The 54,486-nt window shown below is 41.3% G+C and overlaps 1 protein-coding gene across 5 annotated transcripts; it reads right to left on the bottom strand.

The window, feature by feature from the left end:
* Positions 1 to 14,603: 14,603 nt before the first annotated feature.
* LOC112935720 (cytochrome P450 3A12-like) lies at positions 14,604 to 49,434 on the bottom strand. Of its 5 annotated transcripts, XM_072753087.1 has the most exons (14): positions 49,256 to 49,434; positions 44,055 to 44,148; positions 42,240 to 42,308; positions 42,088 to 42,140; positions 39,566 to 39,665; positions 32,098 to 32,211; positions 31,750 to 31,838; positions 30,422 to 30,570; positions 27,974 to 28,101; positions 26,021 to 26,087; positions 21,492 to 21,652; positions 19,460 to 19,686; positions 16,472 to 16,634; positions 14,604 to 15,006 (listed from the first exon to the last, which is right to left on the bottom strand). In XM_072753087.1, the coding sequence occupies exons 4-14, from the start codon at positions 42,093 to 42,095 to the stop codon at positions 14,911 to 14,913; spliced, it is 1,302 nt and encodes a 433-aa protein (XP_072609188.1). In that variant the 5' UTR covers positions 42,096 to 42,140; positions 42,240 to 42,308; positions 44,055 to 44,148; positions 49,256 to 49,434; the 3' UTR covers positions 14,604 to 14,910. The 5 variants fall into 5 exon arrangements, with proteins under 5 accessions (XP_072609188.1, XP_072609184.1, XP_072609185.1 ...); XM_072753083.1 differs by lacking the exon at positions 42,240 to 42,308 and having other exon boundaries at positions 49,256 to 49,432; XM_072753084.1 differs by lacking the exons at positions 42,088 to 42,140; positions 42,240 to 42,308 and having other exon boundaries at positions 49,256 to 49,419.
* Positions 49,435 to 54,486: the final 5,052 nt, after the last annotated feature.

A 54,486-nucleotide genomic window follows, 5' to 3' on the forward strand; every position in this document is an offset into this window, starting at 1 on the left:
TCTAAAGAAACACCAGGATGAGAACCCACTTGTCTTCCTTCCCCTAGTGGGCAAAATACGTCTCAAAACAGTTCCCAAGTAGAAAGATATCTTGTAAGTCAAGAAAAGTTAAATCCCAAAATGAAACAAACAGTAGGAGTAAGGAGAGCACATTTTCTCTTGCCAACACAATGTTTTAAAAAATTTAGTTGGGACTTCCAAGCAGGCCTGCTTATACCACAGAGGGTGTGGACATCCCTGTCTTGTTCCTGATCTTAGGGGAAAGGCTCCCAGTGCTTCCCCATTGAGAATGATATTTGCTGTGGGCTTTTCGTAAATGGCTTTTAAGATGTCGAGGAAAGTTCCCTCTATCCCAACACTCTGAAGTGTTTTGATCAGGAATGGATGCTGTATTTTGTCAAATGCTTTCTCTGCATCCAATGAGAGGATCATATGGTTCTTGGTTTTTCTCTTGCTGATATGATGAATCACACTGATTGTTTTATGAGTGTTGAACCAGCCTTGTGTCCCGGGGATAAATCCTACTTGGTCATGGTGAATAATTTTCTTAATGTGTTGTTGGATCCTATTGGCTAGTATCTTGTTGAGAATTTTTTCATCCATGTTCATCAGGGATGTTGGTCTGTAATTCTCCTTTTTGGTGGGGTCTTTGTGTGTTTTGGAATTAACGTGATACTGGCCTCATAGAACGAATTTGGAAGTACTCCATCTCTTTCTATCTTTCCAAACAGCTTTAGTAGAATAGGTATGATTTCTTCTTTAAACGTTTGATAGAATTCCCCTGGGAAGCCATCTGGCCCTGGACTCTTGTGTCTTGGGAGGTTTTTGATGACTGCTTCAATTTCCTCCCTGGTTATTGGCCTGTTCAGGTTTTCTATTTCTTTCTGTTCCAGTTTTGGTAGTTTGTGGCTTTCCAGGAATGCGTCCATTTCTTCTAGATTGCCTAATTTATTGGCGTATAGCTGTTCATAATATGTTTTTAAAATCGTTTGTATTTCCTTGGTGTTGGTAGTGATCTCTCCTTTCTCATTCATGATTTTATTAATTTGAGTCTTCTCTCTCTTCTTTTTAATAAGGCTGGTAAATGGTTTATCTATCTTATTAATTCTTTCAAAGAACCAACTCCTGGTTTTGTAGGTCTGTTTCACAGTTCTTCTGGTCTCGATTTCGTTGAGTTCTGCTCGAATGTTAATAACTCTTTTCTTCTACTGGGTGTAGGATCTATCTGCTGTTTTTTCTCTAGCTCCTTTAGGTGTAAGGTTAGCTTTTGTATTTGAGTTCTTTGCAGTTTTTGAATGGATGCTTGTATTGCGATGTATTTCCCCCTTAGGACTGCTTTTGCTGCATCCCAAAGATTTTGAACGGTTGTATCTTCGTTCTCATTAGTTTCCATGAATCTTTTTAATTCTTCCTTAATTTCCTGGTTGACCTTTTCATCTTTTAGCAGGATGATCCTTAACCTCCACGTGTTTGAAGTCCTTCCAAACTTCTTGTTGTGATTTAGTTCTAATTTCAAGGCATTATGGTCTGAGAATATGCAGGGGACGATCCCAATCTTTTGGTATGGGTTCAGACCCGATTTGTGACCCAGTATGTGGTCTATTCTGGAGAAAGTTCCATGTGCACTTGAGAAGAATGTGTATTCAGTTGCATTTGGATGTAAAGTTCTGTGGATATCTGTGAAATCCATCTGGTCCAGTGTATCATTTAAAGCTCTAGTTTCTTTGGAGATGTTGTGCTTAGAAGACCTATTGAGGGTAGAAAGAGCTAGATTGAAGTCACCAAGTATAAGTGTAGTATTATCTAAGTATGTCTTCACTTTGGTTATTAATTGATTTAAACATTTGGGAGCTCCCACATTCAGGGCATATATATTGAGGATTGTTAAGTCCTCTCGTTGGATAGATCCTTTAAGTATGAGATAGTGTCCCTCTTCATCTCTCACTACAGTCTTCGGGGTAAATTTTAGTTTATCTGATATAAGGATGGCTACCCCTGGTTTCTTTTGAGGACCATTTGAATGGTGAATGTTTCTCCAACCTTTTATTTTCAGGTTGTAGGTGTCCTTCTGTCTAAAATGAGTCTCTTGTAGACAGCAAATAGATGGGTCCTGCTTTTTTATCCAGTCTGAAACCCTGCGCCTTTTGATGGGATCATTAAGTCCATTCACGTTCAGAGTTATTATTGAGAGATACGAGTTTAGTGTCATCATGATATCTATTCAGTCCTTGTTTTTGTGGATTGTTCCACTGAACTTCTTCTTAAAGGGGAATTTTAAGAGTCCCCCTTAAAATTTCTTGCAGAGCTGGTTTGGAGGTGACATATTCTTTCAGTTCCTGACTGTCTTGGAAGCTCTTTATCTCTCCTTCCATTTTGAATGAGAGCCTTGCTGGATAAAGTATTCCTGGTTGCATGTTCTTCTCATTTAGGACCCTGAATATATCCTGCCAGCCCTTTCTGGCCTGCCAGGTCTCTGTGGAGAGGTCTGCTGTTACCCTACTATTCCTCCCCATTAAAGTCAGGGATTTCTTGTCTCTTGCTGCTTTAAGGATCTTCTCTTTATCTTTGGAATTTGAAAGCTTCACTAGTAGATGTAGAGGTGTTGAACGGTTTTTATTGATTTTAGGGGGGTATCTATTTCCTGGATCTGAATGCCTGTTTCCCTTCCCAGATTAGGAAAGTTTTCAGCTATGATTTGTTCAAATACATATTCTGGCCCTCTGGCCCTTTCAGTGCCCTCGGGAACCCCAATTAAACGTAGGTTTTTCTTCCTCAGGCTGTCGTTTATTTCCCTTAATCTGTCTTCATGGTCTTTTAATTGTCTGTCTCTTTTTTCCTCAGTTTCCCTCTTTGCCATCAACTTGTCTTCTTTGTCACTCACTCGTTCTTCCACCTCATTAACCCTCGTCGTTAGGACTTCTAGTTTGGATTGCATCTCATCAATTGATTTTTAAGTTCTGCCTGATTGGATCTAAATTCTGCAGTCATGAAGTCTCTTGAGTCCTTTATGCTTTTTTCTAGAGCCACCAGTAGCTGTATAATAGTACTTCTGAATTGGCTTTCTGACATTGAATTGTAATCCAGATTTTGTAACTCTGTGGGAGAGTGGACTGTTTCTGAATCTTTCTTTTGAGGTGAGGTTTTCCTTCTAGTCATTTTGCTCAGTGCAGAGTGGCCAAAAACAAGTTGTATTGGGAAAAGGAGAAAAAGAGAGAGAGAAAGAAGGAAAGAAAAAAGAAAAAGAAAAAAGAAAAAAGGAGAAGAAAAAGAAAAAAAAGAGAAAGAGAAAGAAAGGAAAGAAGAAAGAAAGAAAGAAAGAAAGAAAGAAAGAAAAAGAAAGAAAGAAAGAAAGAAAGAAAGAAAGAAAGAAAGAAAGAAAAAGAAAAAGGGGGGGTGGGGAAGCAAACAGAAATAAAAAAAAAAAACACGGGGGAGTATCCTCTGATTCTGTATACCATAAGTCACTTGACTTCCCCTGGAACTGGTCCGTCTCGCTGGTCTTCTGGGGAGGGGCCTGTTGTGCTGATTTTCAGGTGTTAGCACTTGGGGGAGCTGCTCTGCCCCTGCCTGGTGCAGGGCTCAGTGGGGGTTGTTTACCCCGTGAGGCCCCAGGAGGAACAACCCCAGTGGCGGGGCCATCTCTGGAGCCCTGGCTTCAGCCCCCGCAGGAACTCCGGGGCTCTCCGTCTGCAGGGCCTGGAGGCTCCGGGGCGGGGCCACTGATCTGCTCAGCTCTGGGCAGAAGCGTCCTTGCTGTCCTGGGCCCTCCCGGCCTCTGCCTGTCCTGGGGGGAGGCCGGATCCTGGGCTGTGTCCAGGCGCCCTGTGCTCCGGGGCCTGCGCTGTTGGATTCGCGCTCCCGCCCCGCAGCCCCCTCCGCGGAGCCGCCGCCCGAGCCCCTCTGAGCTGCTCCGGGTCCCGCCGTGCGCGCTGCAGCCCTTAGGGAGCTCGGCACACTCTCCCCGGGCTCAGGTGCCTGTTAGTGTCCCAGGGAGCCCGAGGGCATCCCCGCCCTCCTGGGTCCTGCTCTAACTCCCTGTGAGCCCCTTTCCGCGGGGAAGGTTGGTGCAGCTCCTGCTCCTCCGGGACGGGGCTCTCCTGTCCTGGGGACACTCGCCCCGGCCGGGCTGAGGCTCCTCGCGGGGCCCCTCCCCCTTGGAGGCCTTTTGTTTCTTTATTTCTTTTTCCCCGTCTTCCTACCTTGATAGAAGCGCGAACTCTTCTCACTGTAGCGTTCCAGCTGTTCTCTCTTTAAATCTCAGGCCGAATTCGTAGAAGGTTATCTAGGTAATTTGGTGGGGACAGGTGATTTGGAGACCCCACTCTTCCGCCATCTTCTGCATTCCGCATACATTTATTTTAAATGTTTTTTTTTAATTTTTTTATTTATGATAGTCACACACACACACACAGAGAGAAAGAGACAGGCAGAGACACAGGCAGAGGGAGAAGCAGGCTCCATGCACCGGGAGCCCGACGTGGGATTCGATCCAGGGTCTCCAGGATCGTGCCCTGGGCCAAAGGCAGGCGCCAAACCGCTGCGCCACCCAGGGATCCCGCCGCATACATTTATTTTAAATAGATAAAATCAGAAATGCAGTTCCTCAGCTACACCGGCCACATTTAATGTGCACAATAGCCTCATGTGGCTGGAAGCAACCATATTGGACAACACAGAGAATATTTGCATCATTGCAGAAAGTCTTTTGGACAGCTCTGCCTAGCATAATGAATGACAGCATGTCCATGAAGGCTCATCGTCTTGAACTTTCAGAACACCAAGGACAAAAAGAAGATCACAAATGCTTGCAGAGAGAGTGAGGAGAGCAAGACACAGGTCCATGCAAGGAATCAGAGGGCACTGATCTTCTCAGCAGTGATACTAGATGGAAGTCTCTATGTCTTCAAGTTTACAGAGAAAATTCCACCCCTCCTAGAAATCTGTGCTCAAATCATCCATCAAGTAAGAAGGTAGAGCAAAGATATATTCAGACATGCACATTCTCAGGAAAAATTTATTCCTCTGCATCATTCTTCTGAAAACAACAGGAAGAAGGTCTTTGCCAAAATGAGGGAGAACATCAGAAAGAAATCAGGAAGAGTGAGGCACCACTAGGTTGTTTTTTTTTTAAACCATTGTAGTTAGTACTGTACAACACTCTAAAGCATGTACATCTATACATTTGATTTTTAAAAATAAATTTTTGGAAGCCTCAGACCAGGTATCAACCCCTCTCAACCCTCTTTGGTGACAAGTGTTCCTTCTCTGTGCTCTCAAAGCAGCATGCCTGACCTTCCACTATATTGAAACTGTCTATTCATGGGTCTGAATTTTCCCCACCAATGGGGCCCATTTGGACCTGATCTGGAGCACTAAGTAGGAAATGTTTGTGGATCTAGATAAAAGTCAGACTAAGAACCTTCCTGCTGACCTCTAGGGTGGTTGAGGTTCAAATGAATCTTAGATAGCGGGTGTTGAGAAATGCCCAAGTGACAAGATCATAGACCTACTAGTGGAGTCCGTGTACTGTTTCCAATCTTTGTTTCACAAACAGCCACCAAATAATTTACTAAAGGCCTAATGTGTGCTCAGCTCTGTGTAGGCTCTGAGAGGACAGCTGTGAGGCCAACATTAGTCACAAAGCCATTCCTTTCCTTTGGGGGCCTATGGGCTCCAGCCTAGCAGCGGGACTAATGAGCTTGTCTGAAAGCAGCTCAGGATAGTGAGTGAGTGCTGGAGAGGGCTCCATCTCTTCTGCTCTCTCACCTTGAGCCAATCACTAACCACTCTGTGCCTCAGGTTCTTCAGAGGCCAATATGGTAAGTGAGAAACCTATAAAATTAAAGCCTTTGACCTGAACAGTGAGATCTTTCCAGCTTTCTGATTCCACCATTTCATCTTTGTTAATCAACTCTGTTGTAGTTGCAACTGCAGCATGAGAGACACACTGCTTTTGAAAACAGATGCCCAAAGAAAATGTAACTTTTTAGCTTTTCTTTTCTTTTGTTCAGTTAAAAATTTTTTGTTTATAAAGATTATTTTATTTATTATTTATTGAAGTTCAATTTGCCAACGTATAGTATAACACCCAGTGCTCATCCATCAAGTGCCCTCCTCAGTGCTTGTCACCCAGTTACCCCAGCCCCCCCGCCCACCTCCCCTTCCACAACTCTTTGTTCATTTCCCAGAGTTAGGAGTCTCTCACAGAGACTAATGGGGATGATGTCTCTCTCTCTCTCTAAGTTTTCCCACTCAGTTCCCTCCTTTCCCTTCTAATCCCTTTCACTATTTCTTATATTCCCTGTATAAGTGAAACTATATAATTGTCCTTCTTCTACTGACTTACCTCACTCAGCATAATACCCTCCACTACCACCCATGTCGAAGCAAATAGTGGGTATCTGTCCTTTCTCATGCATATATAGACCAGGTCTTCTTTATCCATTCATCTGTCGAAGGACATCATGGCTCTTTCCACAGTTTGGCTATTGTGGACATTGCTGCTATCTGTATCTTTGGGGTAAATACCGTAGTGCAATTGTTGGATTGTAGGGCAGCTCTATTTTTAACTCTTTGAGGAATCTCCACACTGTTTTCCAGAGTGGCTGTACCAGTTTGCATTCCCACCAACAGTGCATGAGGGTTCCTCCTTCCCCACAACCTCTCCAACATTTGTTGTTTTCTGTCTTGTTAATTTTCCCCATTCTCACTGGTGTGAGGTGGTACCTCATTGTGGTTCTTATTTGTATTTCTCTAATGGCAAGCGATGCAGAGCATTTTTTCATGTGCTTCTTGGCCATGTGTATGTCCTCCTCAGTGAAATTTCTGTTCATGTCTTCTGCCCATTTCATGATTGGTTTGTTTCTTGGGTGTTGAGTTTAATAAGTTCTTTATAGATCTTGCATACTAGCCCTTTATCTGATATACACCTTTTAGCTTTTCGTCTTTCACATCATCATCCCCATTAGAGCTTTCTTGGGGTGACACCTGGGAGGGAGATTTTCTTGTTACCACTTACAACTTCTTGGTCTGACTTATGTAGAGCTTTTCTGAGTTCAGTTTTTCTGATCCTATCCCCATTTATCTTTCCCTGTGCCAGCCAGAATGAGCTTAGGATGTTTGTGGGTGAGATTTCTGGGCTGGGAAAGTGGGCCTCAGATCCTGTCTCTGTCCTGGACCTTACAAGTGACACCTGTGGCCTGCCCTGGTTCAACACAGGGTCCTTGATGGTCTGTGGCTGTGTCCATGATTCTATCAATGCTGGGAGTTGACTCTGTTGATATGGGCCCTTCTCAATGGTACCTTCCACCCAGTCTCACTCTCCACCCAGCTTTGAAGAGAGTGCATGTTCACTGCTGTGGGTCCTTTAGCCCTATGTGGCATGTGCAGGCCCATTGTTATCCTCCCTGCATCACAGATGGGGAAACTGAGGTCCTTAGGGTTAAATAACTAGGTCTCCTGGCTCTTTTTGGCGCAGGTGGCTAAAACGAATCCAGGGAGAGTTTGCCCTTGATCCAGCACAGCCTAGTGGCTGCAGTAATCTTCAGCCTCCCAACAGAACAACTGCTGGGACTTTACTCCTTTGCTTATGTGCACACATATCCCACACATACGCACACACACATTCCAGTATACAACTCCTGAGTATACATGCCCCTGTGTATACACATTCTATACACAGAAGCATATACCTAAAAACACATACCCCTGTGTAGCCACCAGAACACACACACACACACACACACACACACACACACACACACACCTGTACAGTCACTTGAACACACACACACACCACACTCACACATCACCACCACCTCCCTCCCTGCCCAGGAAGTCTAGCCAACAGTCAAGCCCCGGACAATCTGCTGAATTCTCTGCTGTGGCATCCAAGATGACCCAAATCCTCTATCTCTGTATTAATTATTGCCCTGCAACAAATTACTCTAGAACACAGTAGCATAAAACAATGATTTTATCATCTCAGAATCTTTGGGTAAGGAATTCAGAAGTGACTTGGCTGAGTGGTTCTAACCAGAGTCTCTCATGAGGCTGCAGCCAAGCTATTGCCTGGGGCTGCATCATCTGTATACTGGACAGAACTGGAAACGTATCAGAAGTGGTACACTTGTGGGCCTGGCAGGTTAGTATTAACTGTGGCAGGAGGTCTCAGATGTGTAGCATGTGGCCAATTGACTACCTTCACAACACGGCAGCTGGCTTTCCCCAGTCTAGTGACCAAGAGGGGCAAGGTGGATGAATCTTTATCTCTTATGAATTGGCCACAGAGTCACATGCTGACATGACCTCAATATCCTCCTGGTTTCCCAGGTCAGCTCTGTCCATGGGATGGAAAATACATACCAGGAGACAGTAGGGTGCTCTTCAAAGCTAGCTATCCCTACAATCACAATGTTGCTCTACTGAGAGGCATGCTGAGGGCACAAAGCTTTGGTGTCAAGGAGACCCAACACTTTCAGGTTCTCAATATTCAGTCCTTTCACTTCTTCCTTTGGCCCTGATCCATGGGACTCTAAGGGTCACCCCTGCTTAGACACCAACATTCCTTTCTCTTACCTCACCCACACCCCCACTGCTGCCTCCAGGATTCACAGGAAATGAAAGGTGATAGTTTCCAGTTTCCCACAATTGGCACCTCTCTTCTGGGTCCTATAAATCTGACTCTCCCGAAGTGAAAGAGGGATATTCAAATGATTTAATGTGGCATAACAACCACCCCAAAGGATTGGACAATCTTTTATTTTACCCATGAATCTGGGGTGGACTGGACTCAGCTGGTCAGCCCTTGTTTGGAGTCTCATGTGTTTGCAGACAGATTAGGGCTGAGGTCATCCTGAAGACTCTCTTCACAAGTCTCAGTTGGAGACACTCGAACAGCTGGGCCAGGAAACCCGTGGCTCCTCAGAAATTTCTGTGTTTCAAGATACATACAACAAAGAGGTATAGAGATAGAAAAGACAGATAAGTAGTAGGTAAATATGGATAGATGATAAAGAGATAGAGGCAGGTAAATAGATGATAGATAGAATCCTATATAATGACATGAGACTTCCACTACCACACTTATAAAAACGGTTTGCATCTTCAAACAAGATTCTATGGTGAGGAAAATTCTTGGCCTACAGAAGTGAATATGGAAGTTTACACATGGATGTGAACTTCCAGCCCAATGAACAGTCACCTACTCTGCAGAAGCAGGTTTGTAACGGGAGAGAAGGGAAAACCCTGAATTAGCTAATTTTGACTTGACATTTCCCTGGCCCTGCTTATCTTTGACCCCCAAAGATTGAAGCAGCTCTCATGCTAGCTTTTCATGCATCCTGAGCGCTGCACAGCCTGAACATGGCCAGATACACTGGGCAGAACTCTGTCACCAGAAAAGCAATTCTAAGAGAGGGCCGAGAGAGCCCACATGAATACAGTAGGAGTGTTTCCCTCCAATCACTGCAGTGCATTTCTGCCTCCAACACTGCCCATACCTAGTTGTGATGACTGTGAACTATACAACTGAAAACTCCCAGTTTTAAACCAGTCAAAAGGGAGTTATTTAAGAATAAATGAGATGGAACTGGAGGGTATTATGCTGAGTGAAGTAAGTCAATCGGAGAAGGACAAACAGTGTATGTTCTCATTCATTTGGGGAATATAGATAATAGTGAAAGGGAATATAAGGGAAGGGAGAAGAAATGTGTGGGAAATATCAGAAAGGGAGACAGAACATAAAGACTCCTAATTCTGGGAAACGAACTAGGGGTGGTGGAAGGGGAGGAGGGCGGGGGGTGGGAGTGAATGGGTGACGGCACTGAGGGGGACACTTGACGGGATGAGCACTGGGTGTTATTCTGTATGTTGGTAAATTGAACACCAATAAAAAATTAATTTATTAAAAAAAAAGAATAAATGAGAATTGCAATCCAGGACAAACAAGCTGCAGCAAAACCATAGCCAAATCTGAAGATCAAAAGGCAGGTATACTTTTTTTTTTTTTTTTTCAGGAGAAAAAGGAAAGCTGGGAAGGCTGTTATAAACTGGAGTTCATTGGAGTAACCCCAGAGTTAGAAGTGTGGCAGCTTCTCATTTGCAGAGCTCTTGTGAGGAGAAAGGGTGGGGGGTTGTGGTGACAAGGAGAGCCCTTCTTCCTGCAGCTAGGATAGTAAAGTACCACAAGGACAAATCCCTGCAAGGTCAAATCCAGCTCTTCCTGGTGGGTCTGTGTGGAATGGTTGAGGGTGGCCCCTGCTGAAAACTCCTCATTCCATATCAGTGATACACATTATTCTCTATTGACAAAGACATTTCAAGAATAGAACTGGAGAGTATTATGCTGAATGAAGTAAGTCAGGACAACCATATGGTTTCACTCATACGAGGAATATAAAAAATAGTGAAAGGGATTATAGAGGAAAGGAGAGAAAATGAGTGGGAAAAAATCAGAGAGGATGACAGAACATCCTGAGAGACTCCTACCTCTGGGAAACGAACAAGGGGTGATGGAAGGGGAAGCGGGCGGGGGGGTTGGGGTGACTGGGTGACAGGCACTGAGGGGGGCACTTGACAGAATGAGCACTGGGTGTTATACTATATGTTGGTAAATCGAACTCCAATAAGAAATATATGTATAAAAAAAAGAATGGTGATTTATATTGTTCTTTGAAATTTCCTGAAGAACATCAGCCAAGACATCAGTACTTTCTAAGTTAAACCTCTGGGAGAGATGTATGCAATTACTTTCTCAAATGGCAGATTGAAGCTGGACTTGACTAGGTTGGAGCCCAAATGTCCAGACCAACATGGCCCGCGAGGACTGAGGATAATACAGTTATGAAAGTAATAGGGGACATTGATTACGTGCTCACTGCATGCTCCATGGCTTGTGTGTCTTAAACACCTCCCACACACACCATCTACTTTCATCGTCATATCAGATAGTCACTGCCATTATTCCCCTATCTTACACAATCTGAGGCACTGAGTACTGAGGCAGGAAGGTGTTAATTAGTTTATGGTCCCACGTGTAAGTGTCTATAGAGGAGCAAGGTACTAGACTCCTGTCACTGGGCAGCACACTCATCCCCAAGCTTCTGGAAGTATTCACTCTTAGCTCATAGCTGCTTTACTCTCTGGAGAATCACCCTTGGCCAAACTGAATCCACTTCACCTAGGAGTTGGTGTCTCCTGGGGGTGGGAATGCAGTCACTGATGGGGTACAAAATGACAGCCCCTGCCTCAAAGTGATATTGATTCAGTAATACATTTCTGCCTCCAAAGCTCCCCATGAGATCAGGCTCCCCTGACCACAGCTTTGCTCAGCTTGTTGTCCCGCTCTACTCAGCTCGCCTCAATCCTTTCTCCTGAGAGCACTGTCTCAGGATACCATTTGCTTCAGAATCCCCAACTCTGGCTCTGCTTTTAGGGACCCAACCTGGAAAATGACAAAGCCCAAGCTAGTATGTGCACAGTGGCATTCAACTAAGGGGCATAAAGGTGCTGAAAAGCAGCCCAAGTCCTGCAGGCCAAGCTATGCAAAGGGGGCACCTTTTCCTCATTTACCCAAAGCCACTGAAATGTCTAGAACTGAGCTAGGATTCAAACCCTAGGAACTCCAGCCTCAGAGCTCCCCATCTCTCAGCACTGTGTGGTACTGCCTCATTGTATTTAACAATACAAGCCAGACTATGGGGATGAGCAACGTAGGCCCAAGTTGCTTTTGTGACCTACTTCTCCCCCAAAAAATCACAATCTTCCAGAAGAGTCTGTTCCAGGAACTCTGTTCCTGACCCATCTCAGAGTAAAATACCGACCTATTTCATAATCCCCTGCAATTCCTCCAAAGAAATTCTCCATCAATGTCAGGAAAGGGAGGCTAACACATTACTGCCATGTAACCATCAGAGCTCTCAATTTCCCCAACTGTCCTACAATGTCCTTATTACAGAAGAACCCTGCTTACAGACTGAGGTACATGTCCCCCTCTGTTGTCTCTTTACTTCAGTCTGGAACACTTCCTTAGTCTATCTCTGGCTTTTGTTTAAAAAAAAAAAAATCAAGCAAGACAAGTTGAAGATCTAATCGGCCTTATTAAGTGATTCATGAATTGGCACATCCTACCTGGCAAGTAGACAGATACTCCCAGGAGGTGTACAAAATGCAAGGTTTTACAGGAAGGAGGGTGGGGCAAGAAGTGCATAGAAGGAAAAGAAAGGATTAAGGCCAGGATCCCTTCTTTCTGGGGGGTGGACCTACAGGGTTTCTATCCTGTAGATGACTGACTACTGCCCATCAGGAAGTTTCAGGAGGACTCTTAAAAGTTCACCTTCCTGGGACAGGTGAAAATGTCATTAGTTATGATTGCTATGAGGTGGGGTTGGTGGAAAAGTGAATCTGTTCAGGCTTGTTTTTTTCTTTTTTGTTGCTTTCAGGACCTTTACTTTGTAGAAGATTACACACCAGTTACAGATTAGGAGTAGATATTCCTCAGCTTGGGTTTGTCTGATCTTTTTGGGAACCACTTTTCTTGTGCCCAAGATTACGTGTCCGAGAAACCACCAAGGAGCCGACACCAATGCAAACACAAGAGGGTTTATTTACAAGCTCGAGCTTGGGTCCAAGTATACCTGACACAGCGGAGCAGGGACTTGGACCCCGAGGTGGGTTCCAGCTTAGTTTTATGGGCTGGTCTAGGGGACCTCCAGAAGGGATGGAGGAATTTCTCAAGTTCTGTTTACATTCTGATATGGGGCTTTCAAGGGCATTAAAGCTCTGTTCTCATTCTGATATGAGACTTTCTGCCACTGGCTTGAGCTCTGTTCTGATTCTAATATGGGGCTTAACTGAAGTAAGGTAAAGTTCAGCTCTTATTCACAGGGGCCTGAGACGGCTGTACTTGTGCTAATGCGGAACTTAGGGTGAAATGGCCTTAATTTTCTCAGCCTCCACACTTTCAGGTTTCTCTTGTTGGCAAGAATATCCCAGAGGTGATGCTATGTTCTCATCACATCCTATTGGGTGATGTGCCACCACATCCTCCTGTTCCTTTTTGTTTTGTTTTTTCACCATTAATATAACTTTATTTTTTCTTTTTTAGAATATATTTTTTGGTATATTTTTTATTGGAGTTTGATTTTTCCAACATATAGTATAATACCCAGTGCTCATCCCGCCAAGTGCTCTCCTCAGAACCCGTCACCCAGTCACCCCAAACCCCCGCCTTGCTCACCTCCTCAGCTGAGGCTGGAATAGAAAGACAAAGCATGTTTCCCACCTACCAGAACACAGGGTAGAGAGATGAAAATGTTAACTCAAAACTAACAATATAATATTAAGTGCCTCAATTGAGTATTATAAAAAAACATGTTGTGGAGGCTGAGTAAATTAAGGCCATTTCGCCTCAAGTTTAGCATTAGCACAAGTACAGCCATTTTAGGCCCCTGTGAATAAGAGCTGAACTTTACAGGAAAAACTGCAGAATGCCCTCGGCAGGAAATCCCATATCAGAAAGACAACAGAGCTCAAAATGCCCTTGGCAGAGAACCCCATATCAGATCTTAAACTACCCCACCCGATCCCCCATATTGGAATGGAAAAAATTCCTCCACCCCTTCTGAAAATCCCCTAGACCAGCCCATAAAAAACCCAGCTGTAACCCACTTCGGGGTCCAAGCCCCTGCTCTGCTGTGTGGAGTATACTTGGACCCAAGCTTGGGCTCGAGCCCAAGTATACCTGGACCCAATAAACCCTCGTGTACTTGCATCGGTGTCAGCTCCTTGGTGGTTTCTCAGAACATAATCTTGGGCACAACAATGTGCTCCAAAACCTGTAGAATTAAACTACGAATAAACTTTCTGAGCAATGGGGACATCTGGGTGGCTCAGTGGTTGAGCATCTGCCTTCGACTCAGGGCATGATCCCGGATTCCTGGGATCGAGTCCCACATCAGGCTCCTTGCATGGAGCCTGCTTCTCCTCCCTCTGCATGTGTCTCTGCCTCTCTTCCTGTGTCTCTCATGAATGAATGAATAAATAAATAAATAAATTCTTTAAAAAGAAAACTTTCTGAGCAATGGGCAAAGTCACAGTAGATTAACTCATCTATCTAACATATCACATCACTTGTTCTGAACAAGCCCCATCCACTCAGTGACTGTGATGTTCAAAATATTCAGTCACTGGCTCTCACTCATCAGTTCTGTGTATTCCCCCTTAATGTGCATGAAGCCATTAGTTAATACATTTGTAAAGAGACGTTGATTGACTCACTCAGAGTGATATTTAATGTAAAATGTTCAAAATAAGACATTTTATATAAACATCATTACCACAATCACCACAATAATTCTTGTTTCTGGGCATCCTGGGTGGCTCAGCGGTTTAGCGCCACCTTCAGCCCAGGGTGTGATCCTGGAGACCTGGGATCGAGTCCCACATCGGGCTCCCTGCATGGAGCCTGTTTCTCCCTCTGCCTGTATCTCTGCCTCTCTCTCTCTCTCTTTCTGTGTCTCTCATGAATAAATAAATAAAATCTTTAAGATAATAATAATAATAATAATAATAATCCTTGTTTCTATTAAAGTTCGTTGACAAAATTGTTGAGAAATTTTTATTCTTGATCAGTTCTCAGGGGAGTAGATGGTACAAACGGGGTAGTCTGTGTGAACCGGATAGGCTGAGTCTACATGTCTGACACTTAATTAGTCACTTCTTTACACAATATATAATGCTTGACATAGACATCGGAGAAAGCTAAATGAATGTATGGAATTCCCAGTCATCCATCACAGGCTGTACGTGAAGCCCATCTTCATTTTTGGGTTTTACTCATAAAGAAAATTGAGGTCTCTGGTATTCTGGGATCCAGCTTCTTAAAGAACAAAGGGGAAGTCCTTAGGAAAGTCAGGCTCCACTTACACTCCCATCTCTTGGCTCAACCTTGAGAACAACGGGTTTTTCAGGTTGAATAATCCCTCGAGTATTTATTCTCAGGGAGATCTGCAACAGTTAAACAAGTATATGAGAAACAATCAATGAAAATCCTGCTAACAACGGAAGCAAAGCAGGCAAGACATATGAAGGACAAAAATGCATTTCAAATATATAAATACTACTTTTAGATTCATATATCTCTCATATGTTGAAATTATTCTGTAAGGTGTCAAGACAGGAGCATGTAAGCATTCATCCATCACTCATTCAACAAATATATCTTTTGAGCACCTACTCTGTACCAGGTTGGAGACCCTTGATGGTTTGTGTTCTTTTTTGATCTAAATTTTAAATAAAAAGGATAAGTGTTTAAAATTTAAGAGATTTTCAGCCATTACGGCAAACAATTTTGAAAAGTGACAGTTTATTTTGTATATGTTGAAACTTGCAAGGTCATCCTGAGTGTTTATTACACATTTTATTGTCTGGACATCTACAATGCTAACCATCCTGTATCCTCTCCCATGGAAACATCCATTCATGATGACAGACTGGGATGGAAAAGGAACATAGCCTGACTGGAGCCAGTCTACAGAAGATGGAGCCAAGTAGCCAGGATGGCTTGGACTGCAGGCCTCCTTCATATCTGCCAGACATGCTTCACACCAGTGATTGTCAACTTTGCTTGCACGTGAGAATCAAAGGGGGCACATTTAAAGCCACACTCAGGGGGGCACTTGACGGGATGAGCCCTGGGTGATATGCTATATGTTGGCAAATTGAACTCCAATTAAAAAAAAAGCCACACTCTGGGTGAATTATGTTAGAATATCTGAGATGATCTGGGCATCAGTATTTTTAATGAACCCACTGATTTCAATGTACAGCAAGGATTTGAGAACCTTAGTCACCAGAGCATCTGTAAATTGTGATGGAGAAGAGCGTCTTTCAAAAGGCATGTCATGGTTATCACTGCATATCATGATTATGCATAACATGTTCCCTTTCTTTCAGCGGATTTGAAAGAAATTTAAGAAATGTGTGGGAAATATCAGAAAGGGAGACAGAACATAAAGACCCCTAACTCTGGGAAATGAACTAGGGGTGGTGGAAGGGGAAGAGGAAGGGGGGTGGGGGTGAATGGGTGACGGGCACTGAGGGGGACACTTGACGGGATGAGCACTGGGTGTTATTCTGTATCTTGGTAAATTGAACACCAATAAAAAATTAATTTATTAAAAAAATAAAACATTGCTTAAGATCAAAGGTCTGCACATAAACATGTCATGCAAAATGCACTGACAGATGACCCTTTTAGTTGGGTGATCATAAACCATAGATATGGCACCCAAGAGTTGAAGGACCCTTAAAAGTCACAATAACTCTAAATAGATTCTCTGGTGATAGAAGGAATTATTAGGGATAAATGAGCCCATTCCCAAATATACACATACATACATCTATCCCACATCTCTTAGTTTAAAAAAAGCAAGAATAAAACACTGTTTATGCAGAAAGTTATCTCTCTGACCTGTGTTTCTTTACAAGGTTTGAAGGAGAAGTTCTGCAGGACCCTGACAAGGGCAAGTTTCATGTTCATGATCGCAAACCTCATTCCAATGCAGTTTCGGGGTCCAGTTCCAAAAGGCAGGTATGTATAAGGATTTATGCTGTCCTTGTTCTTCCTACTGAACCTGGCTCCACAATGGAAGTGGAAAACAAGTTAGTTAGTCATAAAAACCACAAGGGGTACCTGTTTGGGGTTCTCAACCAGGAGTATATTGGAAATTTGATAGGCTAGTTCCTTTAATCCTGCTATGCTTATTCTGCTGTGACAATTGTAAACTACAGGTCATTGGATACTCCTTGCTCTATGAAGCATTCAGTCTTGCTGAGGACATGGATGAATGCCATTGAAAAGACTTATCTTAGACACTAGAATTATATTGAGGGTGGTGAGATGTCCACACTTTGAAAGGCAAGCAGGAAATGAGTCTTACTGAAGGAAAGGTAGGTTTGCGCCTCCATTCTCACTTACGTTGGTCACATGCTCATAGAAAAAGGAAGTAGAGAAATGCCTCCTATGTTTTACCATTGTTATTTTTCCCTTCACATCCCTACACTCCTTGCTAGGACCACTCCCAACCACTTACACAGAACAGATTTTCAGATGAGTTAATTTGGCACATGATGCTACTGCACTATAATCATACTCAGGTCTATGTATACTCACCATAACCACTGAGGCTTGTCTATCTGTTCTAAGAGACTATAAATTCCTTGAGGGTTAGACTTACACTTTATTCAAAATTCTTTCTTTAATACTTATATTAAGGAAATATGTGGATTTGGGGAAATGATATGGCATTTAGTGAGGTATTATTTAAACGCCTTATATCAAAAAAAATAAACTCCTTATATCATGAAGAACATACTCGAATGTTTATAGATGATATGCCTTCAAGTTATATGGAAATCAGGGCAGCCTGGGTGGCTCAGCAGTTTGGTGCTGCCTTCAGCCCAGGCTGTGACCCTGGAAACCCGGGATCAAGTCCCATGTCGGGCTCCCTGCATGGAGCCTACTTCTCCCTCTGCCTGTGTCTCTGCCTCTCTCTCTCTGTGTGTGTGTGTGTGTGTGTGTGTGTGTGTCTCATGAATAAATAAATAAATAATCTTTTTTTAAAAAAAAGTAATATGGAAAACAGTCTAGGTATTATAATGGTGTGTGGATGGGGCAGTTGATACGGGTTAGTGGTTGTTTGGCAGGTGGTGGGCACATATAGGTTCATTAAAAATATTTCACACACTTGTGTCTATAGAATATATTTGTACCTGTGTCAAAAATTGTCCATAAATGCTTCCCTATCCTCCTGAAACAATGAAATCCTATTCTACACACCAGTCAGTCAATTGACTTTTGTCCCATTCCTCCCTTCTTTAGGCTAGCCTTACATGCAATTATTGCTGTTTGAGTATCATATCACGTTGCTAATGTCAAAGCAGTAGGTGACTTATTTTCCAAGTAATGTAAAGCATTGAAAGTAATAAAGTTCTGTGTTGTCTGTCTGTTTAGTTGTCACACATCAAGGAGTTGAAACTGGAGTAAAAAAATTTTTTTCACAAAAAAATTGTCCATAATAGGGGCAACTGGATGGCTCAGTTGGTTAAATGTCCAATTTTGGCTCAGATAATGATCTCAGGGTCCTCATATCAAGTCCTATGTTGGACTCCCTGCTGAGCAGGGAGTCTGCTTCTCTTGCTCCCTTGGCCCCTCACCCTGTTCATGCTCACTTGCTTCTCTCTCTCAAATAAATAAAATATTTTTAAAAAACTTATCCATAATTGGCATTTTTAATACATGGATTCACTGCCTGGCACAGTCCCTAACACACATAGATAATAAGTACTTCTTCTCATGGCTGAATGAATCATGAAGAAGTACCAGGAGTGGTCTCTGGTTTCTGTTCAAGAAGCTACAGAAGATTGAACAGCTGAGCTTGTGGGAGCCATCAGGTCTCCTGGTCTAGAAAACAGATGACTTGGTCAATTCTAAGTTCTTTCAGCAAGTACTATGTGTAGACGCATTGCTAGCACTAGGGACACCATGCAACCAGACAAGGGCTCTGCCAACGGGGACGTTGAGTCAGGGCTAAACATCTAGGTCTCTAAAAACTCATCCAAATTTTGCCCACCAATACAATAAACAGGAAAGCGTGGACTTTTGCAGAATTCAGGCTTACCCAAAGCCAGACTCTGCTCTGAATTCCCAGAAGAGAAAACTCAAGACCCCTCCAAGGAGGATGTCTAAATGGCTAGAGAACGGATGACCTCACTTTGGATAAATCCCAGATACTAGAGAGATGAGAGATGCTTAGAACTGCAACCACAGACAGCACAGGACCTATCAGGTCTCCAGCACACTCTGTCCTCAGGCTGCTGATCCTCCTGCCAGGGATGTGAACTCTCAGCACCACAGCCTCTGTCCTCACACTATACCTAGCAGACATGGTGGCGCAGGGTTACAAACACAGAATGCGAAAATCTAAGGAGTAAATCCAGAGAGCTAAAGAGGACAGAAACACTAAAGTAACAAAAAGTCCCATTTTCTCAATTAAGATAATGGTTAAGTATATTATGTATATACATATAATCACAAACACAAATATGGTACATTGTTTATACTTTACTGTTACATTAACTCAGTACCTCAAAAATATATAACGCCATCTTAACTTTTAAGCTTCTATATATGCATAGAAAAATATCCACAAGGACATACATCACATGATTAATAATCCTGATACATTGTGACTGGTGATGATGTTAATTTTCTTTATTCTCAACTAGAGTTTGTAAAATTTGGACAATAATGTTCATTTTGTAACATGAAAAATACTTCTAAGAATAAAAAAATGTACAAATAAATCATTGTACCACCACACGATTGTCATCTATACTAAGAAGATACAGAATATCCTCCAATATGAGGGTGGGTTCCCCTTTGCATGGTTCCCTGTACCTTTCAGGTCGGAATTCCTCAGGCTCTGGCCAGAGATTCTGGTCTCGATGAAGAATAAAGGTTGGCACCATCACCACTGTCCCTTTGGGAATGAACACACCACTGATTTCCACATCTTTCTTACAGACCCTCTCAAGTCTACCAGCGATTGAGTATAATCGGAGAGTTTCATTCAGCACCATGTCCAGATACTCCATCTGTATAAGGGCCTCATAAGTGGGTGCTGCCTGGAAGGAAGAAACAGATTTAGATAAATGGAGATTTGGATCAATGCTCAAAGCACTCTATGTACTACTACTGAAGTGTTAGGAACACCTAAGAATCATTTATTTTGATAAGGGTATTTATAGACATTTGAATGTCTACCATGTCCTTTGATCTACTCAATGGCCCACTGACATGTGAGCAATAGCTGTGAGCAATAGCTGTGAGCAATAGTAATGACTAAGGGAGACCACTGTGACAATCCCCTACACAGGGCCTGAAATCCTTCCCATTACCAGATAGTGGTTTTTCTTCCTCACATGAACAAAAGTGACTAAGAGTGTGATGCTTGATCTTTTTAAAGTTTTTTGTTTAAATTCATTTAATTAACATATAGTGTATATTAGTTTCAGGGATAAAATTTAGTGATTCCTCAGTTCCTTAAAATATCCAATATTCATTACATTTAGTGCTTCTTATGTCCACCACCTGATTACTTCATCCCCTCAACCCCTCACTTCTAGCAACCCTCAGTTTGTTTCCTATACTTAAGACTCTCTTATGGTTTGTCTCCCTCTCTGTTTTTGTCTTCTTTCTCCTTTCCTATGACCCTTAATTTAAGTGAAATATGTTGAAGTGACTGATTTCTTTCAAAACAGGGGCCACATATCTGCACCATGAAAGGAGAACATGCAACAGAAAATATCCCCTCTTCTACATAAACTCTTCTAGTTGAAATATTCTGTTGGGGCAGCCTGGGTGGCTCAGCGGATTAGCACCTGCCTTTGGCCCAGGGCGTGATCCTGGCGACCCAGGATCAAGTCCCAAGTCAGGCTCTCTGCATGGAGCCTACTTCTCCCTCTGCCTCTCTGTCTCTCTCTCTCTCTATCTCTCTCAGTGTATCTCATGAATAAATAAATAAATAATCTTAAAAAGAATACTCCATATGAAATATTCTTCTTCCTAGCTTTTAAATTATATATACAATATTTGGAGAGGAACATTATATTGAAAAAGTATAATTTGGGGAGACACTAGTCCGTCTCAAACCAAATAGGGCAAGAGAAGGCTACAATTGGATGCTACCAATTCTGGACATAAATTTCAGTTTTAGGAAAAGTAATAAGGGGATCAGAACCCTACTCTCAACCCCACACTCTGTTGCTGGAGCAGTCTCCTAGTTGTCACTTTGGAGTTTCACTGTTTGCCATATAGGTCACTCCAGACCCAGAGGTCAGGTGTCTTCATAAACAGGGAACTCCAGGTTGGGCAGAGATCTGAAAACAATGAGGGAAATTATGTGTCTATCACTTGGTGTTATATTTAAGAGCCAACATTTTACAGATTGTAGCTCAGTTTCCTGACTTGTTAAATGGAGATAATACAGTTGATACTTCATAGGGTATGTGGTAGAGAAACTCACTGCTCATCCAAGATCCATGCAGATCCCCATATTTCCCAGCTCCCATGAATTTACGGGAAACCATTTTGCAAATGGAGTATGAACTGATGAGACAAATGTCAGTTCAGGGCCAAACATTTGAAAATCAAGTGAGCAACACATAGCTCCTTGTTACCCAGCAAAAAATAAGCCCACAGATTCTAGATAATGCAGGTATAAGAAAATGGAGCCTCTTTACCTGGTATCACCAATAACTGTCTGGAGCAGAGACTCACTCCCAACTTCTGCTAAGGCCCATATCTGACACACAAATGTGGAAATAGGAGTAAGCCTTTTTATGAAAACCTACTAGGTTTGAGGGCTAATCAATTAATGAGACATAACCAAGCCTACACTGACCCCCTTCTTCAGGTATAACCCACTCACCTTATTGGGGAAAGTCGCATCAATCTCCTCCTGCAGTTTCTGCTGGACATCAGGGTGAGTGGCCAATTCATACATAAGAAAGGAAAGACAACTGCTAGTGGTGTCAGAGCCAGCAAAAATAAAGATAATAGATTGGGCCACCAGCTCCAAATCAGATAGAGCTAAAAGGAGAAGAAGCACATTTTAGCTATAGCAGGCGAATGTAAAAAACCACACTTTAGATAATGAGAAATCTATTTGAAACTCCCATTTCCCTTGGGGAAAATGTAAAAGCAATTCAGAATCAAACTCAGAGTGGTTTGCACTCTGATGTCTATCTTACAGAGCCAGAAAAGCCAGAAGTTATCTTGATCTGGTTCTTCCTATGGTCTATACTATTCTTGGCCATCTGCTCCTGCTAATGCCACCCTCCGCACCAACACAGATAGGTAATTCCAGGAGATGGCATTTCTGTCTAACGTACATGGTGTTATCAGCATGACCTTTGGAGGATCCTAAAAGTACTTCAGTCGTAAGTAACATGGGATACCATTCTCCTCCAAGAAAATTTATATTCTTCTAGCTAAAAGCGAACTTAAATTTCTTCAGAGAGTTTGTGATACTAAGACTCAATGGTCAGGAAAAAATGAATGATCTTTCATCTAAACATATTTGTGGAAAGTGAAGAGAACAATATTGGGCTACTGATAAATTCTTGTTGCTCAAAGAGTGATCCATGGACCATCAGCATCTGCAGCATCTGGGAGTTTATTAGAAATGCAGAATCTCAAACCTCACCCTAGAACTATCGAATCAAAGTCTGAGCTTTCATGAGATGTGGTGATTTGTGTGAACAACCTAGCGTGAGAAGCATGGATTATACCTTTCAGAGGTCTCAGCTAGTAGAAGACCCGGCACACAAATTCGCAAGTGCATTATCTCCAATATGTACAGAAACTACGACACAAATGTGGTATATATATATACCACATCTTCTTTATTCATTCATCTGTTCATGCAGGTGGGGGGATGTGGTGACTGGGTGATGGGCACTGAGGAGGGCACTTGAAGGGATGAGCACTGGGTGTTATACTATATGTTGGCAAACTGAAATATACAAAAAAAAAAAAAAAAAGACTGGTGATGGAGCTGGCTTAATTAATGCCACCAAAGAAGCAGAAGAAAAAAATGTGTCAAAGGCAAGGTACTGACCAGCATGAAATATAGACGAATTGAATCCAGTGAATGGAATTAGCAATCATGGCCTGAATTTCACCTTCCTTAGTGAATGGCCCCACTCTGAATATAAATTGGAATATCTTTTGATTTGCTCCTGGCAGAAACTCAGCATGGTCATGTCCTAATCTATTTGACAAAACCTGTGTTAGGACCTTTAGATACTGGAGCGCCTTCCCACTACAAACACATAATTCACAGCTAAAAACAATGCAAAAAGTGCTAGAAAAGTCTACAACGTTCCGATTTCCCAGTCACACTTTTTGTGAAGCTGCTATGGGTAAATTCAACTATCAAATTCTTGCCTTTCACCCAGTCACTCCATGCCCCCGCCCTCCTCCCCTTCCACTACCCCTTGTTCGTTTCCCAGAGTTAGGAGTCTCTCATGTTCTGTCACCCTCTCTGATTTTTCCCACTCATTTTCTCTCCTTTTCCCTTTATTCCCTTTCACTATTTTTTTATATTCCCCATGTAGTGAAACCATATAATGTTTGTCTTTCAATTGACTTACTTCACTCAGCATAATACCCTCCAGTTCCACCCACATTGAAGCAAATGGTGGATATTCGTCCTTTCTAATGACTAATATTCCATTGTGTGTGTGTGTGTATGTGTGTGTGTGTGTGTGTGTGTGTGTGTGTGTATACATACATTTTACATTCATCTTTAAATGGACACCGAGGCTCCTTCCACAGTTTGGCTATTGTGGCATTTTTGCTATAAACATTGGCACTTGACGGGATGAGCACTGGCTGTTATACTATATGTTGGCAAATAGAACCCCAATAAAAAATATATAAAAAAATTCTTGCTCTCCATTACCACAAACCCCATGATAATAAAAGTTCAGGGCTGTATTCTCCAATAAGGTAGCCAGATGCAGCTATTTATATTTAAATTTTAATCAGTTATATTAAATACAAGATTCAGAGCTCAGTGACACTAGCCACATGGTAAGTGCTCAAAAATCACATGTGTGCAGTGTTTCTGTACAGGACCAAGCAAATATAAAATATTTCCTCCATCAGAGAAAAAAGTAGAACTAGATATATAGACATATAGATAGAATAGAAGTAGAGATAGATTGGTAGGTAGAGATGGATAAATGGATAGATAGATAGATAGATAGATAGATAGATAGATAGATAGATTAATGGTATGATAGAATAAGCCCATCCTTTTCCTCTAGAATCAACTGTTATATATTCAACAATTTTGTGAGCTGGTTGTCAAATCACAGATGGCTTGAAATTAACCATGATGGAAATATTTCTGTCATAGAAAGAACTATAAATTAAGCCTGTTTTTTCTCTTTTAAATACTGAGAGCATACTTACATCATGGGTTATGGATAAAGAAATATTTGTGCTGATCAGTGCTGTGTTGATATATTTGATGTGGTTAGCTTGGCTCACTGAGTGGAAATAGAAGCAATTAACCCCTAATAGCAACGAGTACTCCTAGATCCCAGATTTGGCTTCTAAATACCATTTTAACTAAAAGGAATCAGAGTTTCTTGGAGAAATGGCTGGTTCAGGGCTCATCAGGAGAAACAGAAGAGAAATCTGAGATGTCTCACATCAGGATGCAAGGTAATGCCCAGAAAATAATATGGGAAAAGGATACAGAATACTCTATTTTTTTAATGGTGGATATACATCATTATATATATATGTTGAAACCCATAGCATATACATCAACAAGGATGAACTATAATATAAACTATGGATTTTGGGTGGTAATAATGTGTTGTTGTAGGTATATTGGTTATTTAAAAATTACCACATCATGAGGGATTTTGATTGGGGATGCTGTATGTAGGTGAGCAGGGGAAATATGAGATAAATCTCTATGTCTTTCACTCAATTTTGCAGTGAACCTAAACTGCTATAAAAACTCAAGTCTGGAAAAAAAATAAAATAAAAACTCAAGTCTGGGACACCTGGGTGGCTCAGCACTTAAGCATCTGCCTTCAGCTTAGCAGGTGATCCTGGAGTCCCAGGATGGAGTCCCACATCAGGCTCCCTGCATGGAGCCTGCTTCTCCCTCTGCCTATGTCTCTGCATCTCTCTCTCTCTCTCTCTCTCTCTCTCTCTCACTGTGTGTGTGTGTGTGTGTGTCTCATGAATAAATAAATAAAATCTTTTGAAAAACCAAAGTCTATTGAAAACATAAAAAAAGAAGAAAGGAAAAACAAAAACACAGGTGCCCACTTCAAGGGCTTCCAGACAAAAAATCTGAAAGAATCAAGGATCTAAGAAAAAAATGATATAAGACACTTAGTAATATAAGAGATCATACCGACATATATAAAGAAACAAATACAATAATGATGACGTATAGAAAGCTCACCCTATTTGTCCTTCTCCGATTGACTTACTTCACTCAGCATAATACCTCCAAACAGTGTATGTTCTCATTCATTTGGGGAATATAAATAATAGTGAAAGGAATATAAGGGAAGGGAGAAGAAATGTGTGGGAAATATCAGAAAGTGAGACAGAACATAAAGACTCCTAACTCTGGGAAATGAACTAGGGGTGGTGGAAGGGGAGGAGGGCGGGGGGTGGAGGTGAATCGGTGACAGGCACTGAGGGGGACACTTGACGGGATGAGCACTGGGTGTTATTCTGTATGTGGGTAAATTGAACACCAATAAAAAATTAATTTATTAAAAAAAAAGAAACTGAACAGAAAAAAAAAGAAAGACATCTCACCCTAACAATGAACTATTATTCAAAATATAGAAGAAATGGTGCAAGTAAAGAGTCATCATTTTGTAACCATCATAGTAATAATAGTGTTAGTCAAAGACCATCCATGGATGATAAAAGTAGTAGATGATGATTTAAAGAGAAATACAATGTGTACACATACCTGCACCAGTTACTTCTTAATTACAAAAAGGGAAAAAACACTTGAAGTAGATTAAGCTAGTGACTAAAGTATAATCACAAGTGTTTCAAGTTATGGTCATCAACACTGGGGCCATGTACCTCCTTATGTGATGAAGGCTTGATGTGAATTTCCAGGCAGATTCAGTGGGTCTGGATTAGGCTGCAGGATAAATATTGGAAACAAGTTCCCCTGTGTCAGACCACAGACTGTTTTGTCTATGGTTCCCCTTCAAGCTTTGAACAGGTAGTATGGCTTGGTTTTTCTGGAAAATGCTCTGTCTACCTTTTGTATCTGAACATATTTCTTTCTTCAATTTGCCAAAATTCCATCTGCTAAAAATCTTCCTCCACACCTTGGAACCACTCCCTGTTTCTGAGCCACCTCATCAATGGCCCTCTGAAGCTCTTCTCGCTTACGTTTATGAGTGTCCATTTCTTTGGAATTCTGGGAGTTAATCATCAGCTGAAGAAAGTCCACTCGGTGCTAGAAACAAAAAGAGAAATTTCCATGGCAAAAAAATCACTTGTGAAGTCAGAAGTAAATCAGACGTGAAGTATCCTGAGACTACGGCCCATTTACATCCCGAATTTAGACTAGTGTTGCCAGAGTCCTCAGTGAACAAAAATGCTCAGCTATAAATCTTGGGGAGCAGGATTTTTCCCTGACAGGAATCCAGCCATTATGTTCCATTGCTTCTTGGATCTTGCTCTGTCTGATCCTCAGCTTCTCTGACTTTTGAACATACCTTCCTGGCCCAAGAGTTGCCTGATCCCTCTCCTGTCACATCTACTAGCTAAGGAGAAAGTCCCTGACTTCAGTCCTTTCTTCCAGCCTTAATATTAATGAATAGCCACATAGACCAATCCCTGACCTCTGCAGAGTCCATGAGCAGCTTCTGTGTCAGCATCTTCCAATGTCCCGCCCTCCCAGAACTCTGCACAATATTCAGTGATATCAGCCCTGTCTCCTTGTCCTACACATGTCCTACAGCTGGCCATCAGGCCTCATGAAGGCAAAGTTGGCTTAGCCAGCTTGCAGCTTCGGTGCCCAGAGAAGATTTCTACCCATTCCAGACTATGGCAGGGTCAAAGTTAACATAGACTGTATACTCCACCAGGTGCCTAATAGGACCTTCCCCTGGAGAAGGTGTAAGATAAGAGGCTTTGAATTTAAGGGATTCTTTCCCAATGTAAGATCTGGCAAAATTACACTACCAGGAAAATGATTTTACACAGTAATTTTTACATTTTGACAATTTATTTTTTTAAAGTTTTTTTTATTTATTTATTTATGATAGTCAGAGAGAGAGAGAGAGAGAGAGAGAGAGAGAGAGAGAGGCAGAATCAGGATCCATGCACAGGGAGCCCGACATGGGACTAGATCCCGGGTCTCCAGGATCGTGCCCTGGGCCAAAGGCAAGCTCTAAACCGCTGCGCCGCCCAGGGATCCCCTACATTTTGACAATTTACTGAAAGAAAGTGGTAGTTTTTTTCTCACTGAAGTTTATGCAGTGACTTACTACTTGCCATGTTTATTAATAAATTTTAAACAAATGGTGGGTATTTGTCGTTTGACAAATGCCCACCATTGGCTTCAACATGGATGGAACTGGAGGGTATTATGCTGAGTGAAGTAAGTCAATCGGAGAAGGACAAACAGTGTATGTTCTCATTCATTTGGGGAATATAAATAATAGTGAAAGGGAATATAAGGGAAGGGAGAAGAGACGTGTGGGAAATATCAGAAAGGGAGACAGAACATAAAGACTCCTAACTCTGGGAAACGAACTAGGGGTGGTGGAAGGGGAGGAGGGCGGGGGGTGGGGGTGAATGGGTGACGGCACTGAGGGGGGCACTTGACGGGATGAGCACTGGGTGTTATTCTGTATGTTGGTAAATTGGACACCAAGAAAAAATAAATTTATTATAAAAAAATAATAATAAATTTTAAACATAGTCTCTCTGACTCATCTTCTTATTTCTTTCCCTGACCTCCACCTTCTTCATTCTCCCTAAAATGTTAGAAGTCTCCTTCTTTAAACCCTACAGTTCTCTACCTACCATAAAAACATATAGAAGTTCAGATATTGGGTATATGCAGCTCAATAAATTATCAAAAAGTGAACACCTGGGGACACCGGGGTGGCACAGTCAGTTGAGTCCCCAACTTTAATTTCCGCTCAGGTCATGATCTTGGAGTCGTAAGATCAAGCCTCATGTTGGACTCCGTACTTGGTGTGGAGTCTGCCAGAGAGTCTCTCTCTCTCACTCCCTCTACCTGTCTTCCAGTTCATCCACATACTCTCTCTAAATTAAATAAAATCTTTTTTTTTTAAGTGAATACCTACATATAACCACCAATAGATTTACCTTTTGTTTATCTTTTAGGCGACTTTCCTTCATTCTCTCTACAGATTTTCTGAAAAAATCAGTAACTTTCTTTGGAAATAGCCAGATATTTAATATTTCAAAAACCGGAGTAAGGAATGGAAACAGTACTGTAAGGAAAAAGAACAATGGAAAGCATAATGAAAATGCAAAATTTACCTGGAGCAATTATAATTTGGTCTACCAATCAGAAGATTAAAAGACACCAGGATAGGCACTTGGGATATTTTCCCCTCAGATTAAGCAAAAACAAGGATGTCTCTATTGCCTCTTCTCTTCAACATCGTATTAGAAATTTGACCAGGAAAAGTAGAAGAAAGAAAGAAGAAAGAAAGAAAGAAAGAAAGAAAGAAAGAAAGAAAGAAAGAAAGAAGAAAGGAGAGAAAGAAAGAAAGAAAGAAAGAAAGAAAGAAAGAAAGAAAGCTATTAATAAAGGAGGTAAAGAAGTAAAAGCATCTCTATTTTCAGCAATATAATGTTATACATAGAAAATCCAAAGGAATGCAATAATAGTCTATTGGAACTAATAAATATATTCAGCGGGGTTTCAGGACATAATATCAACACATGAAATCAATTCTGTTTCTTACACTGCAAAAAAAAAAATCGAAAAGTGAAATTAGGAATATAAGTCCTTTACAATAACATCAAGAAGAACAGAATGATTAAGAATAGCTTTAACAGTAACTGTTTGCAAGATACATCCACGAAGGCAAAAGAAACAAAAGCAAAAATGAACTATTGGGACTTCATCAAGATAAGAAGCTTTTGCACAGCAAAGGATACAGTCAACAAAACTAAAAGACAACCTACAGAATGGGAGAAGATATTTGCAAATGACGTATCACATAAAGAGCTAGTTTCCAAGATCTATAAAGAACTTCTTAAACTCAACACCAAAGAAACAAACAATCCAATCATGAAATGGGCAAAAGACATGAAGAGAAATCTCACAGAGGAAGACATGGACATGGCCAACATGCACATGAGAAAATGCTCTGCATCACTTGCCATCAGGGAAATACAAATCAAAACCACAATGAGATCCCACCTCACACCAGTGAGAATGGGGAAAATTAACAAGGCAGGAAACCACAAATGTTGGAGAGGATGCGGAGAAAAGGGAAGCCTCTTACACTGTTGGTGGGAATGTGAACTGGTGCAGCCGCTCTGGAAAACTGTGTGATGGTTCCTCAAAGAGTTAAAAATAGACCTGCCCTACGACCCAGCAATTGCACTGTTGGGGATTTACCCCAAAGATTCAGATGCAATGAAACACCAGGACACCTGCACCCCGATGTTTCTAGCAGCAATGTCCACAATAGCCAAACTGTGGAAGGAGCCTTGGTGTCCATCGAAAGATGAATGGATAAAGAAGATGTGGTTTATGTATACAATGGAATATTACTCAGCCATTAGAAACGACAAATACCCACCATTTGCTTCAACGTGGATGGAACTGGAGGGTATTATGCTGAGTGAAGTAAGTCAATCGGAGAAGGACAAACAGTGTATGTTCTCATTCATTTGGGGAATATAAATAATAGTGAAAGGGAATATAAGGGAAGGGAGAAGAAATGTGTGGGAAATATCAGAAAGGGAGACAGAACATAAAGACTCCTAACTCTGGGAAATGAACTAGGGGTGGTAGAAGGGGAGGAGGGCGGGCGGTGGGGGTGAATGGGTGACGGGCACTGAGGGGGACACTTGACGGGATGAGCACTGGGTGTTATTCTGTATCTTGGTAAATTGAACACCAATAAAAAATTAATTTATTAAAAAAAAGAATAGCTTTAACAAAAGAAGTGCTTATACTGTGAAAACTACAAATATTGTTGAAATAAAGAAGACCCATGTAAATGGAAAAATATCCAATGATCATGAATTAGAACTTAATATGTCAAAATACATCATACAACAGCAATAACAATAGGTATAATGTTGTATTTAACTGTCCAGTATTTATCTATCTTATAACTGCAAGTTTGTAACTTTGGTCACCTTCATTCAAGTACCACCCCAAACCCCTGCTTTTGATAGCCACAAATCTGATCTCCTTTTTGTATGACTTTGGTTCTTGTGCTATTTTTCTCAGTCCACACGTAATTGAGGTCAGACAGTATTTGTCTTTCCCTGCCTGACTCTCTTCACTTATTGTAATGTCCTCAGATGCCAACCATGCAGTCCAAATACAGGATTTCCTTCAATTTTTATGACTGAATAAAATTTCACGGTATATACATTTTTTGTCCATTTCTTGGTCAGTGAACACTCACCATAAAAATTGAATTGTATGTTTTTAAAGGGGAACTTATAGGTTATATGAAGTTATATCTCAATAGGATTGTTATAGCAAGATAGGAAGTGAGAGAGGAAGGAAGGGAAGAAAAAGGAAAGGGAGGAGAAGAAGAAAAATAATAGTGTACATACATATGGAGAAGAAAAATGGGTCAAGGAAATCAAATTTTAAGAGATTCTTGGTATTTTCCACAAACGGATCTTGTGGGTGGTTGAGGGAATCAATGTTCACTCCAAACGATGTGCTGGTAATCACATCCATGCTGTAGGCTCCAAAGACGCTGTGAGAGAAATAAAGATGCGAATAATTAAAATCAGTACCTCTTTACTATCCTTATCCAACATTTGCAGCAAGAAGTACATGTAGATTCTAATGTCCAGGCAAGACAAGAGCCACACTTCCACCTGCTGGATCATCTGAAGAGTCTATATCCCATCACATTCACTCATGAGATGTTCATGAGTTATCAGTGATTCAGCTCACCTTGTCCTGGGGGTGATGGGGTCTCTAGGGCAAGTTAGACGGACTTCTGAGATCAAGAAGCTTGATCTCAGTCATGGAGATCTAGAGACCCAAAGATGGAGGGCTAGAGATCTAGTCATGGAGGGCTAGAGATCCAAAGATGGATAATTTACAGTAGTGTGTTTTGAGAATGGGCAATAGAAGGTAATAATCACAGTATCTGAGCAGGACAAATAGTGGAATAATTAACCCTTCCTCGGGGAGTCAAGAAAGTTGAAACTGATCTGGATCCTCTCTTACCACAGTCTCTATGTTCAGAGCTGATTCCTCAATAGTATGTTACAGAACACCAACACCCTGTTCTGTGCTGCCAGGAACACCACCCCTTCTATACTCCTGCTAAGTCTCCTGAATGACCCACTCGGTCTCAGCTGCAGTGATCCGAGATTGCCCTGAGGACTCACTCACTTCTGGAAAATAGAAGAACTAGGAATGTTATTACTTTAAAAATACATACTAATTCACACCAAAATTGATCTTAAGAGTTAATATTTAGTATTTTGCTAATATCTGCAACAAAATCAGGAAGGGGTTTAAGTTGTTCCAAATTCCACATGAAAACTTTCCCCACCCAGTGCCCACCATCTGTACCAAGGGCTCTCCACCCCCCGCCCCCCCCCCCATTCCATGCCTCCTACACTCAAAGATTTGGTACAATCATGTTTCCTTTATTCAAGCATATATTTTTGTCTTCCAGGGTATTCAAGGTAACATTATAGCAGGTAAATTAATCCTGCCTCATGTGCACAAAAGAAGACCCTCTCCCTCCTGGCTGCTCTGCCTTTTTAGGTGAGCTACCTCTCCTTGGCTGGCCCATTGTTGTAACGCCACACGTCTACTTCAGCTGTGGTAACTATCAGTGGGAATTGGGCTCTGTGGCAGCAGTTGGAAAGTGTCGTGACAGAGTTGGAATCCCAGAAGCTGCACTCCTACTTACTCTTTCAAGTTGATGGCCTTGCCTTTCTCTGCCTCCTTCCTCAGGTTGTTCACCAACACATCTCCATACTGGCCAATGATGGGGAACATCTACACACAAAGTACACCACCTGAAGTTAAATCCAAAACCTGAGTACTAGAATGACACGACTTTCACAAGCATGTAGCTATAAGGGACATTTAATAACAAATTTTATCATATTTCTTCCAGGAGATGAACATAAAAGACTATTTTTAGGAAGCCCAAATGCAGCAGAGTACCACTAAGAAATGGACTATGATCTTATTTTATATTTATTCCCAGGTGTATTCCTTTACTTCCTAATTAAAAGTCTTCTTCTTTTCTTACCTCCTTGAGCTTTCCAGTGGTGAAGGTTGGAGACAGCAAAGTTCGCATTCTCTTCCACTCTTCATCCTCAGACAGAGAGATCGCGCTTTTCATAAATCCTGCTGGACCAAGAGTCTAGAGTCAAAGCAAAACATTTTGCCCTAAATAAGTTTTAGAAGTCTCAAAGGTTGCGGAAAGTTTGTTAAATGGGAAGAAATTATTAAACAAATCTTTAGTGACCATTGACTTAGTAGAGGGCTTTTGCCAGATGCTCAATAGATATTTGTTCCCAGTGCAGTGCTTCTTGCAAGGCTGAAGGCGGCATCTAGCTACCTGTAGTATTTCCAGCCCTTATATTCCAATCTCCTTTTCGGTGTAAATGTGGTATGGGAAAATTTGGTAGGGAAACCACTCCTTCAGGGGAATTCACATGATTAACACCTACTATATTCTCCTAAGCTGTGCAGAATAGAATTGGATTGATGGAAGATAGTCAGATAGCCTTGTCAACTGTAAGTTGCTTCTACCAGTTCTGTCTTTGCATGTATCTAAATCGTGAGTATCTCAAAAAACAGATTTCTTGATATGGTGTTTTTTTTAGAAAAAAATGTAGTTAACAATAAAAAAGATTAGGAATCCATTTGCTATTATGAAGAAATGATGCAATTACATGGAAAACTTTCCTCCCTGTATTTTCCCCAAAAAGACAGAAGGAAAAAATATAATTATATTTCTTAGCTTAGGACTGGCCTACAAAGCCAACCAGCTGGAATCTTTCCTCCAGCTTCCAAAACTATTTTTTTTTTCTGGGTCCAGCGCTCTATTTTATTTCTTTAGAATATCAGTTGTGGGCAGCCGGGGTGGCTCAGCAGTTTAGCACCTCCTTCAGTCCAGGGCATGATCGTGGAGACCCAGGGTCGAGTCCCACATCGACCTGCATGTGGGATCCCTGCATGGAGCCTACTTTTCCCTCTGCTGTCTCTCTCTCTCTCTCTCACTCTCTCTCTCTCTCTCGAATAAATAAATAAAATCTTTAAAAAATAATAATAATAAAAGAATATCAGTTGCAAAGCTGTTCTGATTTTTAAAAAACATCAACTCTTACTTTTCTCTTTGAAGACAAAATGACGCATTAAATTCAGTAAGACACCTTGCAATTTCGACAGATGACATTTATGGTTTGGAAAAAGTCGCGTACTACTGAAATAAATTTTTGGCTGAGAAATACAAAATTAATTTAAACTGTATCTGTCCAGTGGTTGAATTTTTTGGTATATTTTTTATTGGAGTTCGATTTGACAACATATAGTATAACACCCAGTGCTTGTCCCGGCAAGTGCCCCCCTCAGTGTTTGTCACCCAGTCACCCCAACCCCCCTGCCCAATTCTCCTTCCACTACCCCTTGTTTGTTTCCCAGAGTTAGGGGTCTCTCATGTTCTGTCACCTTCTTTGATATTTCCCACTCATTTTCTCTCCTTTCCCCTATAATCCCTTTCACTATTACTTATATTCCCTAAATGAATGAAACTATATAATACTTGTCCTCCGATTGACTTACTTCACTCAGCATTACCCTCCAGTTTTATCCACGTTGAAGCAAGTGGTGGGTATTTGTCGTTTCTAATGGCTGAGTAATATTCCATCATATATATATATATATATATATATATATATATATATATATATACCACATCTTCTTAATCCATTCATCTTTCAATGGACATCGAGGCTCCTTCCACAGTTTGGCTATTGTGGACATTGCTGCTATAAACATTGGGGTGCGGGTGTCTTGGTTTTTCACTACATCTGTATCTTTGGGGTAAATCCCCAGTAATGCAGTTACTGAGTCGTAGGAGTCATAGGGTAGTTCTATTTTTAACTCTGAGGAATCTCCACACAGTTTTCCAGAGTGGTTATACCAGTTCACATTCCCACCAAGAGTGCAAGAGGGTTCAGATGTCTCCTAAATCATTTCACAATAAAAACTCATAGACTAAGAACAGAGGAACACTTCAACTTAATAAAGAGAATCAAAAAATTTTACGCCTAATGACGAAATCACCTCAATGATGAAAGACTGACGTGATGTTACCAAGATTATGAGACAGGTCACTGATCCTCTGTCACTCCACAAGAACAACAGTTAGACAGCTATCTACAAGCAAAATAGGCCTAAGAGCTATGAGTCCATTTAAGACGCTTCAACAAAAAAAAAAAAAAAAAAAAAAAAAAGAAGAAGAAGCTTCAACAACACAGTGATCAAAATCCTGAAGATATAGCAGCAATGTCCACAATAGCCAAACTGTGGAAGGAGCCTCAGTGTCCATCGAAAGATGAATGGATAAAGAAGATGTGGTATATATATATACAATGGAATATTACTCAGCCATTAGAAATGACAGATACCCACCACTTGCTTCAACGTGGATAGAACTGGAGGGTACTATGCTGAGTGAAGTAAGTAAATTGGAGAAGGACAAACTTTATATGGTCTCATTCATTTGGGGAATATAACAAAATAATGAAAGGGAATAAAGGGGAAAGGAGAGAAAATGAGTGGGAAATATCAGTGAGGGTGACAGAACATGAGAGACTCCTAACTCTGGGAAGCGAACGAGGGGTAATGAAAAGGGAGGTGGGCAGGGGGATGGGGTGATGAGCACTGAGGGGGCACTTGACAGGATGAGCACTGGGTGTTATGCAATGTGTTGACAAATCGAACTCCAATAAAAAAAAGTATACAAAAAAATCCTGAAGATAATTGTACAAAAAAAAGTAGAGAAAATAGCTTCATTTTGCCTGCATCACTCCATGACCCAGGTCAGCGCTGCTCAGCAAAGAGGATACTCCTTGACCTGAGATACTTCCCAGTCCTGGGGAACAGCAGAGAGACCATTAGACTCAGCCCTTCAGGGCATGATACAGATGACCTGCTTTAGTTTCAAATCTCCAGAGATCGGCAGAGCTGACACATCTAGACATGACTAGGATCAAGGAAGACCAAGACTACCAGTATTAGCCACGTGGCATGAGTGACCATGATTCTCTGAGTCCTTTTCTGCAGAGGACCCTAGCAGCCTTAACTCCTTGAGAACCAACAGCCAGCCCAGCACTGTGTGCCCTCTAAGATGTTGTTGCTGATATTCCCACAGGTTTTCACATTTGCAGACTCCAGCTGCCCCAGACTCTTGCTTAGTTCCATCTACTCTCCCTTGAGTTACCTCAGCAGTGCCACCACCTATACCCTGAGCCTCAGAATCTCACCAAGGGAGCTTTGGCATATGTACAACATCATCTCAGGCCCAGTAGCTTTCAGGTACCTGAGGCCATGCCTGACACCTGTCACTACACTGAACTGGCACATGAGACCACAGCTAAACCCTGAATTTTATATCTACAAACTGCCAGTCCAAACTCCAGTCATGAGCCCCCATTGCTGTGCATACAGTAGTGGCTAACCATAAAGCAACATGAGTGCACACAGACAGCCCAGGCACTCAAAGTTACCTAGGTCCCACAGTTGGTCACAGTCCCCACTGCTCACCACAGCCCTGTTGGGGTATGTGCTTGCATTCAGCCCCACAGCTGAGTGTGTGCATTGCATCAACTCTTTTTTAAAAAAGATTTTATTTATTTATTCATGAGAGACACACACAAAGAGAGAGAGAGAGGGAGGCAGAGAGAGAGAGAGAGAGGCAGAGACACAGGCAGAGGGAGAAGCAGGCTCCATGCAGGGAGCCCGACGTGGGACTTGATCCCAGGTCTCCAGGATCACATCCAGGGCTGAGGGCGGCGCTAAACCATTGAGCCACCAGGGCTGCCCTATTGCACCAACTCTTGCCACTCTTCTCCTTCCCTGGGCCCATGGCCCTGGATCTGGTGGTGCTGCTGAAGGCCCTGCAGCTACTAAGAACCCTCCACTGTACTTGCTGTTAAGATTCATGCAGTTGCTGATATTATGGTCCCCCCAAATCCTGAACCAACCATGACCTCTTGGATTATTTCAAATTATCCAGTCCAAGTGTGGGGGGGCGGGGAGGAAAGGAAAGAACATGGGGGAAAAGCCTACAGGACTTATAGGACACCTTAAAGTGAAGCAATATTCACATTATGGGAGCCCTAATAGAAGAAAGAAGTGGGCAGAATGCTGACTTAAAGGAACAATGGCTGAAAACTTCTCAAATCTAGGGAAATATATGGAAATCTTGGGATATGAAGGTTAGAGTTCCCTATCAGATTTAATCCCAAAAATACTTCATCAAGACATTGTAATAAAACTAAAATCAAAAATTAAAGACTAAGAAAAAATCTTGAAAGCAGTATGAGGAAAGGAGCTCATCACCTATGAGGTAACACCAGGAGGCTATCTGTGGATTCCTCAACAGAAATCTTGAAAGCCAGAAGAGAGTGAGTGATTTATTCAAAGTACTTTAAAAAATATCAATCAAGAATGCATTACCTTTAAACAAAAAATTTTAAAAAGGAATACCTTACGCAGAAAAACAGAGCTTTCAGAATTGAGAGATATTTCCAGACAAACAAATGTAGAAAGAACTCATCATAGGGATGCCTGGATGGCTCAGCAGTTCAGCGACTACCTTTCATTTCACCCAGGGCATGATCCTGGTGGACCGGGATTGAGTCCCACATCGGGTCCCTGCATGGAGCCTGCTTCTCCCTCTGCCTGCGTCTCTGCCTCTCTCTCTCTCTCTCTCTCTCTGTCTCCCATGAATAAATAAATAAAATCTTTTAAAAATATATAAATAAAAAAAGAATTCATCATGACTAAACCTGCCTTACGAGAAATACTAAAGGGAATTCCTCAAGCAAAAAAAAAAAAAAAAAAAGGACACTTACTAGTAACATGAAATCACATTAAAGTATAAATCTCACTAGTAAATATAAATATATAGTCAAATTCAGAACACAGTGATATTGTATTAAGATATGCAAATCACTTATGACTAGTGCAAAGTTAAAAGACAAATAATTTTGAAAACTCTAGCTAAAATAATTTGTGCACAATATAAAAATATGTAAATTATGACAACAAAAATATAAAACTGGTGGCGAAGGAGTAAAAGCATTGAGATTTGAATGTAATCAAAGCTAAGTTCTTATTAGCTTAAATCGATGGTTATATGTAAGATGTTTTATGTAAGCCTCCTGGTAACTGCAAAGCAAAAAATCTAGGGTAGATATGGAAAGGATAAAGAGAAAACAATCAAAGCATGTCATTATTTTTAAAAAACCATGAAATTACAAGAGAAGATAGAAAGAAGGGACAATTGATCTATATGAAACACCTGGATTAATGAAATGACAATAGTAAATACTTACCTACCAATAACTACTTTAAATGTAAGTGGACAGATGAGTGGATAAAGAAAATGAAATATTACTCAGGCTTAAAAAGGAAGGAAATCTTGCCATTTCCAAACATGGATGAACCTGAATAACATGGACAACAGGCTAGGAGCACTAAACCAGACACAGAAGGACAGGTATTTCATGATCTCACTTATAAGTGGAATCTAGAAAAATAAAGTCAAGCTCAGTACCAGAGGGTAGAATGGTAATTATCACAGACTGGGAGGAGGGCAAAGGACAGATAGAAATCAAGCAGTACAAACTTTTAGTTATAAGATGAATAAGTTCTGGAAACTGAATATATTGCATGGTGATATTAATCACTAATAATGTGATGTATACTTGAATTTGCTTTAAAAGCAGATCTTAGGGGCACCAGGGTGGCTCAGTGGTTGAGCGTCTGCCTTTGGCTCAGGCATGATCCCAGGGTCCTGGGATTGAGTCCCACATCAGGTTTCCCATGGGGAGCCTGCTTCTCTCTCTGACTATGCCTCTGCCTCTCTCTGTGTCTCTCATGAATAAATGAATAAAATGTTTTTAAAAAAATAAAATAAAAGTAGATCTTACATGTCCTTACCACACACAAGACACACATATACAAAGTAAATCTGAGTGGTGATTGATCTATTAATTCATTTGTCATAATCACTTTACAATGTATACATAAATAAAAACAACATGCTTAAATATATACAGTTTCCATTATAAAAATATATATTAAAATGTTTAAATGGTTTCAGAACAAAAAAATGTCCACTCCCACCACTCCTATTTTTAACATCATACTAGAATCCTAGCTAATGCAATAAGACAAAACAAAGAAATAAAAGGCATACAGATTAGAAAGATAAAAATTGGAGTGTTCCTATTTCAGGTGACATAATTGTCAATGTAGAAAATCTTGAGGAATATGAAAAGGAACTTGAGATGTGTATTTAACAAAATATATATGGTTTTCCTGTGCTGAGAACTAAATTCTGGTGAAAAGAATCAAAGAAAACCTAAATAAACACATATTGTGTTTGTGCATTGAAAGACAAGACATAGTAAAGACATAGATTTTGCACAAATGATCGGTAGGTCTAAATCATGTCTTACAAAATCCTGGCAAATATCATATAAACACAGATAAGCTAATTCTAAATTTGGAAAGGCAAAGGAGCTAGAATACCTAAAACAATTCCAACAAAAATAAAATGGGAGGAATCACTGTTCATGATGTTGAGACTTACTATATAGCTACGGTAATCAGGAGACGGTGGCACCAGTAGAAGGATAGATACAGAGATCAATGAACAGAAGAGAATGAAAAATAGGTACACACACACATAGGCCCAACTCAGTTTTGATACTGGTAGAAAAACAATTCAATGGAGGAAGTATAGCCTTTTCACAAATGGTGCTGGAGCACTTAGACATCCATAGGCCAAAACCAAAGATCTTTGACCTAAACTTCACATCTCTCATTAACACTAAAAATTGACACAAAATGTTAAATGTGAAACATAAGAAGATATGAGTTTACATTATAAATATAAAACGTAAAACTATATACTTATGTGTAACACATTTGCTTGGAGAAAATCCTTGAGACTTATGGCTAGGTGAAGATTTTTCAAACTTGATGCTTAAGTCACAATCCATAAAAGGAAAAAAAGGATAAAGTAGCCTTATCAAAATAATTTAAGAAGAGCTTGCTCTGCTGAAGACTCCGAGTCAATGAAAAGACAAGTTACACACCATGCCTATTAAAGAATAGGAAGAAGGAGATTTCCAGGGGTGGAACAGCTCTGTAACATCCTTGGAGTGGTGGATTCAAAAATCTACATGTAAGATAAATGTTCAGAGAGCAGCACACACACACACACACACACACACACACACACACATACACAAATGAGTACATATAAAACTACTGACAACTGAGTAAGCTCTGTGGCTAGAACCAATGTCAATTTGACTTGGACCTTGTACTATAGTTATGCAGGATCTTACCTTAGAGGAAACAGCTTGAAGGTTACATGGGACATCCTGTGACAACTTCTTGTGAATCTATTCTTATTTCAAAATAAAAGTTTTATGAATAACTATGTAAATTTAAAATAAACCCATGCTTACCCGCCGGTTTGTGAAGACAGAATAACATTCTTTCACTAGCACTGTTTTGATCATGTCCGGATCTGTGATAGCCAGCACAGGCTGTCGCCCATCATAAAACCTGTGTTGGGAAAACAGATGTGATTATACTTAACATGTTAGTTTTTGCAGCTGCAGCCATGCCTAGCAGTCCAGACTTTTATCCTCATGGTACCCAATCCATTCTCTGAGATTAGGGTTAGAAATAACATTAGAACATTTATTGAGTATACATGCGTACGTGGATAGTTCCTGGACCATTCTCCACGGTTTTTTCTATGTTCAAAAAATCTCAAATATTTTAGAATTATGTCAAGCATTTCAAATAATTTATCAAATATTATTAAAGAGGAAGTTAGGTTGGTAACTGACTGAAGGCAAGTAAATCATTTAGGAACAGAAAAGAAAAAAAAAGGAGAATCCACCTACCCAGTCACTAAAAATTATAATGTTGAAGATATATCAAACACTTGAAAGGCATGTGATAGAATATTAGATGAAAATTGTGCACACACTAATCACACATATGGAAGATGTGTCTACAAATGAAAAGACTTAGAATGCTCAAAAAGCGATGGCAATATTATAAATTATATCCTTGCCCTATTTTCTAAAATATGCTTCCTAGTTACATTTGAAAGGAAATATTATTTTAAATCTTAAGAGAGGTCCTTGACAGCATTAAATCAGAAAAATTTGATACAAAAATAGAATTTAAAAATACAGAAAAACATATATAACTCATTTTAGATATATTTCTTTTTTATTGTTTATATTTTTTCATATATGTGGGTTCCAAGTGGAAGTTCCTTGGGCTTCATGTAGGTGACAACCCATAGCATTAGGGCAAGCCAACTTTTGGATATGTCTCACACAAAGCTGACTGTATGTGATCTGTCCAAATCCTGTCTGACTTCCTGTCTGTCAGTATGATCTACCTGTTAATAGGAATCTGTCACCAGCATGAGGTTATTATAAGCTTAGTTACACCATAAATAAAATTTATTTTGTTTCCACTATAAATCATTTGCATTTATTGAAACATAGTGAAAGATTTTCCACAAGTCTCCTGCTATTTCTTTGACATTACAGAGGAATCTCAAATGGTTTTGCGATCACATCTAAAATGGATGAGATCGCTACACTAAATGCTACTATCTCAAATGGCATTCTAAAATTCAGAAGGTTAAAAAAAAAAAATTCAGAAGGTTTCAGCGGGTGAAGACAACATTTAGTGTTGATGCAGTGATAGAAATTACTGAGGGGGCACTTATGTCAGCTCTTCCAGCAGCCTGATCATAAGTCTTGGGTGATTCCCCTTGTCTCATCGTGTTCGTTCAAAACATGTGGATGGACAAGAAACAGTGGTTTTGTGTTACTCTTTATATTCATCCCTAACATTGTTTCCACGACCAGTTAAATTCAGATTCTTGGGACCCAGCCCACATCCTTCAGATTTGGCATTCCTGGGGATGGAAACGAATCTGCATTTATTTTTACATTTTTTAATCTTTATTTTTACATTTTTTAATCTTCAATTTAAATTCAATTTGCCAACATATAGTATAACACCCAGTACTCATCCCAACAAGTGCTCTCCTCATTGCCTATCACCATCCCCCCTCCACCTCCTCTTCCTCAACCCTTTACTTGTTTCCCAGAGTTAGGAGTCTCTCATGGTTTGTCTCCCTCTCTAATTTTTCCCACTCAGTTTCCCTCCTTTCCCTTATAATCCTTGCACTATTTCTTACATTCCATGTATGAGAAAAACTATATGATGATTGTCCTTCTCCGATTGGCTTATTTCACTCAGCACAATACCCTCCAGTTCCATCCACTGGAAGCATCCATTGAAGCAAATGGTGGGTATTTGTCTCTGAAACATTGGGACACCTGCACCCTGATGTTCATAGCAGCAATGTCAAAAATAGCCAAACTGTGGAAAGAGTCACGATGTACTTTGACAGATGTATGGATAAAGAAGATGTGGTACATATATGCAATGGAATATTACTCACAATCTGCATTTTTAACAAGCTCTCCTAGGAGGTCTTATCCACAGCCAAGATGAGAACCAAGTACTAAGGACAGAACTGGGGCTACAGATATAAGACTGGATCCATCCAGAGCTGATAAGTACTGAATATAGGAAGGGGCAGTGGAGCTGAACCAGGGTGGTTCAGAGATCTATCTTCTTTCAGCTCCATCATGTTACTATGGGCCATGCCACTCAGAGTCATTAGATTTCTAAGGATGTGATCAGAGAAGATAAAGAGGTGCAGAGTGATACAACACTGGCTGTGATCATCACATCACCACACTATACTCCCTAGGTCTGGTTCATACTTAGACCTGCACACCTGTTGACACATGGGATTTCAGGAAGGGAGACTCAGAAGCTTTACCACAGCAGGCTTCATTCCTAGTGGCTCTCAACAAACTGTCTACACCACAGGGGCCTCATCACAACAAGCCTATCCAATAGAAAGTTCCAGAATACTCACCCCCACATTCTTCCATACTTTCTAAAACATTTCTTGTCAAAAACATAAAAACCCTGCAAGAAGAAACAAAACACATTACTCACCTAAATGTCTAAGCCCTATGTGTAACAGGGACCAATATGACTTAGATTGCATGAAATATGGCTTACTACCTTCCACTGGCAGAGGGAAGCTCTGATTCATAGGCATCTTACAGGAAAGGAAAGAAAACAGAAGAGATCCTGCAAGAGAGAATATCAAGTCTGTCTTGAATTCTCTATGAGTATTGTAGATACTGGACATCTTACCCTGTCTCTGAGGACTGTGTAACCCCTGTCTGTCTGATGTGTTTGGCTTGTGTGTGTCTTTTCTCTAAATCTCAGAACCCTCTGAAATACTACCTCAGAGCCACATGGGAAAATGGGAGCTGAGGAAAGTGAGCATGGCCTGCACACTCTGAACACCCAGTTACCACTCTGTTCATTGATCAATATGAGCCCTATGAGATGTCAGTGGATTTAGGGTATTAAGACACCAGTGGCCTCTTTTAATCTAGCAGTTTTACAAATTCTAACACTATTGTTGACTGAACAAATGAGAGATGAATGAATGAATGACAAGGTGGAATCCCGTTCCAGTCCACCATCTCAACATGGAAAGAGGGGATAATGCCACCACTCAACAAAGGGCAAAACAAACTAAAACCCCTGATATGACTTTTCACTTCTATCACTTAAAACAAGACAAGACACTTCCTGTCCCTAAGTTTCAACTGTGATTTTGATGTTTTAACCATGAAAACAGGGTCCCATAAATGTGGCTTTTGGGATATATGTACTAAGGAATTGATCTAGGGCAAGTGGAGAAGAAATTATCGCTTTTTTGGAAAGAAAAAGCCCAGGAATTTCTGAGACAGTAATTGGGCAACGGGGGTCTCAGCAGGGAATGTTGAGAAGTGAGATCTGGGAAACAAGCCTCACATCTGTGGGAAAAGAACTCCACAACAGAAAGCAGCCTGCAGATGAGACTCTGCCTGCTGGCCTTCTGGACGTGAGCTCCTAACCTTCTATGCAGGGCCTGAGCCTTGGACGAGGCACCAAAACTGGATTAGCCACAACAGCTCTACCAACATCAGTCTGTGTGTCTACTAGTACACTCCATTCAGTATATTAATTTCTTAATAAATTTGTCAAAGCATTTCTTTTCTAGTGATTTTCTATAAGTAGTTCTACCTTTGTATGAAAAACAACATATATACACACAACTCATTCAAAGGTTAAATTCTTTGGGTCAAGGTCAAGACAAGCACCATCTGCCCTTACCAAAACTCCCTCCCTCCTCAACTCACCCAGAAGTTACCTACAATGAAGGTAGAGAAGTAAAGCAGAGATCTCTGGTTCAACCTCTCAAATCCCAAGAGATGTCACCATTAGCAAAAGGAGACTTAGGGCTTGGAAATAACTACAGAGGCTTGGCAATTCTTGCGAAAATTCAACTATGTGCAAATTCTCCAACGGTGAATCTTGGGCTTCCCAATAATCTGAAGTTCCAGAGCTATCCAGCAAAACAAAAGGCTACCCAGAGCTTGTACGGTGAACATAAAGGTCTGACTCTGGCCTACAGCTTAATGGACCACTAGCGTGGACCCCCTTGATGCTTCTCTTCTCATACAGTATGATTATGCTCTCCTAGGAATCTGCACCTGCCAGAAACAAAAAGCCTCTTCACAATGCTAACAAGCTCAAATGTCAAGTTCCGTGTTGAATTAGCCAGAGAACTGGGCTGCCCACTGTAGCAAAACGTGAGGCTCAGAACAACAAACAATAGTGACCTGGGGTAGAACTAGCCATGTACTGGGTGCAGCCTCTGACACCATTTCTGGGAAGTCTGAAACCTAAGCACTTCCTCATGAGGAGGAGCATCTTTGCTATGAAACTAAGCTGTGATTTGCAACCACAAGAAGAAAAAGAGGGAGATCAAACACTTACATCACGGTAGCCCAGAGCAGTTCCCACAAAAGGCAGAGGTGTTGGCCCAGGAATTCCCAGCTTCCTAAAAATCCCATGTGTGTAGGTCCCATACCTACAAAGTGAAAAGAAAGCCAGGTCACAGGGATCGTGGAATAGATGCTGGAGCTAGCCAGTCATTGACAGAGAACTGGGACAGGCAAGGGAGGGAGGTAACACGCAGGCAAGAAATAATGATAGCAATTTCAATGACAGTAATACATTTATTCATCATCTCCTTTCCCACCTTCACTATAAGACTCACGGAACATGATGATTAGCTAAGAGCAGCTGAAAGCTTCATAGTCACAATCCTAAAGTGAAGATTTGATAAGTGTTTCAACACTTGAGTGTGGAAAAGGTTCCTAAAAGGTTTATGCCAACTTCTTCCAGGAATTTCACTCATGCTTATTTTTTTTTATTTATTTATGATAGTCACACACACACAGAGAGAGAGAGAGAGAGGCAGAGACACAGGCAGACGGAGAAGCAGGCTCCATGCACCGGGAGCCCGACGTGGGATTCGATCCCGGGTCTCCAGGATCGCGCCCTGGGCCAAAGGCAGGCGCCAAACCGCTGCGCCACCCAGGGATCCCCACTCATGCTTATTTAATAAATGATTCTTCCATAACTTTCTCTAGAGTGGAAGAGAAAAAAATTCTTTCTGTTCCAATGATGATATTTTGCTTAATTATATTCACTCAGTGATAGAATGTTCATAAGAGCCTACTGTGAAAATGTTGATACAGCTTGCTCAAAGACTTCTGTGTTTTTCTTTCCTTGCAGGACCTATCACTGTGTGAGATCTGGTCCTTCTTAATTATCTCTTCACGGAGACACTTTGAGCAATGACACTCTTGTCATTTCTATACAATGAAAACTGTGTCCAAGGCTCCACTGACCTCATAGAAAAGTGAGATACTTTAGCTCTACCCAAGTCTCTGTTGTCAGGCACTCTGGTTGTCATGAGCTACAGAGAAGGGGGACTGACAAATATGTGCTCTAAATGATTCCATATAAAAGAATCGGTGGTGCACCATGGATGGTGCTTCCTATGGCAGGTTTGCCTACAATCATCTTTCATGTGTTATGTGTGGAATCCCACAACTGGGGGTTCTAGATTAGGTGTTGCTGAGAAATGACAGCATGGAAGAAGAAGAGAGGCTGAGGGAAGACATTGCCAAAACCATTTTACCCATTAACCTGCTAGGCCTACAAGACTAACCCCATAAAGGCAAATTAAGAAAGTATGGTGGGAAAGGATGATGAGTAGAAATGGTTCAACAAGCCTATAGGTGATTTCAGCTAACAGACGGTTTTCCAAAGTCCTGATACCTCCAGTGGACAGCAGAATACATGCTATACAACAAAAAATGAGTAATGATAAAATGTTATTTTTTTTAAGATTTTATTTATTTATTCATTTTTTATAATAAATTTATTTTTATTGGTGTTCAATTTGCAAACATATAGAATAACACCCAGTGCTCATCCCGTCAAGTGCCCCCCTCAGTGCCCATCACCCATTCACCCCCACCACCCGCCCTCCTCCCCTTCCACCACCCCTAGTTCGTTTCCCAGTTAAGAGTCTTTATGTTCTGTCTCACTTTCTGATATTTCCCACACATTTCTTCTCCCTTCCCTTATATTCCCTTTCACTATTATTTATATTCCCCAAATGAATGAGAACATACACTGTTTGTCCTTCTCCGATTGACTTACTTCACTTAACATAATACCTTCCAGTTCCATCCTCGTTGAAGCAAATGGTGGGTATTTGTCGTTTCTAATGGCTGAGGAATATTCCATTGTATACATAAACCACATCTTCTTTATCCATTCATCTTTCGATGGACACCGAGGCTCCTTCCACAGTTTGGCTATCGTGGACATTGCTGCTAGAAACATCGGGGTGCAGGTGTCCCGGCGTTTCATTGCATCTGAATCTTTGGGGTAAATCCCTACAGTGCAATTGCTGGGTCGTAGGGCAGGTCTATTTTTAACTCTTTGAGGAACCTCCACACAGTTTTCCAGAGCGGCTGCACCAGTTCACATTCCCACCAACAGTGTAAGAGGCTTCCCTTTTCTCTGCATCCTCTCCAACATTTGTGGTTTCCTGCCTTGTTAATGTTCCCCATTCTCACTGGTGTGAGGTGGTATCTCATTGTGGTTTTGATTTGTGTTTCCCTGATGGCAAGTGATGCAGAGCATTTTCTCATGTGCATGTTGGCCACGTCTATGTCTTCCTCTGTGAGATTTCTCTTCATGTCTTTTGCCCATTTCATGATTGGATTGTTTGTTTCTTTGGTGTTGAGTTTAAGAAGTTCTTTATAGATCTTGGAAACTAGCCCTTTATCTGATACGTCATTTGCAAATATCTTCTCCCATTCTGTAGGGTGTCTTTTAGTTTTGTTGACTGTATCCTTTGCTGTGCAAAAGCTTCTTGTCTTGATAAAGTCCCAATAGTTCATTTTTGCTTTTGTTTCTTTTGCCTTTGTGGATGTATCTTGCAAGAAGTTACCGTGGCTGAGTTCAAAAAGGGTGTTGCCTGTGTTCTCCTCTAGGATTTTGATGGAATCTTGTCTCACATTTAGATCTTTCATCCATTTTGAGTTTATCTTTGTGTATGGTGAAAGAGAGTGGTCTAGTTTCATTCCCTTTCACTATTAATAAAATGTTATTTTTAATTGGAATGAAGACTTTCTCTCTTTTCTAGAGGTTAGCCTTAAAGGCAGTAGAAATTCTGGATATTCTGTACAAATCCAGCAACTCTTATATAATCAAATAAAACTCCAAAACTGCATTAAGGGATCAGCAGAGGCACCTCAGCTGGGCCCAGCTGGGTGTTTGGATCCTTCCTCCAGAACAGTTGGACACAGGAGCACCAACTGCCAGGAGCCGGGGTAGCTTCAGTCTCACCTCCATTCCTTCCTTACTATCACCACCACAACAAATCAGTTCCTGTTTTGTTTCCTACATGAGCTCCCAATTGAGGCAAAACTAGTGAGTGATGTGTCCCACGGAAAGATCTTGTCTAGTATCTAGACCCACATGGCACCATATGTCATGGAGGATAGGCCAGGAAAATTTTCTGATTCTTTCCAGCTTCCCTCTTCTTGGTAGATTAATATTGCTTTTGGTACAAATGAAGGGTTTAAAATAAAGCCACTCATTTTTATTGCCTTTACGTTGCATTGCATGCAGAAGGCACTGTCTACAGCTACTGAATCTTGGCTACACCAGTGTCTTCTAAGTCTACAGTGTTGTTTACCTGTTGATGACAGTATCCAGTGACAGCCCCACAGCCAGACAGACCACACACACTGTGACTTATGACTTACATGGTAACCCTGACAACTGGCTGCAAGCAGATGAGATGCTAACCCTGTGGTCCATTGATGACCACATCAATGATCCTGTGGGACCAGGATCAAAAAGAATCTCTGGGAGATCTGCTCTGAGGAAAGAATATTCTCCCGCTCCATCCCCAGTCCTACCTGGATGCCTCTCACATCAGTACTGGCTCAGTCTCACTACTCCCCTGTGCTGAGAGGTTAAAAAAAACTCCCGGTCACATGTATTTAAAAATATATATGACCTATATCACAGAACTATGTGTGTACACTAATTTCATATCCTCAACATCACTCTAGAAGATGTAGGTTATTTACACTCCTTTGTAGTAAAGGCTGAACCAATAGCCCTCTTGTATCCTTCAGAAAGAACATGCTGGAAAGCGTCTTATGTCAGAAAAAATCTATAATTAAATAGAATGAGATTAAACCACATGAATTGGGCAGCACGGGTGGCTTAGCGGTTTAGCACCACCTTCGGCCCAGAGCCTGATCCTGGAGACCCGGGATCAAGTCCCACATCGGGCTCCCTGCATGGAGCCTGCGTCTCCCTCTGCCTGTGTCTCTGCCTCTCTGTGTGTCTGTGTATGTGTGTGTGTGTGTGTGTGTGTGTGTGTGTGTGTGTGTGTGTCTCATGAATAAATAGATAAAATCTTTAAAAAAATAAACCACATGAATTAATCTTAAACGTCATCACACAAAAAATGTGTTGCCATAGCACCTGGGCATCCTAACCTTTCCCTCAGGAAATGAAAATGAGGTTTCCATGTTCTATGTTCATGTCCTCATGATTTCCTATTGTTAAAGAAAGAAATTGAAACAGAGGTGAAACGTGACATGGACGGTCCATCCCTACCCACACTGTGAAACTCATTCTTTCCCAAACTGCTCCATGATGCTGGTAATCCCACCACTGAAAGGAATTCCTATGCTAGATGTTTGGATTCCTCTTCCAGTATTGTAATATAAAGGCAAAAACATATTTAAAATCCAAATTGGCTTTCAGGGCTCTGGCTTGTGGCTACTGGCAGATTTCATATTGGGGGTAAAGAAATCTCTATACTGATGTTAACCCTCCCAGAGACTAGAAGGAAAAGTTGAAATGAATAACATTTTATGAAATCTGCCAAGTCTCCTCAGCTGTAAAGATGCTCATTTAGGGGTAAGGAGTTCTGTATATTATGGGGGGTAGGGGTGGGGAATGGTAAGTAGAAGGGCAGAAAAGAGGGAAGAGACCTTTGGGAAGAAGAAGATGAGACATCCTCAGCCCTCCTCCCCCAAAGACTGCTTGCACCAGGTGCCTTGTGTATATGATGCCTGGTGGTGGAATGAGGGGAGCAGGAGCCACATGAGTGACACAAGCCCAATTCTTCTATAATGTCTCTTATAACAGACAGAGAGGAGAAGGTGAAGATAATAAGACAAAGACCTAAATCACTCCCTCTACCTCCAGAATCGTCACAGCTTGGAAAAGGGATGAGGACCCCAGAGCACAGGGACCTGTTGATTTTACTGTGCCTCAGCCAGATTCTACTTAATTAATCTAGGTCCCAATATATAGGCAATCAGAAGATCATCCCTAGGAGGAAATATCACTCTACCTTCTAGCTACAGAAGTTAGAGTCCAGTGTGGGGAGCACTTAATCAGCAGATTTGGTAAGGCCAATCATAACCTCTTATGTGTTCCTAGTATGTATGAAGCATTCAACACAAGCTACATCCCCTTTGTTAGCACTTTTGATCTTCAAAACAGAAAAGGAAAACAGGGTAGAGGCTAATTAGCAACCCAAATCAAGGATACAGAGGCAATGAGCCTGGAAAGTTACTCACAGATAGAGGAGCACCAGGCTGATAGCCAGAAGAAGCCAGGTTTCTGTGGAAAAGCTTGGGATCAAGTCCATGACCACTTGTCCTCTGTGAATTCTCTGTACTTTCACTCAGCGGTGTGTGCTAGTCTTTGCTGGCCTTTTGTGCAGAGCTGCATTCCCATTTGTGGGGATTCAGTGAGACTGGAATATATATATACAGAAAGGGGGTGGGGCTGGAGCTACAGCCACCAGAAGGGTGACATGTGCTCCACCAGCAGGCAACCCCCCAACCATGAGCATTGGCAAAGTAAGGTAAACAATTCCATTTTGATCTCCTATGAGTTCATACTCTGTGGAAATCAATAAACAACTCAGTGTCATCAGTAATCTCAAAGGTTACAGAAACTCATTAAAATCACTGTCCTTAACCCTCTAACCTGTCCTTGTCACCATGGTTCCCTGCACCCCTAAATATTTGAAATCCTTCAAACAAGCTAGGTCTACACATCTTTACCCATGTACTTTCCTCTGCCTACAAATGCTCCTGTGCCCCCTACAAGGATCCTACTCATCCTCCTACTCATCCCCTCTGTTAGAGTCCTTCGTCACCAACTTACTTGAACAGACATAAGCACTTCCTTCTCTGGGAAATTCCTATTACCCCAACCCTAGTTCTATTGCTACCCTTTCTACCTTTGAGCCCCATTATGGTCTCATACCTATTTGCCTTACAGAGAGAGAGCTTCTCAAGGGTGCAGTCTGGGTGTTCATCGACATTATGTCCCTAGTCACCCGCAAAGTGCTGTATGCTCAGAAGTTACCCAGAAAGGTGGTGCAGTTGAGTTTGTAGAGGTAAAACTGCTAGGTTCCCTGTGTCCTTTCCATGTGGATCTTTGGTGACCAGGCCACATTCCTGATGGAGAGATCTGAGAACATAGCATCTGGAAATTGCACCTGCTCATTATCATCACTCTGACCCATGTTCTTTGTCTGCATGGCCTGAGAAACTGTGGATTATGTGGGCATAACTCTGGAATCTCTGGGAAAACACAGCCCTACAAATAGATAATTAAGAAAGAAGTGGCTGCAAGCTTGAATAGTAACAAAGGGCAGACATAGGAAGCTGGAAGATGATCCTCAGGAAAAGTAGGAGAGAAAGTCCCAGGAATTCTGAAATATTTCTGCCCCTTTTGGTGCCTTCAACTGGGCACCATTCAATAGGGTCATGATATTCCCTGTTTATAGATGTGGCAACTGAGACTCAGTGACTGCGATGAGCTTTCCAACAACCCAATGATCACAAGAACAAATTGTAAATAAGCAAACATGAAGAGAGACTGGAAAGTCTTCTGGGCTCTGCAACATCAGTATTCAATGCTTGCCCTTCCCTGGTAAGGGTCACTACATAAATAGTGAGATCCAGGCTGCAACAGCAAAGTGGTTAAATTTTTGTTCCTACCTCCATGGTGACCTGAACAGCAGCTATCTTGTGGGTCTTCCAGGACAAAGGACTCCGCCTCACATCAGCAGGAAAGACAGATGCTAGTCAAGATGTTAGTAAGGGTATTGTTGGGTGGGATCTGCCTCCCTGTGTTCCCCAGCAGAGTACACAGAATACATGCAAACAAGGGAAGGTTCCTGTCATCTGATAATCTGGACAACTTAATTCCTTCACATAAGCAGAAAGCCTTTCTTATTTTACTTGGAAACCAAGCCTCTGCGGAAACTAATATGCTCCAAAACCCATGCTCCACTATGATGATTTGTAACTAAGCCTAATATGAGCATCCACCTGCCACATGGTTCTGATGTGTTCTGATCTAGCTGCTTGGAATCTGTCCCTGCAGTGATATGCTCGTCATAGCTGGGGACTAAAATTCAGCTGGCACTGAACCAATGCATATGCCCTTGTCTACAGGGGGAAATAATAGAAGCATGAGCTTTGTGTCCCATTCTTCTCCAGAAGGGGACACCTGACATGATGATATTTGCATTCTCAGAGCCCTGCAGAATGTGTGAAGGAAGACACTGTGTGTTGGAAGAATACCCCACGCACCCCGTGGCTGTCATCTACTCCTTCCTATACCAATACTCTCATCATGTACTTTCCATACTCTGCTCTAAATTCATGGGGTAGGGGGTACCTGGGTGGCTCAGTGGTTGAGCATCAGCCTTTGGCTCAGGTCATGATCCTGGGGTCTTGGGATTGAGAAATCTTAGGGCCCTGGCCATCTAATATTCCCATTTCTTTATATCTTGAGCCCATGTGGCACCTCTTCTCAGAATCTGGACCAGATTTCTACTGACCAAAAGAGAACTGCTCACAGCACAGGAGCCAGTGTTGCTCTGGAATGATTTGTGCATTAAATTCAAATTGCACAGATAATAATCTTGAGTGTGCAAAATGTGCAAAAAAGAAAGATTCTGTGTCTGTTCCTAAGCTGTCAAGCTCCCATTCTTCCCAGTAAGGCCAAACTTGACTTTGTCAATTTTTTTTTTAATATTTTGTTGAGGATTTTTTTTTAAAGACTTTTTTTTAATAAGTCCTTTTTTTTTAAATTTTATTTCTTTATGATAGTCACACAGAGAGAAAGAGAAAGAGGCAGAGACACAGGCAGAGGGAGAAGCAGGCTCCATGCACCGAGAGCCCGACGTGGGATTCGATCCCGGGTCTCCAGGATCGCGCCCTGGGCCAAAGGCAGGCGCTAAACCACTGCGCCACCCAGGGATCCCGACTTTGTCAATTTTGGATAACTAGGTGGTATCTAAGTTTTGGTGGCTGGGTCCTGTAGTTTGGTGTGGAAGTGGTGATCTGTGGACAGTCCCAGCATTGGAGGAGGTGGGCTCCATTGTCATCCCATTGTCATTAGATGTTGATTGGACGCTACATCTGCTGCAGTAAATCCATGGGCCCAGCACCAAATGTTAAAAAGTCAAAATTCTTGTCTACTAAACCCAACACTCTAAAGGGATGAGAGACACTAAACAAATAACCACACAACTACCGAGCTATAAATCAAAACCTGCTATAAAGTAATGGTATTTGTGGGCAGCCCAGGTGGCTCAGCGGTTTAGCACCACCTTCGGCCTGGGGTATGTTCCTGGATACCCAGGATCAAGTCCCACATTGGGCTTCCTGCAGGGAGCCTGCTTCTCCTTCTGCCTGTGGCTCTGCCCCTCTCTCTCTATCTCTCTCTCTCTCTCTCTCTCTCTGTCTGTCTCTCTTTGTCTCTCAAGAATAAATAAATAAAATCTTTAAAAAAAAAAAAAGTAATGGTATTTGTTATATTGGTGACTTTGTCCAGCCAAATACCTGACCCTCACTGAGCCTTTAGAAATGTTCATTCAGTATGAACTCATAAACAGTTCAACACATGGCTGACAGAGGACAAGAGTTATAGAGTAACCCTAAATTATGCAATGTAGTCTCTTTCAGCAGGAAGAGGTGACATGAGTTCAAGTTTTAGTTCAAACATAATAAAAGGTTTAGAGTTTGCTGGATGTGGACTGCTTACTTTTTTCCTTCTTAGTGGTTGTGCTTAAATGGTTCTTACCTCTTGTCTATGAGAGGTATTGAGGTTGTATATGTTTAGAGACTTCATCATGGATTCTAATTGGAGCCTGCAGTGTTTGTCCAGCTGTGTAAACAGGGCGAGGAACAGGACCACCACACCTCACTTCTCTCTAACCTCACGGGATATAACACCATAGGATGAGAACTCACTTGTCCTCCTTCTCCTAGTGGGCAGAATTTGTCTCTAAATGGTTCTGTAAGTAGAGTGCCTTATAGGTCAATAAAAGCTAAAACCCTAAAAAAACAAACAGCAGCAGTAAGGAGAGCTCATATCTTCCTTACCAATACAATGTGTTTATAAAATTCAGTTGGGACTTCCAGGTAGAATCAGGACCAGAGAGGAGAGTGAAGCATTCCACTTGAGGGCCAAACTGTCAAAATCTAACTAATCATATATATGATACACTTGATTTGAATACAATATTTTTAAGGTCAATATGAAATCAATAAGGGTTAAAATACCAACATTTTAAATAAAGACACGTTCACTAGGTTAACTTAATTTAAGTATTTCACTACAAAAAAAAAATGAGAGGGAGAAACCTAGAGAATAATTCCAGGAGTTCCACCAATAGGAGTCTCCAGAAAAAGAATAGAAACAATGAGAACATGGGACGCCTGAGTGAGTCGGACTGTTAGTGTCCGACTTGATTTTGGCTCAGGTCATGATCTCAGTGTTGTGAGATCAAACCCCACGTCTGGCTCCCCGCTGGCACGGACCCTGCTTGGGATTATCTCTCAGCCTCCCTATATCCCTCCCCTTACCACTTGCATGCATGTTCTATCTTTCTCTCTCAAAAGAAAAGAAGAGAAAAGAAAGAAAGAAAGAAAGAAAGAAAGAAAGAAAGAAAGAAAGGAAGGAAGGAAGGAAGGAAGGAAGGAAGGAGAAGGAAGAAGGAAGGAAGGAAAAGAAAGAAACAAAGAAACAAAGAAACAAAGAAAGGAAGGAAGAAAGAAAAAGAAGAAGAAGAAGAAGAAGAAGAAGAAGAAGAAGAAGAAGAAGAAGAAGAAGAAGAAAGGAAGGAAAAGAAAGAAAGAAAGAAAGAAAGAGAAAGAAAGAAAGAAAGAAAGAAAGAAAGAAAGAAAGAAAGACACAAAAATTAAAAGTAGGAGAAATAATACAAGAAAATATCTCTGGACTCGAGCAACAGTCTCCAGAAAGAAAGGTCAATATACTGCATTGTCCAATATACAGCTCCAGGACACATGGGGCAAATTACATTTAAATATAAATTTGTTAAGACTATATAAAATCAGAAATGCAGTTCCTCAGCCACACTGGCCACATTTCAAGTGTGACATAGCCTCATGCAGCTGGAGGTAACCATATTGGATAAGACACATAGAGAACATTAGCATCATTGCAGAAAGGCCTCTTGTGGGCCCCTGGGTGGCTCAGTCAACTCAGTTTCTGACTCTTGGTTTTGGCTCAGTTGCGATCTCAGGGTCGTGGAACTGAGCCCTCAGTCAAGCCTGGCACTCAGCAGGGAGTTTGCTTGGGATTCTCTATCTCACTCTCTTTCTCTCTCTGAAAAAAAAAATGTATTAATTTTAAAAAAACTCTTTGATAGCTCTGCCTAGAATAATGCATGGCAGGAGATACACGAAGGCACACCTCATGAACTTTCAGAACACCAAGGACAAAAAGAAGATTCCAAATGCTTGCAGAGAGAGTGAGG

The sequence above is a fragment of the Vulpes vulpes genome, chromosome 3 (assembly GCF_048418805.1).
Source record: "Vulpes vulpes isolate BD-2025 chromosome 3, VulVul3, whole genome shotgun sequence".
Lineage (NCBI taxonomy): Eukaryota > Metazoa > Chordata > Mammalia > Carnivora > Canidae > Vulpes > Vulpes vulpes.

What these genes read in the sequence shown, in the direction of transcription:
- LOC112935720 (XM_072753083.1), bottom strand. Translation starts at nt 49,326, where the DNA reads ATGGACTTGATCCCAAGCTTTTCCACAGAAACCTGGCTTCTTCTGGCT. An exon ending in CCCATTTTTCTTCTCCATAT is followed by an intron (nt 28,102 to 30,421) that starts GTATGTACACTA and finishes TTTTCCTTACAG; the next exon opens with TACTGTTTCCATTCCTTACT. An exon ending in GCCTAAAAGATAAACAAAAG is followed by an intron (nt 26,088 to 27,973) that starts GTAAATCTATTG and finishes TTTTGTTTCTAG; the next exon opens with CACCGAGTGGACTTTCTTCA.